This window comes from Juglans microcarpa x Juglans regia, chromosome 1S (genome assembly GCF_004785595.1).
Source record: "Juglans microcarpa x Juglans regia isolate MS1-56 chromosome 1S, Jm3101_v1.0, whole genome shotgun sequence".
Taxonomy (NCBI): domain Eukaryota; kingdom Viridiplantae; phylum Streptophyta; class Magnoliopsida; order Fagales; family Juglandaceae; genus Juglans; species Juglans microcarpa x Juglans regia.
Window position 1 is genome coordinate 11,461,664 of NC_054595.1, and position 72,089 is coordinate 11,533,752.

General features: G+C 39.2%; 2 protein-coding genes, 1 long non-coding RNA gene and 1 pseudogene across 3 annotated transcripts in view; 1 reads left to right on the forward strand and 3 right to left on the reverse strand.

Annotated features, from left to right (window-relative positions):
• Window positions 1-5,573: 5,573 nt before the first annotated feature.
• On the reverse strand, window positions 5,574-9,242 carry LOC121247532 (protein WHAT'S THIS FACTOR 9, mitochondrial). Its single transcript, XM_041145883.1, has 2 exons — window positions 9,111-9,242; window positions 5,574-8,302 (listed from the first exon to the last, which is right to left on the reverse strand). Exon 2 carries the CDS (start codon window positions 7,543-7,545, stop codon window positions 6,211-6,213), a length of 1,335 nt encoding a protein of 444 aa, XP_041001817.1. The 5' UTR covers window positions 7,546-8,302; window positions 9,111-9,242; the 3' UTR covers window positions 5,574-6,210.
• Window positions 9,243-13,983: 4,741 nt separating this feature from the next.
• LOC121247302 lies at window positions 13,984-15,521 on the forward strand (annotated as a pseudogene).
• Window positions 15,522-41,034: 25,513 nt separating this feature from the next.
• On the reverse strand, window positions 41,035-45,163 carry LOC121245807. Its single transcript, XR_005937001.1, has 3 exons — window positions 44,950-45,163; window positions 42,724-42,730; window positions 41,035-41,105 (listed from the first exon to the last, which is right to left on the reverse strand). It is a non-coding gene; the product is annotated as an uncharacterized LOC121245807 (long non-coding RNA).
• A 24,873-nt stretch (window positions 45,164-70,036) lies between these two features.
• The window catches only part of LOC121247694 (solute carrier family 35 member F1-like), a 9,676-nt gene continuing 7,623 nt past the window's right edge, over window positions 70,037-72,089 (reverse strand). The window contains exons 8-11 of the mRNA XM_041146101.1: window positions 71,940-72,008; window positions 71,314-71,400; window positions 71,143-71,204; window positions 70,037-70,554 (exon numbers count right to left, since the gene is read on the reverse strand). Coding sequence (XP_041002035.1) covers window positions 70,338-70,554; window positions 71,143-71,204; window positions 71,314-71,400; window positions 71,940-72,008 — 435 coding nt within the window. The 3' untranslated portion in view covers window positions 70,037-70,337. The remainder of the gene's footprint in view (window positions 70,555-71,142; window positions 71,205-71,313; window positions 71,401-71,939; window positions 72,009-72,089) is intronic.

The following is a 72,089-nucleotide window of genomic DNA, read 5'->3' on the forward strand; positions in this document are numbered from 1 at the left end:
TAGTGGGGGCATTAAAATTTAAAATTTGCAAGAGTGCTGAGGACATTCTTGATTGGCACATTTATTTTAAAGCTTTTTATTAGTGCACCTCTTTATGGTATTAGCACTGATAATCTTTGCTCAATTGTTTTTACCTTCCTGGCAAGAACAAATGGGTTCTTGCATATATGCAAACTTTTGAGCATCCCTTGAGAATAATGTAATACCAAGCACTTTGAAGGTTTGCATAATAACTGCGGAAAAAGTTAAAATAATTAGGTACGACTTAATTAAACTTAAAGATCTTGCTCGTGGTTGAACTAATGCAAGATAAGTTTTAGGCTAAGATTATTTCTTGCAAAGTTTGTTGTCTCTCATATAATGAATTGAAGAATAAGAAAAGATTTAGCAAGCGAGAAATATGGATATATCGCTAGTTAGCTGTTATAATGTCACATACTACATTTGTTGCACATAAAGATGTTTTCTTTAAGTGCTCTTAAAGCGATATTAGTGAAGTCCAAACCTAAATTGATCTATGACTCATTGAATGTGGTGGTGTTAGTGAAAATTCCTAATGGTGTAGAAGTTGGATGGTTACTCATTGACTCGATGAAATTATTTCTTGGGTGGAGATACGATATGCTAAAATGTGTCGTAGATGCATAGGATAATGGGTGTGAAGCTTGAGAAAGTGAAGTTTTTCTCGCTAATGAGATGCCTCTCCTTTATTTAGAAGAGTCAACGAGAAAAGGCAATATAAACATTTTCTATGTTAAAGTTTCTATACATGCACATTAAGGACATGAAATACAAAATAATATATCATCATATAACTACAATTCCTAAGATTTTTTTAATTAGAAGGAAAATATATTTTTCAGATAAACTATTTTCTAAATCGTAATTGTATGAAGTATATGATGAGATCAATTATCTCGCGATATTATTACTTGCTGAGAATTGAGTTATAAGTAAGTTATGGCGCAAAGTAGTTGTACATCACACTTGGGCTAATGTAGTATGGGTTTGTAGCCTTAATTCTAACATGTTTGTCCCTAAATTAAGTTCATTCGCCTTTTAGTAAGGCTGGATGATTATTTTTGTGCAAATGTGAATTCAATTAAGATAGAAATCTAGAAGATTTAAATTTGAAAATTTCGGTTGAGTCAAGAAAATTACTTATATTTTTGGCGAGGGTGGGATATTATAGATTTTATCAACACTTGTTTTGTGGAAAGAACATTTTATTCTACATTAACTTAATATTAATATTTTAATTTTTTTTTTATAAAATATCACTAAAAATAATGAGAGTAATTCAACAACTAGTGTGAGTATACATTTAAGTGATGGTGTACTACTAGTGATAGTGACTCCCAATATTTATTTGAATATAAAGATCCTCATAAATAGCATGACAACTATATATCAATATTCTCTCGTCGTTTAGAGACTAAAAGAGAATATTTGTAATATGTGCTTCGCTAGAGGTATTGAATTTACATGGTAGGAATCTTAACATAAAACTTTAGATTCACTTCACTTATATGATCTAACCTGGAGTTGTTGATCTAATTGATAAAGGAAAAGTGGAGTTAATAGAGGTATAGATTCATCTCTTGCAGTACTTGAGCTTTTCCTGAATGAGTTAAATAGTTGATTATCGTAAGAGATTTATATGGTTGACTTTTGTGATATTTAGGAGCGAAGTACTTTGAGCGCATAATTTTTGCTCCTACTGTTTTGGTGCAAAAAGTGAATGAATGTTGATGGTGCTGTTTTCATGCGGCCTAAACCAACCATCTATTCAAAGATACCCAATGTACCTAGTCGTTATTATTAACAACTTATTTAATAAGATGGGTTCTTTGAACACTATTGACAATCCTAGAAAAGCTTATTCTTATGAGAGTTAATGCAAAGGACGATTTGTTTGTCTTAGATTATTAATTATCGCCTAATGAGTGGCTTTCCATACTATGAGGTAGTGGACATGGATTTGTGAAAAGTAAGTCAAACTTAATGTCTTGTGAGATTGTTTACAAGAAAAACAGTTTCTAAGAGTTCTTGTTCAAAATTCATTGACAATTAATAAGATGGTGAATATTAAATAATTTATTTTGCCTATACTATTTAGTGTTTCCATTATGATCTGCTCATGAGAGTTAGAGGTTGAGATTTCATTAGAGGGTCAATATGATTTATTTGATTAAGTAAGTTTGTGACACAATTTGTAAAAGTCATTAAAAGTAATGGCTAGACTGTTGTGATTGTTCTTAGGGGCAAAGGTCTTAATCACTTTACCCTTAGTGAAAAATAAAGATTGGTTATCTCACATGTTGTTGCTGAGTATAAGAGATTCGTATGAAACTTTGAAGTTGCAAATTAAGTTTGTTGAATAATATTTGTGGTCACTTTGTAGATTCTTAAAAGTCGCAGTTTGATTTGCTAACTAAAATTTAAGGTTTATATTGTGAGTTTGACCCTACGTGAGTTTAGCGATAAATTGCTGACTTCATGGTTGTGTAAAGGCTTTTCATATATAAAAGCATAGTCTCTTAGTAGGCGCATATTTTTTTTGGAAGGATACTGCACATGAGATTGAGCATGGAGAGAAATAATCCTAAAACACCACTTGAGAGTTGTGGTTTAATTATTTGTAGTTGACCATGTGATTTATCTCCCTCATGGTATTGCTTGTCGTGCACATGATACTAATATGTTCTATAATCATGTCGCATGGTTGGAAGTATTTTTTTTAAGCATACACATTCATTATAAATTTGAGAATTATGGTAAAAAAGGTATGTTGACAGGTTTAGATCGACTCACTCACACGAGCGATCACCTTTGGCACTTAGGTGGCAAGTGGAGATGAGATATTGTGTCCCCTGATGCTTGTGTAGCATATAAAGATGGTTGACATAAATATATATGTCACCTTAGTTGGGCTCAAATGAGGTCTTTACTATTTTGTTTAGACCGTACATGGAAAGCCCACAATCTAAGTATCTTGTGGTTCAACTAGATGCGAGATCCTCTTTGGTGCTTCGGATAGCGAGCAAATGAAGTGACTCGAGTTAGGCACTGAGATAGCGACTAAACTAAAATCAATACGGTATATTGAGATTAGATATACGCTCTTTTTTTTTAAAGAGAACTCTACCGTAACATGTATTTCATATTACATGTGCTTTTGTGACCAACAGTAGAGGTGAGTGAATAAATCCCTACTTCCTCATTGTGTGAGTCTTATAGGTCATAGTTGTGGGTACATAATGTTTTATGGAGATTGAGCATTACTCTGAGTCATTCATACTCAAGAGGGATTAGAGATGCTTAGTCTGATGTGACCAAATGAGTCGGAGCATAACGAGACACTTTTAGGGCTGTTGTTATGCTGGTTTTCTCTCATAGAGATTTGGCATAGTGCTCCCATTTTTCTTTTACATGTGTGCTCGATGGTCGCATAACCTATTTATCAATGTGAACAAGATTGAGAACATATTAAGAGATGTAGACTTGGGATCTTACCCACTATGTGCAAGTGAGAGATGTAATAAAGGGGCACCCATAGTAGGCAACCGTTCCTCTTCATATGCGCATAGGTTATAAAGTGGCTTTATACCACTTCATGAGACTTGAGTCGGGGTTTACACTTAGAGGGGCTATATAAATAGCCCCTCTCCTCATTGGATAAGGTACTTGCACCACAAACATAATCTGTCTCTTAATGTGTTGGTTCTCTTTGGTATCAACATTTAGGCCTCAGAGTATGTGAGTATTGCTCTAGTTTTACCAGGTAGCACACTCCATCGACTAAAATGATTTTGGATGAACAACAACGATTGATAAAAATCTGTGGAACAACTGTACTAGATTTACAATTTCCCACACGAGATAGGTAGGTAGGCTCCCGTGGTACTCTGATTTCTAACAATGTATGTCGTGGGTTATCCCTGACGTTGGATCCGGATCATGTTGTGTTTAGGTAGGTTCGCTTATCATTATTCAAGAAAAATAAGGGAGGCCTTTGATGTTCCAATGGCTAAGACTTAGAAACATTTTGTTGATCTTTCAAGGTCTGAGAACTTTTCATGGGGGAGTTCAAGGAGAGTGAGCGTGGAATTGCGGGGGCGGGGGGCGGGTGGCGTAGGTGTTTGACCAGGGTGGAGTCGTGTCGAAGAGAGGTTGGAATGGAGAGTGGGAGAGCAAAGAGTTAGGGAATGCATGAAGCTGCTGAGCTCACATTGAGCAAGGTACCATAAAGAGTAGGAGACACTACATGCAAGAGAATAGAGATGCTCATCAAACGCACAATACCTGAGTAATTATTAGATAGTTTACCATGCGGGCATCATTATTCTCATTCTATCACAATATATCATATCATTAAAAGCTGGTTATCATATATACAATTTTAAAGATACGACACCCATATAATAGAGTTAAAGTATCACTTCATCAATGCTCCAAAACTACGTAATAATTAAATAGAAAAAAAAAAAAAAAAAAAAAAAAGAAGCTTGCATGTTTGTCGTACTTCAGCTTTGGAGTCAAGTTTTGAGCCTTGGGAGCCATGCCATTGTGCTCATACACATATTGAGAAGGTGATACAACTAAAACTTCTGTAGGAATGTTACATCATAACCAATGTAACCTTATAAAGAATCCTAATCCCATAATCAGGACATTCTATAATTATGCTAAGGCTATTAAGTAATCTAATACTTCTTCCATATTTTTCTATGCATACCTCATGGGTGCAAACAATCATTTGGAGCCACAACCCTAGTGAAAAGCAAGCAATTTAACCAGTTTCATGTAGGGAAACTTCCGAGAGTGCAGTGCACAGGACCATAGTTTACTCTGTATGGATGGGTCCGAACAGCCCTACCTTGGAGAGATTCCCCGACATTAAAAAAAATAAAAAATAAAAAATAAAAATCTGTACATGTAAACAAGTCTATTTTTTAATACTTTCCACAACACAGAATCAGGATTTGACCAATAAAAACATCTTAATTTCTTATTTTAATACGTTCTAAAATACAAGTCTGTTTTCTGGAAAGAAAATATTTTATTTATTTAATTTTTAACATTACTCCTACATTTATTTTTTTGTAATGAAAATAAGTTTAAAATCACTATCTTTTCATTTTTAATTAAAGGATTTTGAATTGCAAACCAGCAACAGCTTCCTAATTGCACATGGCATGTCGCCCGACAAATAAAAATCTCCAATGTGAAAGTGCATAAAGAGTAGCAATGCTCATGCCCCCTTTTTTCCTATTGTTTTCCCAATGACTAGCATTATAGTTTTATCAGATTTCCAGTGTTGATCTTATTTATTTATTTTTTATCTTATTTATCACGTTCCTGAAAAGCACAAAATCCATATTTCCGACATTCAATGACAAGTATGAATTATATCCCTAAGTAGCATCATACCCTGCATAGCTTGACATAAATTTTCACACAAGCATACAGTAGCAAGTGAGACATGCAACGGATAAAATGTGATATGCAGTAATGTCAGGCTATGGAACTATGGTTCTCCAAAGGGACAACTACCATACTCAAGATGATGATTATCTCCAAAACTTCATGTGAATGATTTTTGAACAAATTATTAACGTTATGCTAAAAACTTCAATACAAAAGAAAATCAATACTGAGTAAGATACTGAAACCCTAATCATATTCTGGCCAAGACGAGTTGCTACATGCTTTCTCTAAATGTCAAACAAAGTTATCACGGATTTGATCCTCTTAAGTGAAGCATCCCAATATCAAGTTTGTTGCTTCCATGGACCTTACAAGATATCTGGGGAACATTACTACCCTCAGTAGAGTTCTGTTACTCTTCCACCCGGACCAACATTAGTGGCTGAGCTTTCTATATTTCAGAGCAGCTTCCCACTTTTAACTTCAACAAACAACTTAATCATAAATCTTATCCATTTCCTTGTCAAAGAATCAATCCTATGAGAAGTGGCAGATGATAGGCATATAGCCCATAAATTTGGTCAACAAAATTCAATTGATTGAGGAATGACCGCATTATTAAAAACTGCGATGTTCAATCGGGTACCAGATGAGAACAGGGATTTGCTCTCAAATCGTATTGCCAATTTTGAACAATAACTGGAAAAGTATTTGCTCACGTTGGGCTTGAATAATTTTAAACTCCCAACAATTCATTGGTGCTGAATGCATTGGCAGAACTCAACACGGTTCATGTATAGGGTCATCTGAATCATAGTCAGAAAACAACTTACAGTCTGACTCCTCTTCAGAACTACCCTGAGTATCATCCATTTCATCAACATAAACATCATCTGATCGATCCTGTTCTACGCCAGCACCTGCACTTCTCTTGTAAAACCCTCTGCTCCTCTCCAACAGCCCTGTCCTCATCATGCTTCCAAACCTTTCCCTGATTTCTACAAGAGGGTGCCTATGCAAGAGTTGCTGATGGTCATAGGCTTCCCTTAAAACTACAGTCTGAGTGTCATTCTTCTTAGAGATGTAAAATATACCAGGATGGCGCTCAAACACTTTAGTGAACTTCTGAGGCAGAGCCAGTGGCTTTCGGAGGTTGCTCACATTCTTACGCTCGGTTTTCTTCTCTATGGTTAGGTGAAGAAGCTCATGAAAGACTCCAACAATCCTCTTCTCAGAGACATCTGTGCGGGAATCCAAAAGGGAGGCATCGGAATACGGAGAAGTATAAGGGAGCCTTTGCCACTCTTTCAACCACTCCATGGATTTCCTTCTTAACCCAAAACCCCTTGTAAATCCAATTGGAAATGCTAAGCAGCCATTTTTAACATCGTTTTCATTCTGTTGAAGAGCAGCATTTTTTTGCAATTGTGAGACAGCAAGATCATTATCCCAGGACAAGAGCTTCAAGCCATCACGCTTGTCAGGGAGGGTGACCAAAGAGAAAAATCTGGAGTGATGTGGAATCAAGGAATAATGGTAATCATTTGGCAAACCCAAGTCCCATTTCAGCTGGTCAATAGTTTGCAAAGGCAGGGTCCGGTCTCTGGTAAGCATGAGCAGTTTGCGGAGCCTATTGACAAGATCCACTTGATTCTTCTCAATAATATCGAGCTCTTCTTGGTGGAGTTTTAATACTTCAGGAGTCAAGCCAAAACACGGAACACGAGTGCCTCCGCCATCAAGATTATGAGACTCCTGAAAAACAGTAGGATATCTCCTAATAAAGGTGGAGAGCTTAAGATCATGGGGTAGACCAAGCTGTCCGCGATGGCGAGAGAGGAGATATATGGGAACACAAGAATGGGGAGAAGAAGAGATCATGGAGACAAGAATGCAAGCTGCTCTGAGATCCCTTTCACCAGACACAACAGCATCAAGTGCTCTATCTTTCACCCATTTCAGTTTTACATTCACCAAACCACACCTCTGCTGGTAATTAAATCCTTGCTGGCATCCAAAAGAGAAAACCTGACCCTCCAGCCCAACCCAAAAACATCCACTGCACCATTTTCTCCTAATGATATTAATAACCATGGATTGTCTGCACTGTAGCATAGACTAGTTCACTATGATTAACTGGAAAGGAAAAAGACGCTAAAAAATGAAGCACCCAGGATTTATTTCAACCGAACCGGGCGACCATTAAATAGACAACCGAGTCGATTCGAATGACACAGCCACAGGCTGTAAATATGCAGATAATTCGAATTCTTAGGAACAGATAAACTTTAGAAATTCAGACTTCTGAACCACACAAAGCATACATAGGCAGTAATATGAGGAGGAGAAGCAAACAATCTGAACCGGGAATAGAGAAAAATGGTAGCATCAACTAAACCCCAAATTCATTCAAGAAAGCAAGAAATTTATACATAAAACTATATAGTTTTGCATATAATTCACCAGTAACAGAGGCAAAATCAAATCTCCAAGAGAGAGAGACGGCAGAAGCAATTACAGTCGAGGATTAGGGCGTGGGTAGTCGTAATGGAAGCTATCAGGGTCGAGTTTCTCTGCCCCTTTCGTCGAAGATGTGATGGGTTCATTGACAATGCATTGAATTGGGGGAGTGGCAGATTGGTACAAGAATTCCTCAGGGAACTTGTGTTTCGGCCAGCGGTTGTGATGGTTCAGATGTCTTTCTTTTGAAGGAACATAGGATCTGAGTTTGTTTGGAGCTTAGGGTGACAATAAAATTGTAGGACGACTTCCGTTGTGTAAGCCGGAAACGGCGTAGCTTGATATTTCGTGTTAAACGGCATAGTTTTCATTTAGTCTTAAAACAAAGTGTTTAGATAATACATTGCTAGGCCTGCAACCCGAACTAAAGCTATCGGATATGTGCCCGGACCGACCCGAATATACCCATTTACGGCACCAACCCGATCCGAACCAGTCCTTCAAAATAGGATTGGATCGAAACGTATGACCCGACTGATCTTAAAAGGAAAAAAAAAAAAAAAAAGTCTTTTTGTCGGGAAACGTCCACTGCACCAAAAGCCCAGCCAGTGCTCCTCCTCCTCCTCCAATATGAGGCTGCTACTGAAGCCTCACCATCCCCAATCAGTTTCTAAGATCAGATCAAAAACTGAGTTAAAAACCCTAAAGCCCACTCCACAAAAATGAATGAAGGAAGTGAACGGATAAGAGCTGTAAGGGCATTAATAGCTACTTATGTAACCTTCAGTATCTTCTTTTTCTACGACGTGTGAAGGAGGGGAGAGAGAGAGAGTAAAACTTCATAGACACGTGGCCTCTTCCACCAAATGCATTATGGAATATTGAACAAAGGAACAAAGGCATTAAAAACCACTGCAGGAAAAGCATTAATGGCCGTAAAAATGAGTACAAGTTGTGTGTCGTTTATGGAATAAAGGAAGTGATTGATGGACAGAGGATTTTTGCTTTTTTTCTAAAAAAGAAAAAAATAGTAGCAAATATTGCAGTTTCTTCAGTTTTGATCAATACAATACGTTGTCAACCCGTTGTTACATTTAACTAGATGAATCCGATTTTTGTCGGGTGGGTCAATAACCAGTCTTGCGGACGGATCGGCTCAAAGCTTTTTATGCACAGGCCTATATATTGCAATGGTTAGCGGGTCATTTTTAGTCTTTTACTTGGAAGTTTGTTAGAGGGCATACGAGTACTGAGGCAGAGGAGAAAGGGAAAGGGATTCATTTTGAAAATCTGTTGAAACTTGTAGTTTTTTATCTAGAGGAATTGAGAGCCTCGAACATCCCAAGCCATGGTTATCCATTTTCTGCAATTTATATTTTGCTGAACCTTTTTATTGTTCCTGATTCTCAATTCTAGTCTCTGTTTTTATTGTTCTTTCAAGTGAGATTTATAACAAGTGGTATCATCAAGCCGATGATCCATGGAGGACAATGCACTTTTCAAGTAACAATAGAAGCTCTTATAGAGGCAAATAGATGCTCATGGGAAGAGGCTTCTTGAAGTCAATGACCGCTTGAATCATTTGATTGGAGATGGTGAGGCCTTATTTGGAAAATCAGTACAATATTCATAATCAGAATATGGTTATAGAAAAATCAGTACAATATTCATAATCAGAATATGGTTATAGAAAAATCAGTGGATTCATCATAAGAAAATGGAAATTTCATAGTTGGTGAAAAATGAAGAAGAAACGAACGATACTACCAGTCCAGGGACTCTTCATGAAATTGCACAGGACTTCAAGTCCAACCTCTACCTTTCAAGCAGTGTCATCGCCACTCCGCAGGAGGTGGCGGAAGCATACTCGGTGGGGCTCTTTGAATACTCTAACATGTGCACCGTACAAAATAGGCCAAGCCTTTACATGGCCAAAAGGGAGAACGACGTGACTTATGGAGCCAACGGTGGCATTGAGAAGAATGGCCATGCTGAATACGTCAAAGTGGAAGGTCGAATGTGACGCCCCCAGCCCCGCTTGGGATTTGACGGAAACTGAAGTGTCGGGACATGTAACACAAGGCTACATACCGCTCGTATATGACAGTTAAAATGCAATGCACCTAATGATAACTAGCAGTATGCAGTTTATCGCAGCAGAAAATCTACTTAGGTCAATAAATAAGATAGATATCATGGTACCGAAGCACATAAATCCTAAAACGTAAATTTCATAAATGTCATCAAAAGATTTAATTGTTTCAAAGAGGGACTCCCAAAACACAGAACTAATACATCAAGTGTTTCCAAAATAAATCATTCCCCAAAAGAGGTCCCATAACATAAGTCTTATTATGGGGCCGATCCTACTTGGCCTTGTCTTGATTCAGAATCCTCCTCAGTTGCTCGAAAAGCTGCAACACCTCAGTGATGAATTGGTTGGCAAGTTCCAACCTTTCTAAAAGCAACGACTCCTAAGAGATCTTGCGTCTCTCCAGAGACTCCTTAGACATCTGGGGAGCTGGTCTCTTGCATTTCCCTATTATCATCATCTTGAGTTCCTGTCACAACTTCTACCATTCTGAGTAAGATAAGTGGAAATTACAACAATGAGATTTAGAGAAACAATAAACAAATAATGTAACAGATATCGTAAGCATATGTTAGCAAACTTAAAATGAATGCATGAACATGAGATTTTACTTATGCATTTGACTTTTCAAAAAGATAAACCTTTTCTTTCATAAAACATCTTTCCCTCATTTTCATACTTGTTCATATAACATTCTTGTGAGCTCGGTTTCTTGTTCATATATCATAGCATAACTTTGAGCTCAAGGTCTTTCTTTGACTATTAACTTATAAATGGATACCTCACGGCTCCCCTATGAACTGTGTGTTCCCCGCTAGTTACTACATCAATCATTAGCCACTTTGACTAAGGTGACTACGTCTTACTTTTAATCATTTGTATTACAGTAGTTTGTTACGCCTTCATTGTAGGGCACCCACTAGCTTTAGGTGCAATACCGCTCCAGTATCCTTTTCTTTTAGGAACTATTCGAGGTCCGTCGTCTGCACTTCATCGACCCAGTGGTTACGACTTCATTTTAGACACTCCTCAATGGATAGAGGAGTTCCACAAGGACATTTACCCAGCCTAGCCTTTGAGGTCGTGACAAAATTTTAAAAAGACTCTGTTTCTTTTTGAAAGATTTTCACAATCCCAATGTATGTGACATGAATTATGAAACTTAGAACTTTTATGGGACACATACAATGCCGAATGCTTTATCATAACCATATAATATACAAACATGCATATCCATGTACATTTCGTGTTACGGCTTGAAAATATTAGAACATACGATCATGTTCCTTTATATAAATTCTAAGGCATTTTAATAATAAGCAAGAAATAAACATTCAAAACTTTACATGTAGTGGTCGAAACATATAAACCCTAGCATATCCAAGGATTAGTTTTAACTCATTAAAACTTCTACCACAAAATGTTAATATTTCATCCATGGTCATGGCCGAGACCTTTAAATCTTGGAATACACAATACACCAGCTTTTCATGAACTTAGAATCTCCTAACGCGTTTAATAAATTTTTATTAATGAACATACAAGTGTAGCCGAAACATGCTAGTGATCATACTTATAAAAAGACAAATATTTCGTGGGCTTAGTCCTATAAAAGATTCGGTCATATACAAATATCCACGAACATGGGAAACATTATGCAATCTGAACCCTAAAGGTGACTTCTCATTCCATTTTCATAATATGAACTAACTACAGTAAGGCATTTCAACCATATATTGGATGATCATACAAGGAAACGATTATAACATGGAAAAAGCATCATTATTTCATGCATCAACATGCAACCAAACAACAAACGAGTTCACATGACATATACATAAAATATCTAAGTACAAGTTAGAAATTTACTTACAAAAATCCACAATCGATAACAAGTGAGTTGAAAATATATACACAAAATCATTAGGTTTGGTTATTTCAACCCTAACCCGTGTGTGTGTATGTGTAATCTCATGGCATATAGTTTAAGGAAAAAGCTTCCAATATTTCAGACTTCCACTTCCTGAAATCCAAAACTTACATGAACTAAAACCCTAGTCTAAATAAAATCCTAAAACCGTGTGTATATAAGCGTGGGTTCATGTGGAAAACTTCTCAAAACATGAGCTAACTTCTTCTAGCTCAAATGTGTGTGTGTGTGTGTGTGTGTGTGTGTGTGTGTGTGAGCATGTGTTCATGATAAACTTGCTAAGAACCGAAACTTCACCTCCCAAGGCTGTGTGTGCGTGTGAAATGGAAAGGTAGTTTTGGCTTCATACCTTCTATGATGCTTTCCTTTGAAGTATCTTCTAGCCTTGCTTACCCTCAAAATGATGTTTGGGTGAGAAAAAGAGTAATGTGAAGGGTGTTTGGATGGTGAAAAAAATGATAGAAAGTAGAGAGAAAGGTGGTGCCCGAATGCTTCTTTAAAGAAATCCTCCAAGTGACTAAAAAAATGGTGTTTTAGGCACCCTCCCTTTTTATAGACACAAAAAGCTTCTAGCATAAGCCAAGCTCATTTGCATGGATGACAAGTGGCGTCTCACCCTAAGGCCACTTCCTCTTTCTCATCATTTGATTGTGTTGGGAATACAATAGAACCGATTGGACAAGTGGCGCCTCCTTCCTCGAAACCAAAACTCCATTCCCCTTTTGCCCTTCACCTCATGTCTTGGTTCAATTAACCTCATGGCTAAAAGGTATTTTATCAAGCTAAGATTTTTCTCTATCTCTTACATATGTGCATGTGTGCCAAGTGGCATGTGAGGAGTATGTGTGAGCGCATGGCCGAAAAGCCCATCTCTTCCTAAGGAGATCTTTCTTTCACCAATATTTTGGACATTGTGTGATTGATCATTGTGGGTGGCAAATGCACAAGTTCCCTTGCCCTAGTACCGTCCATCTCATGGGTTTCCCACCAAGATTTCTTTTAGAAACCCTAGGCATGTAGCTCTCCATTTTCCTATGTAGATTTCGCCCCTTCCCAAGACAAGACATCCTCTCTTCCCTTTTGCATGCATGACACGTGGCAACAAAGCAAAACACATTTTCTTTATGGTTGCCGTGCATGCCCTTTTGGGCTTCCCTCAAGCTCCAACTTTCCATAGCCTTATCATTTCCCTTCTAGAACCCTCTCTCTAATAGTGACAAGTGTCACAATACCTCTTCGTACAAGCAAGCTTTCTTGCATGCATAACACATGACAAGAAGGTGGGTGATTCATCAAGACCTAGGCATAAGCTCCATTGGATGACATGTGGCATCCAAGAATTTGGATTGGACGTGTACCCTAGTTTTATTGGGCTTCAAAACCCTAATTTCTTATAGAGGCCGAATTACTCATGGGCTTGGGCCCTTCTCAAGGCCTTAGATGCTTAGTACTAAACCAAATTTCTAATTGGGCTACTCCACCTTTCTTGGCTCATATTATCAATATATAAAAATGCATAAAAAGCTTAGCAAAAGTCTTTGTCATCACACCGAATACCAGAGAAATCAACTCTGCCTTTGCCACCCTTAATTCTTGACCCAGACACAAACCCACGGCACCTTCCTAAACCCTCAACTAAATCCATAGATCCATACACAAACCTCTTACTGTCACTCTCACAGCGACCAATCGGTAAGATGAACTGCAGTAGTTCTTTGAAGCCTCCAAAGGTTATACATGGAGGTATTCCAATTTGTTTTCCCCAATGGGGAATTTAGGGTTCTCTTGAACAACATGGGTTCGATAGTAATAGGCATTGGATGTTAGATCTTGATCCCCCGCCTTTTCTAACAAGTAGCCCCAACAAGGCTTTTCATCGATTTCATCCTTAAGCACCTTGAAGAAGATGTGAAGATCTAGCCACATAGATATGAATTTCGCCTAAGAGTAACCTTCGAACCTAGAGAAGATTTGATGTTGACCTCACGTATTCGCAATACAAACACCGATGGAAAGACATTTATGTTCACACATTTTCCTACCACATATTTTTCTGCTACTACGGTAGTCAATGGATTCAAGATACTTGCAAATGTTGTTGGCCCTAGATCTTTTAGTCCAATCGTTTGAAGCATTGAGATCACCTATTGAATCTATTGCATATAGGGTTTCCTTTCTCTCTGCTCAGCCGAGGCTTGGTGGCCCTATCTCTGACCTCAAGGGTGGTTGTGCACTTCCCATGGTTGAGTTTGCTGAGAATTTTAAGGGTATGAAACTGTTTGCTCCTTATCTACTTGATGTATTGCCACTTCGAGTGGCTTTTGAGCCCCTTGATAGAGGAAGAAAAAAAGGAATGGTGGGGAATCAATTAGAGTGGATATACGCCACACCTATACAACCTGAGTTTACTTATCTACCTTCTTCAGTCTTGCCAATGTTTGAGAGTTTCCTGATATTCAACAAGGTATAAAAAAACTCTTCCATCGGGCTATCGACCCCTTTGAGTTCATTGTAGCTATTCAAGCTAACCTATGGGCTGGAAAACAACTTTAGGGAATTCACCTTAAAGAAGATGAAGAAATTAATGATCTCTTCAAGATGGATAAGAAAAGAAAGAAGAATGAGAGAGTCCTGCAGATTGAGCTTTGTTGGTTGAGAATGTTATGGTTGAGCTTGAGGTCACAGCAGAAGAGGATGTAGACCTCAATAGATAGGGAAAGCCTGATGTGAATAAACTCAGAAAACTGCCTTTTCTAACTGAGGTCCTTTTGAAGAAGCAACTTCAACAAGAATTCTTAGATCATGGAGTGATAAATCTATTAAAGAATTGGCTTAAGCCTCTTCCTGATGGAAGCTTACCAAACATCAATATCCGTGTGTCAATTTTGAATATTTTCCCCCATCGATCTCGAGCAGTATGATAGAAAGAGCAATTGAAAAAGAGTGGTCTTGGGAAGGTCATCACATTTTTATCAAAATCTGATGTGTAAAACACATCCAACAGAAAACTTGCAAAGGATTTGGTTGACAAATGGAGTTGATCTAAGACTACAAGATTTGATGGGATGAGAAACGTTGATGATGAGTGGGTTCCCTACCAAAGACCTCCTGTGAATAGAGGAAGGCAAATAAACTTGCTGGAATTGAATCTGGAGATCGTGATCTTGATTTGGATGAATTTTCATGGGAACTCAAGTCAGGCCAATCTTTTTCCAGTCTGCATGCTACAAGACTAGAAGCAACACCCTTAGATTTCGTGGTGCGCGCCCACAATCAAAGATTGATCCTAGTGAAATTAGAGCACGTGCAAAACAAGTTGTATTTATTGTTACTAGGCTACTGTGTTTTGGAATCAAGGAGAGTACATGGGCACAAGTCATTGTCATTGCAAATGTATGTGCCATGATTTTTGGCATAATAGCTGGTGGCTATTTGGGATTTAAGTCTGGGTGGACTGGATATCAAGTTCCAGCAGGGTATTTTTCCTTCGGTGTTGATGGAATGATTGTTGGTTCTGCAGCAGTATTCTTTGCGTTTATAGGTCTTGATTCAGTTATCAGCACTGCTGAGGTGGTGAAAAATCCTCAACGAGAATTGCCACTTAATTAGGATTGGTGCTGCATTGTTTATTTGTTGTGCATTATATATGATGCCACGGAATCCAAGGGGCAGCTTACATCATAACTATAGGCGCTATTACTGCTCTCTGCTCAACATTATGGGGTGGCATTCTTCCTCAGCCATGACTTTTGATGGCTATGGCTAGAGATGGTTTGCTGCCACCATTCGTCTCAAAGGTCAACAGGCAGGGGGGGTGGAATGTTAGGATCTTAGGGTGACAATAAAATTGTAGAACGACTTCGTTGTGTATAGAGTAGCTTAATATTCGTGTTAAAAGACATAGTTTTTGTTTAGTCTTAAAACACTATGTTTAGATAATGCATTGCAATGGTTAGCAGGTCATTTTAGTCTTTTACTTAAAATTTTGTTAGAGGGCATACGGATACTAAGGCAAAGGAGAAAGGGGAATGGATTCATTCTGGAAATCTGTTGAAACTTCTAGTTTTTCATCTGGAGGAATTGGGAGCCTCGAACATCCCAAGCTATGGTTATCCATAATTTATGTTTTACTGAATCTTTTTATACATAAATTCGAGTACATTTGTTGGGCTCAAAGGAAAAAGAACATGTATTTATGTATCTTTGCCAAAGCTTTGGAAATGTTTGAAGCTTTGGAAAAAAAAATTCTTGCTATTCTTGTCTCATAGAGAATTATAATAGCGAATGGGAAACTAACTTGTTCAAATGGAAAAATAAACCATACAAATGTTTGAGTTGGAAGACCTGATGAGTGTTCAAAAGTGCACTCTAAATATCTTATTATTAGACTAAAATGCTAAAATGTGAATAGAAATAATAGGAATTAATGTGTATTATTGAATTGAGTTTCTATTTACTTTGGAATACTCATGAGCAGATTTTTATATGTAATTTCAGAGTCTATAAAAGAGCAAGTCCAAACGTAGCCAAATTCAAAGGACTTTCAAGTGGGCTAGACTTTGGAACAATCTAAGAACTTTCAATGAGTGTAGGACTCTTCAAATAAGGATAATGATGGAGTTTGAGAGTAATTCGGATCAAGAGAAAAAGTCAGTCCGAAATTCGCTAGAAGACAACCTGTACATACTTTAGTATTTTGATCATAACATTCCACTCAGAGATCGGATTGATGTGATTCTTAATGCGTTGGAAAGCTATCTTAAAGGGCTAAAAAGTTTTCTTCAATTAGTATTTCCAAATTCGAATTCTTGAAGCATGTACATGGCTGCCAAAATGAGTCCTAAAATTTAGGATTTCTTTCCTACCCTATATAAGTATTTCATTAGCACGAAATTGAGAGTTCATAAAAGGGAGACGGCTTAGTTCTGAAGAGGGAGAGACGAAATTAATTTTCATGGCCGCCGTTTGCTTTATTTTTCTCTTGAGATTTTTGTTGTCCATTATATTTATGGGTAACTAAATTCTCAAGTAGGGTTAGGGATGAACTTGCACATTAGATGATATTTTTAATTTATGTATTTAATTTTCAATTACTAAAACTCTTGTTTTATCATTCTCAATTCATTGTTGATGTTTTCTTCTACAAATAATCATAGAATTTATTTTGTTTATAGATTCAGTCATGCTTTTTCTATTGAATAGATTAGCTCTTTGATTATGCTTAGATCAATTATTTATCTATATTGATTTAATTCTTTGCTGCAATATCGCTTCCTGAGTATATTGTCGTAGTTGGACTTTCTCAGTAGTGATAATAATTTACCTATTTAAAAAGTGGTGAATGATTTTCAAAGGGTTACATTTGGTTTAATCTTGGTTTATAAATCTATACCTTCTGATTGGAAATTTTGGGAACTGAGTTCTCAATTGAGTTATACAATGAATTAAGAAGAATTAAAATACCAGATTTGTGCAAGGGATTCCTGACACTTTACTGTTTGTCAAATTTGAGTACTTTTTCTGTTAGTCACTTTGCTTCACTTTAATTTACATTTAAAATTAATTTTTGTCCTTCATTAATCATTTAATATTTTTCCTTAGTTTCTTTGTTCCTTCTACTATTCTTTTAATTTGTCTCTCTATGGAATCGACACCCCAAAGTTGTGCTACAACTACCGTGTTATTTTTTGGACGTAATCAAATTTTAGCGTTGTTGCTAGGGAGACGGTAGAAGAATTGCTAGATAGGTTTTTATTTCAGCAGTTTGTAAATGTGGTAACTTCGTTCCCTCTTTTAGCTTGCTGCTTTATTTTTTTTTTCTTTCTTTTCATAGTATTTTTAGTTTTTAGTATTTTGTTACCTTGCATGCACAGATATAGAGACACCTTGGGTAGATTTGCTTGTAGGCATGTGGAAGAGTCAAAATCAAGTTTTTTAAATCCTTTATTTGACAATTCATCTAGTCCCGAGGAAAGGAGTGAACACGAAGATCAAACCATTAGAACTTTTCATGGCCACACCATCATGCATAATGTTTCTAGCTAATACTCGCCAACTAGATTTTAAAACAGGGATGATACAGTTACTCCCTACTTTTCATGGCATGGAAAATGAAAATTCATATGTGCATATTAGGGAGTTTGAGGAAGTAGTTGTAACTTTTCATAGTCAAAATGCAATTGATGACGTTGTGAGACTTAAGTTCTTTAATTTCTCTTTGAAGGATAGAGCTAAGAGTTAGCTGTACTCACTGAGATCCCAATCTATTGGGTCATGGAGTGAGATGACTCAAGTCTTCTTTAATAAATACTTTCTCCAACATAAGACCAATGCATTAAAAAGGTAAATCTCCACGTTTACACAAAAGGACAGTGAGACTTTGTATCAGGAGAGATTTAAAGAGTTGTTGAGTATGTGTCCTCACCATGGGCATGAGAATTGGCGCTTAGTGAGCTATTTTTATGAGAGACTTACACCTAGAAAGCGCCAATTTGTGGAGATGATGTTTAATGGTGAATTCTTACAGAAATACCTCTATATTCTTCCTGATCTGCTATTGAAACATCCGATTGACTAGTCTTTGGTAAGTCACCCCGACGTTCTTCAACCCAATGGGCATCACTCGGTAGCAGTAAAGATCTCTATTAGTGATAGATGTCATCTTCTCTTCATCCGACTGGCTCATGTGGATCTAATTGTATCCTAAATATGCATCCATAAAACTCAGCACTCGATGTCCCGTCGTGGCGTCAATGATAATATCGATCTGTGGTAAGGGGAAGCTGTCCTTGGGGCAGTCTTTATTCAAGTCTGTGAAATCCACACACATCCTCCATTTCCCGTTAGCTTTCTTGACTAACACCATGTTGGAGAGCCATTCCAGGTTGTATGTTTCTCTTATAAACCCTGCAGCTAGGAGGCGAATTATCTCCGCGGCTATGGCTGTGCACTTCTCCGTGCTGAAGGTTCTTCTTTTTTGGCATATCTTCTTTGTCGCTAGATCAACACATAGCTTGTGCTCTATGATAGCATTGTCAATTCCTGGCATGTCTTCATGACTCCAGGTGAACATGTCTCTGTGTTTGATCAACAGTTGTTTTAACACCTCCCTATATTTGGGGGTAGCCTTGTTCCCACTCGTGTCATGGCTTTCGGCCGATCTGGGTGTAGGGCTACTATCTCTAGAGGCTCATTTGCCTCTATCTACATTAGATTGTTCTCATCCCTTGCTTCCATGTCCTGACTAGCTACGATTAACAGTGGGGGTGGGGGCTTCCCTTCCAAACTTTTCGTGACACATACGCCTGATGCCCCTGCTCTGAGTTCCTATGCATAGGATTCTCGTGCCAGGATTTGCTCTCCTCAAACCTCGTTGACGCCTATCTCCGTTGTGAACTTCATTTTTAGGTGGTAGGTAGAAGTGACAACCTTCAAATTATTCAAAGTTTGGCATCCCAATATAGCGTTGTAGGATGATGGGTCTTTAACTACCAAGAAGTTCGTCATTGTCATAACCATGTGTGACCCTTGGCCAGCTGTGACTGGTAGTGTAATGGCGCTCATTGGTTGAACAGCCTAGCCAAAGAATCCCTTCAAGGGAGTAGGTGACAGGCATAGCCTATCGAGGCTAATGCCCATTTTGGCAAAGGCATCCCAGAATAAGATGTCAGGTGAGCTCCCGTTGTCGATTAGGATCCGCCTGGTCGTGTAGTTTGTGATTAACAAGGTGACTTCGTCTCCAAAAGAGATGGTAGGTGTGGTACCCAGTTTGGGGTGTTTAGAGGGTTTATCTGCCATGTACACATCCTGGTACCTTGCTTTACGGGTGTGAACCTTTCTACTGGATGCCGTCACACCCTTGCCAGCAAATCCTCCTAAGAGAGCTTGGTCTTGGTTGCGAGATTGGCAGGGGGCATCATGTCTCCGTTCCTTTTCTTGTCTCTGCCTTTTTGGGCTACTACTCCGCTTGGGCTCATGCCCCGGCCTTCTTCTCTCCTTGGTTTGCTGTGCTCGGCCAACATTTGCTCTAGTTTCCCGCTTCCCACTAATCTGGCTACTCTTTTCTTCATGGTTTAGCAGTCTTATGTCCATTGGGTATCTGATTGGTGGTATTTGCAATAGCGTGGGCCCCTTGTGAATGGGCGCTCTCTTTCCTTGTGGTTTTCACATTTTCTTGTACACTTAAATTGTTGTGAATGAGGCGAGGCCCTTGGTCTCGTAGGGTGGGGTACCTTTCTCATCACCTATCTTGATGACTTGGCCCAGCCTTCCTGTCTCTCACACTGTTCTTGGTTTTCGACTTCATCTCTTGCTTCCTAGGTTCTATGAGGGCTTGTAACTTGTCCTCTATGTTAACATAATCATCAGCCCTGTCCATAAATTCCCTCAGAGTCGAGGGAGTTTTCCTAGCCAACTCGGTCATGAATGGATTTCGGGGCCATATACCTCTCAGATGGGCGGCTGGCGTGATCTTCTCATCCTAATCATTTGTGGTTAGTTTCTCCTTATTGAATTGGGTCAAATACACTTTCAAACTCTCCTCTTCCCTTTGCTTAATGGTGAGAAGATAAGTGGTGGGCCATCGATGTCTCCTACTTGCCATCAATTATGTTAAGAATTGCTTGGCCGTTGATGTCTCCTTTTAATGTTAACGGGAAAGCACGGCAAGCTACCTCTCATGGGAGGTCGTGGAGAGTCATGTGTGCTTTAAAATTCTCAAAGTGATCTACAAGGTCCCAAGATCCTTCATACATGTCGATCTGGGGAATTTTGAATTTAGGTGGGAGTGGTACTGCTATCATTTCATTGTTGTAGGGAAGATGAGTCTTATTCAGCAGCTGCTTTACGGAGGAAGATCCTCCCACTTTTCTTGCCATCTCCTCATATTTATCTACGAGTCTACGTAGCTCGTCATGTAATCTCTTCTTTTCTAACTCCTTGACGTTCATGCCTCCTGTGCTATGTGTGTCTCCTTCTATCTGTTCGTTGTGGATAGGTGGTGTAACAGCATTCTGTCAGCTCTTCGTTCTCCTTTTGCAGCTACTCAACCATTATCGTTGCCCTTTTCAACTTTTCTTCAACTTTTGCCAACCTCGTTTCTACATTCATCTCTTGGTCATGCATGGTAGTTGGCATGTGAAAGTCACATGAAGTCTATAGAGGATCCCACAGACGGCGCCACTATTAAGGATGTGTTTCACACCACCAACTACACGGATAACTTGTAATAGATGAGAGGATGGCACGGGGTGCCTAATGGAACTCTGATGCCTAAGTTAGAGAGAAGTGGTCTCAATATAAGTATATGAATAAATGACAAATATGTTACCATTAGGTATTATTTATAGGAGTATGAATGTGTTGATAACAGCTAACTCCAGAGTTTATCTTGGATAACGCTCAAATAAATTGGTAGGATAGATTTCCTAATCTATCGGATGTATTATCTATTCTCTATATTATCTACGACATGTCCATAGGTTCAATCTCTGGGCTTGCAAATTAGCCCCGATTCTTGAGGCCTTAAACTTGGGCCCTCCAACACATGAGCTTCTTCCTCCGAGGCACAAAATATCCTTTTCAATTTTATTCAACTTTCAACTTTTAACTTTCATCTCAATTCATCTCATCTCAACTCACTATTCAAACCACACTTTAAAAGATTCAAAAGTTAAAATACGAGACTAATTTATCCAAGATTCAAATAAGTAGTGAATAGTAGTAAAAAAATAATAAATAGTTTATGAATAATAATAAATTGTTTATGAATAATAGTAAGTAATTTGAAACTATTTCACATACTAAACATAGTCACCTTCGAAATTATATAAACTATATATCATAATGAGTAATTTTAGATACAAGATTGTGCAAATGTCATACACTTTTTGAAAAAGAATAAGATCAATTGTAAAAAAAAATTAATATAAATTATTACTTATTTTTTTAAAACAGAAGTGCGCATATTTAACGAATTGACCGCAAATATCTTATTCACTAAGAACCCATGGAAAGCTCAAATCCTATGAGAAATCCTTTTCATAAGCCTATTTTTTAACACACTGTTCCCACGTCCATGCTGCCAGGAGTGGAAATGATCAAAAAGACCAAACCCAACATCTTGCCTTCCTGTTCCTGTCGCCGTAAGTCTGTGACCGCATTCCTCAAATCCAGCTCTCCTCAAGCTGCCTTCCCGTGATCTAGCCTTCCTCAACCCAAAGTTCTCTTTAACATTTGGTCTTGATTACACCTAAAGAATAATGCAGTAGTTGTAACACAGCTTTGGAGTGTCGATACCACAGAGAGACAAATTAAAAGAATAGTAGAAGGAACAAAGAAACTAAAGAAAAATATTAAATGATTAATGGAGGACAAAGATTAATTTTAAATGTAAATTAAAATGAAGCAAAGTGACTAACAGAAAAAGTATTCAAATTTGACAAACAGTAAAGCGTTGGGAATCCCTTGCACCAATCTGATATTTTAATTATTCTTAATTCATTGTATAACTCAATTTGGAACTTAATTCCCAAAATTCCCAATCGGAAGGTATAGATTTATAAATCAAGATTAAACCAAATGTAATCCTTTGAAAATCATTCACCACTTTCAAAATACGTAAATTATTATCACTACTGAGAAAGTCCAACGACGACAATATACTCAGGAAGCGATATTGCAACAAATAATTAAATCAATATAGATAAATAATTGATCCAAGCATAATCAAAGAGCTAATCCATTCAATAGAAAAAGTATGACTGAATCTATAAACAGAATAAATTTTATGATTATTTATAGAAGAAAACATCAACAATGAATTGAGAATGATAAAACAAGAGTTTTAGTAATTAAAAATCAAATACATAAATCAAAAATATCATCTAATGTGCAAGTTCATCCCTAACCCTACTTGAGAATTTAGTTACCCATAAATATAATGGACAACAAAAATCTCAAGAGAAAAATAAAGCAAACGGCAGCCATGGGAAATTAATTTCGTCTCTCCCTCTTTAGAACTGAGCCGTCTCCCCATAATGAACTCTCAATTTCATGCTAATGAAATACATATATAGAATAGGAAAGAAACCCTAATGTATTTCATATTCTCGCAGACAAAATCGCCTAAATTTTAGGACTCATCTTGGCAGCCACGTACACACTATAGGAGTTTGAATTTGGAAAACCTTATTAGAGACAACGTTTTAGCCCTTTAAGATAGATTTGCAATGCTTTAAGAATTACATAAATATGATCTCTGAGCAGAAAGTTATGATCAAAATATTAAAGTATGTACAGACTATCTTCTAGCAAATTTCAGACTGACTTTTTCTCTTGATCCGAATTACTCTCAAACTCCATCATTATCCTTATTTGAAGAGTCTTACACTCGTTGAAAGTTCTTAGGTTATTCCAACATCTTGCCCACTTAAAAGTCCTTTGAATTTGACTGGATTTGGACTTGCTCTTTTATAGATTTTGAAATTAAATATAAAAATCTGCTCAGGAGTATTCCAAAGTAAATAGAAACTCAGTTCAAGAATACACATTAACTCCTATTACTTCTATTCACATTTTAGCATTTTAGTCCAATAATATGATATTTAGAGTACACTTTCGTATACTCATCACACCCCCAACTTGCTTATTGCTAGTCCCTAGCAATTTTTATGCCAAAACAACGAAAAAGACCAAAGAAAATCACACACAAAGGCCACCAAGTCACACTTTCTAGATTCACATATCAAAACAATCTTAGGACTTCAATAATCCTATCACAAGCAATCCACCGATAGCAATCCGCAGAGAGTGTGTGTGTGTGTTCCAAACTATATCCATCTAACCAAAAGCCCTGACACATGCAACATGAAGAACATCTCAAGCAAAAGTTTCAACTCCATAACTCACGAGTATAAAAGTGTTTCGTGTGAGGATTCTCTCTATAGAGTTGACAATGGGTGTACACACACTCTCATGGGGAATTAGGCAATTATGTACAAGCAACAAGCAAACATTAATCTTATGATAGGAACACTAACAAATTAGACTTCTACCACTCTTTCCAAAAGCTTACTTAGATCAGAACAGTCAACACAAAAGGTTGTAACATGGCTTAAGTTCAGGGCTATATGAAAAAAAAAATGTAAAGGATTCAAAAACTTCCAAGTATATACAAAGAGAATCTTATTAAACATCTCAATAAACCACATTTCTCAGTTGATGTACTCTTCAACCTTTCAAACCATCGAATAATGCCTTTTTTTTTTTTTTTTTTTTTTTTTTTTTTTTTATAATTTGATGAAAAATTATGTCATTCAGGTATTTTGCTATTTCTACCCAGCCTTGGTATTTTTGCCTTTGAAGCTCACTCGCTTGAACACCTTGTAACTCATGTTCTTCCATTTTCTCTCTCTATTTTTTTATTCCATGCCAAAAAAAAAAAAAAAAAGAATTCCACATCTAGTATACACTTGGAAATTACAAGAGTAGGATAAATCAGTGTATAGGTTATACTCCAATGAGGAGAGGTATGGATAACGTGGGCATATGAAAAGAAAAAGCTACATGCGTTTATTGGCTCAAAGTTTACTAAGGGGTCTATGATGGAAAGGGTTAGCTTGAAAGCCTCAAAAGTTGATCCTAAGTTGACCTTCGTCATATCCCAAGTATATCCACCATCTTACCACAAACTATGTAATGATATTCTCAAAAGAAGTGCCCAATTCAACAGATCAATGAACGGATATCACAATTTACTCCATTTGTAGGATCTCAATCCTCTCCAAAACTCACGTGAATACTTAAGTAAAAGAGTTCTCTAGCTATATGGGTCAAACTACCATCTTACCACAAATCTTGGATGAGTACATTAGGGGTTCTGTGAATGCTTTAGCAAAAAATGATTATGGTGGGTTTGGTAAATTCACAAAGATGGCTATGAATGAGAATAAGTACACATGTGAAAATGATGCACGTGTGATGCAAATTAAAAAAAAAATTGACACATAAAAATATGCCAAAGAGTTCCAACAAGCATTTTAAATATTGAATTTGCAACACCATCCCCCAACTTAAATGAAACATTGTCCTCAATGTTTTAAGAATCAAATTTGAATGTGGAGTAACTAAAAAGGATAGAATACACCTGATGAGTGACGTGGGTAGCTTACTAAGCACCAAAGATGGTAACCTGAAATGACAAAATGAAACTAACCTGCAAACAAAAACCAAAAAAAAAAAAAAAAAATAGCAAACAAAAAGGAAAAGAAAGAAAATAAGAGAAAACAAAAATAAAACAAAACAAACAAAGAAAAACATACCTGCATGGTGTGGTCAAGGTCGATAGACTGGATCTACAAGTGGAATGTCTTCCACTTCTAGAACTTGCCTATTAATACTTTAAGTCGTTGACCATTTACTTTAAACATCCGACCATCCTTAGGATCTTCTATTTCTACAGGCCCATTTGCAAAAATATTCTTCACTACAAAAGGATAAGTCCACCTAAACCTAAGTTTTCCTGGGTGCTTATGGAGTCGAGAATCATATAAGAACACTCGATCATTAGGCTTAAACATCTTCCTAACAATATTCTTATCATGAAATGCTTTCATTTTAGCCTTATAGATTGTAGAGTTCTCATAAGCATCATTTCCCAACTCTAACTCGCTCAACTGAAATTTCTTAAGGTTACCTGCATTCAATTTCGAAGAAATACTAACAAGAGAAGTGTCACCTAGGTCAAGAAATGCATGCTTTAAACCTGAGGGCGGCGGTTTCAATTCCAATTTGGGACTATCCACACTTGAAGGAATTTGTTTTTCACTTTTCTTAGGTAACTTCTCAAATTTCAATTGCCAAGCCTGTGTTCCATAATCCTGAGTTTCATAAAAAATAGCACAAATATCAACAACATCAGATGAATCACTAATAGTATCAAACTAACATGGAAATATTCAAAGGGATCAGAATCATGAGTTGCATGAACTCCCTTGTCTATGATTGCGTCAATCATGTATGTTTGTTCGCACTCATCATCCTCTATGGGTTGCTTATTGATGTGGAATATGTTGACCTCTATGGTCATGTTTCCAAAAGATAGTTTCATTAGCCCATTCCTGCAGTTTATAAGTGCATTAGCAGTAGTAAGGAAATGTCTACCTAATATAAGAGGAATCTTAAAGTCAGACTCAACAATCGACTGAGTATCCAAAACTAAAAAATCAACAGGGTAGTAAAACTTGTCAATTTGCATCAAAACATCCTTAACTATCCCTCTTGGTTTCTTAACTGAACAGTCAGCCAATTGAAGCACAATAGAAGTAGGCTTAATTTCACCTAAACCAAGCTGCAAATAAATAGAATAAGGCATCAAATTTACACTAGCTCCTAAATCTAGTAACGCTTGCCCAAACTCATGATTCCCAATATTACATGCAATGATTGGACAACCAGGATCCTTGTACGTAGGGGGAATTCGCTCTCAATTAGAGCACTAACTTGCTCTGTCAGGAATGTTGTCTTCTTAACATGGTGCTTCCTCTTAACTGTACACAAATCTTTGAGAACTTTTGCATAAGTAGGAACTTGTTTAATAACATGCAAAAGAGGAAGATTGATCTTTACCTGCCTAAGGTTCTCTAAGATTTCATTGCTAGAATCCAAAGTTCGCATACTAGATTTTAAAGCTTGAGGAAATGGTACCTTAACTGGGCTCTTGATTACCTCAGCCTCCTTGGGCAACTTAGCACTATTATTGCTTTGTTCCTCTTCAACATCCTCTAGTTTATCAGTTGTTGGGATATGTAAGGACTTACCACTTCGTGTCACAATGGCATTGACCTTCTTCAAATTTCCTTGAGCCATATGTCGACCTTGGGGTGTGGATTGAGTTTGAGAAGGGAACTTGCCACGCTCAGTCACACTCAAAAAGCTCATCAACTTGGATAAATAGCTTTTTATCTCCTTATTTTCTGCAATAACCTGCATAATCAAATATTCAAACTTTTGATTGGTTTTACTCTGTGCCTCAATAAAAGCATGCAAAGTGTCTTTTAAAGGAATCCTAGAAGATGAAGGTGCATGATATGGTGCAAGATATGATCTAGGGGGTTGTGTAGGCTACTGGTTTTCAGACTTCCAGCTAAAATTGGGGTGATTGCGCCACCCCAGATTATAGGTATCAGAGAAAGGTGTAAAAGGCTTATTGTACATACCTAAGGCATTACATTGTTCCTCATACATCACTCTCATCTCAGCAAATGTGAGACACTCCTGGGCGAGGTGATCTACCCCGCCACACACAAAAAATAGTCTAAAAGACTCCGCATGATTAGCCACATGTGTTGACTTTAAGTCCTTAGTCTTTAACACATCTAGCTCCTTAATGAGCATCTCAACCCTAGCCTTTAGGCTATCCTTCTCCCTAAGATGATAAATTCTACCACCATTTGGGTTTCCTGCATGTCGTGATCTATTTGTGCTCTCAGTAGCACTAGGTCCAATCCAAGTGTGAGCTTTTTCAGCAAACTCATTGAGGTATTCTATGGCCTCATCAGGATCTTTCGACTTGTTGGTGAAAAGTAAGGATCCCGCCCAACACCTAGCAGACCTAAGAGAATCCTTCGCTATGCTTCATAAGTATAGGATTAAATTGAACTCGGCAAAGTGTGCTTTTGGGTAGATTCGAAAAATTTTTTTGGCTTTATTGTCTCTAAAAGAGGCTGAGGCAAATGCTGAAAAGATTGGCGCCATCTTGAACATAAAGCCACCTCAGGACATCAACGTCGCCCAACAGTTGGCGGGTAGAGTGGAAACCTTGAATAGGTTTGTGTCAAGATCCACGAACAAATGTCTTCCCTTTTTTAGGGTTCTACAAAAGATACACCTATCGAACGAAGAATGCAATCGGGCTTTCCAAAAGTTAAAGCAGTATTTATCTAACCCATCTTTGTTAAAGCAACCCAATTAGGGGGACACCTTATATGTATACCAGGCGGAATCCCCCCACGCCATCTCCGCTGTTCTAGTCAAGGAAGAGGAAGCAATACAAGCGCTAGTGTATTACACGAGCAGTGCATTAAGAGGCGTTGAGACCACATACTCGCGAATGGAAACATTGGCATTCGCATTAGTGACAGCCACCAAGAGATTGCGGCCATATTTCTAGGCTCACGCCATGAAGGTATTAATAGAACACCCCCTCGGGAGAATACTGCAAAAACCAGACAGCTCGAGAAGATTGGTTGCGTGGTCAGTGGAACTCAGCAAATTCGACATCGATTAGATGCCCATGAGCGTATTGTAGAGGCAAGCTTTGGTAGATTTCATCACCGAATTCACAGGGTTCCCAGTGGAAGCTGAAGTTGCACCACATTGACAACCCTAGCTTGTGTTCATTGATGGATCCGCCTACCAAACGGGAGGAGGAATAGGGATCTACATCGTGAGAGAAACAGTACAAGAGCACTACCACATGGCCACACTTATATTTAAAACCACCAATAATGAAGCCGAGTATGAAGCCCTGATAGCTGGACTATCAATCGGGAAACTCTAGGCGTCGTAGATATTGAAGCAAAGGTGGAGTCCCAAGTCGTGGTAAACCATGTAATTGAGGTGTACGCCATGAAAAGGGAAAAGCTGAAAAAAATATCTGAATCGGGTGTTGGAGATCCACAACCAACTTGCCAATTTTAGAGCATTGGCAATGGACTAGCCAAATGCCAATGCAAGTCCATAATTTAGCTATATATAACAAAAAACATCTACATTGGACTAGCTAAAAGTCCAAAGTTAAAGACTTCAGCTACAGTAAAATTAAACACCTCTCCAAACTTAGCGAGTTACTGTTCATAGTTCAAACCAATATTTTATTATTTCATCTACCTTCCCACGTTATTTTCTCTTTCTTCATCTATTTCCCTCGTTTTCATTTCTTCATCCTGAAACACACATCTTCGTGACCATAACCCTTCGTCTTCTTCACCCGCTAGCACCAAACATGCTTGTGTCTTCTTCAACTGCGAGCACCTTCTCTCCGTCGTCCAGCCGTCGTCTTCCAGCCCAAAACGTAATTTCGCTTCCTCGCTCCTCCCTCCCTCTTCTATGCTTAGATTTATTCTCCCTCTTCTCTTTCTATTTTCTCCCATTTCATCAAGTGATTGAATCTGTGTTTAGGGTTTGCGCGTCCCGAACTCTGTCGCAAGGTTGCCGTGCTTGTGAATCCTCGTCCAAAAGGTTGCACATTTCCTCTACAAATTGAACTTGGAAATCACAATTGGGGTATTTCCGTGTAATTGTTTTTGATATTTCGGTATTTTGGTTTGTGATTTGGATATTTGTCTGTGGTCTATGATCATGCGTAGTGTTTAATGATTTCAGTATTTTGCTTTGAGATTTCGGTATTTTGGTTTGTGATTTGGGTATTTTTGTGCTGGAATCAGATTTGAGAATTTTGGTTTGAGAATTTGTATCAATAGATCAAGTTGAGAATTTGGTTTGGAGAGCTGATATCAGTAGATCAAGTTGGGTATTTTTGGTTTGAATCTGGTATTAGAATTTTTGTGCTGGAATCTGATTTGAGATTTTTGTGCTGGAATCTGGCCTCTCAGAAACAACTTTAAAGACTAAAGTTTAGTGGGAAAAAGCTTGTATCAGTAGATTAAGTTGGGTATTTTTGGGTATTTTTGCTTTGAATCTGGTATTAGAACATTTCAAATATTTCCATTTCCATATTTCTGGAGCACATTTTCTTGCAAGTCCCGCAACCCTTTATGTATGTTGGAGACTCAGTACCATGCATTATCCTTTATGCATGTGAGAAATACTTTGTTGCATTTTGCTAGATAGGTGGTGTCAGAATGTTATATTTGTCTTTGTTTAAGAAATAGGAGTGTTATACTATCCTGTTTCTGAGTTTATTTGATGTTTCTAAGTTTATTTGATGCTTATCACAATATAGTTTTACAATGCTCATCATTTAGTTTTACAATCCTATTGTCACACTTCTTTTAATTTCATGAAGTTTTGTTGAAACTAAAAAACTGAGATATGAAGTGGATTGTGGACTGTGTTGAGGACACTTGCACTTGCAATTTTAGGTACATTGCATAAGTTGAGGAAACAATAATTTTAAGTAAAATATAAATTATTAATTAATATATGAAGTGTATTTGTAAAATATAAAAAAAAATTGTAAAATAATATTATATTATTATTTTCACTTTAAGATAGCTAGTCCAATGTGGACTCAACTAGTCAAAAGTTAACACTATAGTTAAAAGTTGTGATTCTAGTCAAATTTTAGACTTGGCAATGGTTAGGCCATTGCCAATGCTCTTAGTTTTGAGCAGATATCGAGGGAGGATAACGCAATAGCAGACAGGCTAGCCAAAGCTGCCTCTGTGAGGGATGAGGCAAATTTACCTTAGGAAGTACAGAGGAGAGTGATAGAGATCCCAACAATCGGAGTAAAGGTAAACCAAGTAGGACCTACAGGGCCAGAGTGAGCCAAGGCAATATATGGGAACTTGGACATAGGCAAACTCCCTGAGGAGAAAGAGACAACAAATAAGATCAAGAGGAACGCAATACAGTTTGTCAGGATTGATGGAATCCTTTACAAAAAGGGCTTTGCCGCCCCTTTATTAAGGTGTATCTCGCTTGAGGAAGCATAGTACGTCTTGGCAGAGATACACGAGGGCGTATGCGGCAACCATTCTGGAGGAAAGGCTTTGGTGAGGAAAGCCCTTAGGGCGGGCTACTACTGGCCCAATGTCCTAAGAGATGCCAAGCAGTTTGAAAAGAAGTGCATCAAATACTAGATCTATGCCCTCGTCCCACATTGTCCCCCCTAGAAATTATTTTCTATTACTACCCCATGGCCGTTTGCTCAACGGGGGATTGATCCAGTAGGTCCCTTCCCGCTAGGTAAATGAGGGATAAAACATATCGTCGTTGTTGTAGATTATTTCACAAAATGGGCAGAGACGAAACCCCTTGCAACCATAACAAAAAAAGCCATCACCATATTTATGTGGAAGAACATTGTCTACTAGTTCGACATCCCCCACAATATAATCTCTGACAATAGGAAGCAGTTTGATTCAGAACATTACAAAGAATGGTGCAAAAATCTGGGAATCCAAGCCAAGTACTCGTCACTAGGACACCAACAAGTAACGAGCAGGCAAAGACAAACAAATCCTTACTCGGGATTTTAGAAAAAAAGCTCACGGACAGGAAAGGAGAATGGGTGGAAGAGCTCCCAGGAGTGTCGTAGGCCTATAGAGCAACTATGAAGACCCCAATAGGCGAAACACTGTTCACATTGGCTTTTGGGAGTGAAGCAATCGCCCTGGTAGAAGCGGTTTGCCTACGCATTGAACCCACCACTTCAGCCAACCTGAGAACAACAAGGTGCTTGAGGAGCACCTTGACCTCCTACAAGAGAAAAGAGAAAAAGCTGAGATCCAAAATATCCTCAACAAAAGGAAGGCGGAGCACTACTTTAACAAATGAGTTAAATCCAAATCTTTTAAAGTAGGCGACCTGGTGCTCAAAGAAACGAGAGTGACAACCCAAAACGAAGGGAAACTCGGACCACAATGGGAGGGGTCATATGTAGTAGTTGCTAGCAACCAATCGGGGTCATATTGTCTTAAGGACAGTCAAGGAAAGGAGTTGCAATACCCTTGAAACGCCGAGCATTTGAAGAAATTTTACCCTTGATTCATTTCTAAGATGTATGCATAAAACAAGATCAATAAAGGCGGATAGTTTTTCAACTTGCATGACCCTTTTTACTTAGCCACCAAAGTCGATTCTAAAAACTCGCAGAGCAACCAATGGGTGTGGAGGTCAAGAGGCCCCATGACCCCTTTACTTAGACACCATAGTCGAGTCCTAAGACTCGTGGTGCAGCCAACGAGCGTGGATGTTAAGAGTCCCCATGACCCACTTTACTTAGCCACCAAAGTCGAATCCTAAGACTCGCAGTGCAGCAGGGCGTAGAGGTTAAGAGGCCCTACAACCCATTTACTTAGCTACCAAAGTCGAGTCCAAAGACTCGCAGTGCAGCCAATGGGAGTGGAAGTCAAGAGGCCGCACGACTCCCTTACTTAGCCACCGAAGTCGAGTCCAAAGACTCGCGATGAAGCCAATACGCATGTAACGCCCCATTCCCGGAGGTCCGGAGAGTTATCTCTTGTAACCTAAAACCATCTCCCATAACATATTTATACACTCTAATATTTCCATAAAAATACAAATCTATTTATTCAAACCAAATATATATGTTCCTCAACCAGGACACCAAATAAATACCTAAATGAAATAATTTAGAAACTCCATAAAGATTCAGAAATATCCATAACTCCAAATACCCAATAAAATCATAAACCTACTAAATAAGACTCTCCAATAAAAACTTGTACCCTCTGGCACTTATTCCTCTATGATCATCAAATTTTGCTAACAATTTCTACTCTTGACTTCCAGCCGAAGCATCAAAATTATTTGAAAAATATTGTGAAGATAAATGGGTGAGTTATCAACAACTCAATAAGCAGAGAACATATTCTAGTATGTAAACATGAGCATTTACAGAGTTTGAAATGCATAACAAAACATTTACTTTTTCAGGATGCAGAATAAAAAACATTTGTTTTCAGAATGCAAAATCAAAATAGTTACCAAAAATATCAAAGCAAAAATCCTTTGGCATATAAAAATCTGAAACCTCATCTTCATCATATCAGAGCATCGCAACGGGACAGATACCATATTTAACACCCTTGGTAAGGTTATAAACCACCATTATAACCCGTGGAAGAGTCGTATCCACTATTATCACATGTGGTTGGGCGTATACCATGTTTAACCCCCGTGGTAAGGTTATAAACCAAAATTCTAACTCGTGGAAGGGCCGTATCCACTATTATAACTCGTGGTTGGGCCATGTCCACTATTATAACCCGTGGTTGGGTCGTATGCCACTATTATCATCCATGACTGGGCCGTAATGAAAATCGAATAGAACATCAGAATCAGACTTAATCAGAATACAGAATCAGAATCTCATCCCAAGGTTTTTAGACACCATATCATATCCAATAGAGTACTAAACAAATTCAGATCTTTTTACACATTCAAAAACAATTTCAGAATATTTTCGCATCACATGTATAAATTTTCATAAATTTCATATTCGCTCTTTTTGCATAGTTCAAAAACAGAATACACAAAATTAGCTCATGTCTACAACAGTCATGACAGAAAATATTTTCTTTTATACAGCTTTCATGCATATGCAGAACACATATCTGATGTTGTTTTCAGATTTCATTTCAAAACATACATGCATATTTTCAAAATCAACCTCATTTCATTTTCTTTTTATGCAAAGTCTAGCATAGGAACCTCGCTTATCTAGACTTCTTAACTTTCTGAAATTCCTTCATAGAAAATTACTCGTCAACTATAAGATTACCACGTAATTTCCATGAATATTCGAAATTTATGCCCCTTTTCAATGATTATACCTGAAACGCTACGTAACCTCTTTTTCTAAAAAAAATCTATATTTTTTGAAACCCTAAAATATCATAATTTTTCAAATACCTCGATAGTCACTTAAAAATCTTTGACTATTTAAACTCGAACTTATTTATTACCGGAATCTAACTATAAAAATTAATATAATTATAAACCGTACTTATTTTCTGTTAAAACAATTTTGAGATTAATTTAAAAAAAAATTAGCCGGAGTACACTTAAAAATAAGTTTATAATTGGAGGGGCAAAAATGGAAAAACACTTACAAACTGTATGAGCTACTTTGCTGATAAACAATAACTAAAGGACTGGATGGCATTCCCGTAATTATTTCCAAGATCATGACTAAAGCTAACTAAAGGTTATTTTGGGAATAGACATAAGTATGCATGGGTTCTTTGGGAAAAATGGAAATAAAGGCTTATGAAATTAAACACCTCCATACCAAAGTTCAAACCATGCGTGCGCGCGCAACAGAGAGGAGTGTTCATACCGAGTGAGGTGGTGTGCAACGAAGGCTCACCTTAAGGGAAGGAGGTGTGCAGCGCTGGGTGCAGTGGACGGTGGTGAACTTAGTGGCTGTGCACTAGAAGAGAGAGAGAGATGAAGAAAAACTGTCGTGGCTTTGGATGCGGGAAAGCTGAGTTACGGTTATATGGTTCTTCGTAGGGTGGGGTGGAGATGCTACGGCATGGGTCATGCATGATGGTGGTTGGCTACGGATGCTATGGTGGTGGTGGATGGTTCACGACTAGGCAGCTTGCAAAGCGAAGGACCGTGCTCTGTTTTGGTTGTATAGAAAGAGAGCTACGATGGCTGTTGGCTATTTCCGATTTCTTGTTTGCTTGAGGATGACCTGGTTGCTCTCTTAAAAGGTGGCTAAAATGGCTGAGCAGCGGGCTATCACAGTGGTGGAGCAGGGATGACAACAGATATGGCTGAAAGGTGCAGTCTTTGGTTGTTTTGGATGGCTTCAACGTACGGGGTTCGCATGAATCGGGGTTGGCAGTGGCTTTCAATCGTCGTCACGGAGGAGGTCTTGGGTGGTGGAAGGTTGCACATGGGGTACGATTTGGACTTACGGTTCCACACATGTTGTGGCATTGCCGTGAAGGGAAAGGCTTCATGCAGGAGGTTGGGCATGTGCATGGCAGCGTGATGCATGGCGATTTACGCTTTGAGAAGGGAGAGACAGACAGTTGTTGGCATATAGGAATGACTGTTTTACCTAGCTTGCAGTGAAAGTACCTAGTGGTGGTGCTTGAAGAGGAGGGCAGCGTGCATGGAAGGGAAGACTTCAAAAGAGTGCGGCTAGGAGTTTTCTTTTCATCCAGGGATGAGCGTACTATATATAGGTGATTGAGAACCCAAAAGAAAATCCTAGATAAAAAGAGACGTACATGTGCATGGGAGTGGAGCCGTGGGTATAGACTTATAGTAGTTGGTATGGGTTAGGAATCTTATTGGAGATAGAACTCTAGAATAATAATCATAGGCGAACTAGGAGAAGTGTGTGGCATAGGGTTTTTGGTTGAGGTTTTGGCCTTCGATTAAACCTCTATAAAAATCCAATTTGTTCCACAAAAATTTCTCGACACATAAAAACAATTCCACATAATCTAAAAATATTATAACATGGCAAGCCCAATAACAAAATCAATATCCGTCAAAATAAAAACTTTGGCCCGTACTCATTTCCAAAAAAAATTTACTTATAATCCCAAATGGGCTTTTCATACCTATAAACCCAAAAAAAATTATAAAGTGAGTTTGGTTGGGCCCGGGTGTTACAGGGCATGGAGGTCAAGAGGCCCCACAACCCATTTACTTAATGTGATGCTCCTAGCCCCCGCTTGGGATTGGACGGTGACTGAAATGCCTAGTCATTAGGGTCCTCATTTAAACCTGTAACAACTTCTACCATTCCGGTTGGAGAATGGTAGTGGAAACTACCACAATGAGATTTCGAGAAATCTTAGTAAATAAATACGCAACATACAATAGTTAACACAAGCATATAAGAGGTATATCATGAAATGCGTGCATGGACATGTACTTGACATATGGCTTGACCGGAACTTGACTTATGCACTTAACCATTTTCAAAAGACTTGTAAAAGAGACATTGACATTTTTAGAAAAACATCTTTGACTTTCTTTTTCACATTGATCTTAATCAGAACTTGCCTTTTCAGAAACATATCACCAGATTTTCATCGAGTGATCCTTATCATATCATGAGATTTTCATCAAGTGATCCATAACATATAAGCTCTTGTTATTGTTCAGAGGGTTGACACAACACGGTTCCCCTTTTGCACCACGTGTTCCTGCTAGTTACCGCACTATCATCGGTCTCTACACCGTGATGAATACGTCATAAGCAGAGTCATTTCATATTAACTTGACAGTATTTCGTCAGGTTACATGCCTTATGCACCCACTAGTATTAGGCGCTTCCTAGCTTTGAAATTCTGTAAAAAGAATCCATTTGAGACTCGTTGATAGTTTTTTGTCGACCCAGGAGTTATCACTTCATTCTTAAGCACTCTAGAGTGGACAGAGGAGTTCTACTAGGACATTCCCCCGTCCTAGCATTTGGGGTCATGAAAACACTTCTCTTTGAAGCCACTTCTCCCAAATGCATGTGACATAAGACTTAAAACCTACACATCCTTGTACTTGACATATGACACATGAGATGTCGTGCATGAAATAATCAAACGTAACATGTTCGAATCATGGCATAGTGACAAAGAACACATGAGATATTAAAACACATTCATGGAATCATGGAAACTAGTCTTGGCTGAAACATCCAAGTACAAAATCATGAGAAAACATCACTTTAACATATTACAAACTTGAAGCATATTGCATAGGAATCATAGAATAATGAAACAAAGCATGAAATCATGGTGTTTGGCTAAGATCCGAAACTTCTAAAACATGTTATAGCCGAATCATCAAGTTTCACAAATCATCAACATTAATCTTAGGAAAACCGAAACATATAGGGGTTGTTCTTGTTATTTTCATCACAACCAAAGCATATAATTCCTTTCATAGACATTTTCACAATCAAATTAGCATATTCAAACAAAGAAACAAGAAATAATAAACAAAACAGTGATAACATGAGACGGATCTACACAAACATTACGACCATTAACAAAGAGTAAGTTGAGTGTATACTTAAAAAAAATCCACGAAATGAAATAAAAGCAAGCTCTAAATTGAAATATAATTCATTAGAATGAGTGTTTCAAAACCCTAATCTGCGTTCTTGAGTGTGTGAGGGTTTCTAGGGTTACCACTAAGCTTATACTACTCAGCCTCTAGGTTTTTTAGGTCAAGAAACCCTTCATTTCACTTCTGTTTTTGTCCAGAGCATGAAATAGAGTAAGAACATATGAAGTTGGCTGCAATCATGGAGGATTAGCACCTCCCACCATTCGGCTTCAAGGGTTTTTAGGAAACTCTAATTCATTTTTTATAAAATCGTGTAGAAAACGTGTGTGTTTCGCCATTTTTAAACTTCTTTGAGATTCAAATCTCATCTTGAGTTAAAAAGGTGACACGGGTCTATAAAAACCAAGACAAACCGAGTCCTCACCTTGGTTTCTCCTTGAGAATGTCGAAATCCTCTCTTGAAACAAATCTTCCTTGTTAGGCGTGTGACTCTTCCCTTTTATAGAACTCTCCTCTCCTTCCAATTGGTTGCCTCAAAACCCTAGCATGAGTGACAAGTGGCAAGTGTTTCTTCTTCCTTTCTCTCCTTTGCTGAAAAAGACTCTTAGAATTCCATCATTGGATTGCATTGGGAAGGGATATGCATGGGTGGTGTGTAGGGCTTCCTCTCATTTGGCCGAAACCCTCATTTTTCCCTTTATGCCCTTCATTTTTCTTAAGCAGGTGAATATCCTCCAAGGGTACTTGTGTAATACACTTCATGCCTCTTCCTTTTCCCAACAAGCAAGCCTTGGCATAAGTGACAAGTGGCATAGGCATGTGCCTTGCCCATTGCAGCCCACTCCTTTCCACTTCTTCCCACTTTGTTGCTTCATCTTCCTCTTGCTTCTTCCCAATGTGACTTTTCATGTACCATTGGTCCATTTTGGAACCTAAGTGACAAGTGGCAAGTGATGGTTATGCTTGGAATAGTGGTGGCTGAAAATATAGGGGTAGATTAGTCCTTTGTGCAGAAGTCTTTTCATCTATTCTTTTAGAAGCTCATTGCATGATTGACAATTGGCAAAAACTGAAGATATCTTGAGTGTAGGCCAGATTGTCGAAATCCCCTTGTGTCCCTTCAGTTTCCCCAGGCAAATCACTTGGAAAATCCTCTTTTGTCTTCCCTAAGCTCCTTTTTCCAAGAGCATCTACCTTAGAATTCGAATTTTAGCCAAAAGATGAGGTGTAGGCGTGTGGGGAAGAGGCTTGGTCAAAAATCTCTTAGTCTCCCTAGGTCATATTTTCATTTGTTTCTTCTAGAAGGTCTCTAGCATGCATGACAAGTGGCAAAAATCTTTAGGGTAGGCGTGCAAGCCATCCCTTGGCTTCCCTACACTTCGCTCTCCCCCCTTAGTCCACTATCATGACTAGATATATAGTGCCTCACATGTATGACATATGGCACTAGTAGGAAGGGTTTGGGTCATGGACTTTGGGCCATTGGGCTTAGGTTTTCCTTATAGGGGCCTAAATCCACAAGGCTTTCTAGGGTTAGCTTCACTTGGGCTTAAGTTGCTCAATCCAAAACTACAAGGCCACTACTTCACACTAGAAATTCTAAGGCTCTTGAATAACTATGGCAACTAAATAATTTACAGAAATGTCTAGTCAAGCTTGGGTCATCTCACTTAGAGCATTAGTATTGGAATATGCCTATGCATATGCAAAATCACCTCTTTTGCATATCCATTTTGCCATTCAAGCAAAATTCTCACATTGGCTTATGCATATTTGAGACAAAATAATAATAAAATATTATTATTTATTATTATTAATTTTTTGCTAAAATCAATTTTTTTAAATATATTTTACAATTAGCATCCACTACATACATTTGACATTAATAATACAAATGCAATTATTATATTAAAAATATAATAAAATGAAAAATATATATATAATATATTATAATACTAAAATGAATGTGCAAGTAAAGGTTTGTTGTGTTGTTGAAGGAGGGAGAAAATGAAAGGATTGTGAAAGAAAGAGAGTGGGACGAGAGAGAAATAATGATTAAAATATGATTTGTAGGGTGAATAGTGGTTATCCAAATTTGGATAAGTACTGTTCATAGGTAGCTAAATATTTGGATATGCATAAGCCAATGTGGAGGATTTTAGGGTCATATTATGCAAATATGATTTTGCATATGCATATGCATAGACCAATGCTAATGCTAGCCACCAAAGTCGAGTCTAAAAGCTCACGGTGCAACCAATGGGCATGGAGGTCAAAGGCCCCACGACCCCTTACTTAGCCACCAAAGTCGAGTCTAAAGACTCGCGGTGCAACCAATGGGCATGGAGGTCAAACGGCCCCACGACTCCCTTACTTGGCCACCAAGGTCGAGTCCAAAGACTTGCGGTGCAACCAATGGGCGTGGAGGTCAAGAGACCCCACGACCCCTTTACTTAACCACCAAAGTCGAATGCAAAGATTCGCAATGGAACCTACTTAGCCATGTCCGAAGGTTCGTGTTGGAGCCGGTAGGCAGTGAACATGTATATCAATAACACAACACAATGACAAACCAAGCACCAATGTTACAAAAAGAAACCTTAAAGGAAGCTACATATTAGTAGTGCAAAACGAGGCTAAACCACGAGCCAACGTTATAAAAGGCACAGACAGAGGTTTATCACTACAGTGGTCTAAAATATGTTTGAAATAGGAAGAAAGAAAAAAAGAAAAGAAACATAAAATCTTCATGAAGGTGGAGCCGACAGAGGCTTCGAAGGTGAAGGAGCATACAGGAAGGCGTCGGGCATAGTATTGCGCCCCAAAGCTTCCACGAACTGGCATGAAACCTCATCAGGTCTAAAGGAGTCGAGGTCCAACTGCCTCAAGTCAGTTCAAGGATTAGCTAGCAAGTGAGATCCTAAGCGAGACACACCAGCCCCATATCTATATCCAAAGGCCCGATCCCTAACAACCTTGGCGGTCGCCAGTTGTGGAAGCCAACGGGCCAGCTCGCCCCTCGAAGCGGCCAATTCTGATTTCATTTCCAATAACCTCTGCTTTTGTTACTTCACTTTCGTATCTAAGTGTAGCATGGTTTGGTTCATTTTGCCCTGCTTGGAATTGACTTCTTCTCTGTCCTTCTTGTAAGCCGTAAACCTACCGTGCAAATCCTCGTAGGACCCCTCCATTTCTAATAGTTGAAGGCCAAATTGCCTATGAGCTTTCTTAGAAGAAGCCAATGCCTAGGTAAACCCCAAGCATCGTTGCTCAGTGGCAGCCAACAACTGTTGAGAGGAGTCCAACCCTCCACTCAGGCGAGATATCTGGGCATGTGCAGAATCTCATTATGACTCCATCAATTGCAAGGAAAAGTTATTACACACGTTGATGGATCTGGCACGAAGTAACTCACAACCGAGTTCAGATGCTTCATCGTGAAGGAGCTCGAGGTCGCCCTCCAGGTTGCGAATGTGTCCATCAGACTACTCTAGGTAAGACTCCACCTAAGTTTTCTCAGCTAGTAGCCGACTCAATTCCTTCTTAGCAAAACACCCAAACATTCACCTGGTATGTGCCTCCGGCTCCAAGTTGGTGCGATTATCCACAATCCAAGTAGCCAACTCATCCACACCCTGCAAAGCACAAGGACACAGTAAGGTATGGGCTGGGAAAGCACAACCAAGCTAGTAATATCATACTGAAGACAAAAAAAAAATTCAAGCATTGAGACATCTTCCACCACTGCTCTATCCTGATGAGGGGAACGCAGGTGAGAATGCCCCTCAACCCCTCCTACCATGGCTCTCTACCCCTCCACATGGGCTCTCCCTAAGGAATGTGTCAAAGGCGTAGAAGAGGTAGCTGGAACCTCTACCTCAGGCAGGGATGCACCCTAGTCTGCTGGGGCAAATTCAAAATTGCCGATAGGGCTGCCATCTCATCCTTCTCCATCTCCTCCATCTCCATCCCCTACGTCTCCCCCTCCCTAGGGGTTGAAGAATCTACGTCACCATCAAAGGATGAGTGATATGAACCCATAGGAATGGAATCTCTTGAACCCACAATCAATTTGAAAACTCACCCAAGAAAGTCAAAATCAAGTCAATGGATGGAGAATCTAGACCCAATGAGAACTCATTTTAAGAACCTAGATTATATCAAAATCTAGATCCGTTGAAGAACCTATCTCAAGAACTCAGATTACAATGAGGAATGCCACAAAGGTTATGATTTACCTTTGATAAGTTCAAAAGCTCAATCAAGAATAAGATGAGTAAAACTCGACTCACAATGAATAAATTCATCAAATTTCATAAACTGATTAAAATGAGGTTACGAAGAGTATTTAAAGCAAAACCTAATCAAACCCTAGCCAAAATAAATCTTCATCTTCCAAAAATGCCCCTGAGTGAATAGTGCTGCATCTACAGTGCGGCTACAGTACTTGTTACAGTAAAACCCTAACCCTAGTTCAATAAAATAATAACTTTCCCAACATGCCCTTGCATAGGCCCCCCTTAAGTGCTTCCCATAATAAAATCAGTTATTCTAAACTAACAAACTAAGTCATTTAAATGAATTCAACAAGTTGAAAGCCTTCAAATGCCCAAAGCCTTTAAGTCATGTTGTTGCCCTCTTCCATAGCCTATCAAATGAATCAAAACTGAATCTTCATCCTTTAAGCCCATCTTGAATGTTGGGCTCTTGCTAAACTCGTCACAAGTGGATTGCATCAATTCTTGCATTGCCTCCTTGATCTTCTTGGCTCTTGAACTTGTAATTGACCCATCTGGAACTTGTAAAATATCTTTAAGACTAGGCCCACCTTGGTTCACATCATTCTCCTTCTCCTCAAAAGGATTTGACCTTGAATCTCCACTTGGATCAAAGGGAAAAAGGTTACTAACATTGAAAATAGCATAAACATGATACTCACCTGGAAGATCCATTTGATATGCATTATCATTAACTTGTTCAAAAATTTGAAAAAGTCCATCCAAGCTACTCCCGCCATCAACTGGTAAAGAGATTAAATCTAAAGGAGTAAATGGATTAAGTTTAAAAACAATTTCAAAAGGTGAATATGATGTAGTAATATGTGTGGTCCTATTAAATGCAAACTCTATAAATGGCAAGCAATACTCCCACAACCGTTCATGCAACACGTTAATAAATAACAAATGATACTTCAACAAACGTTCGTGTAACATGTCAATAAATGGCAAATGATATTCCCACAAGCATTGATGCAACACATCAAAAGTCTTCCTTACACCAAAGCTATCCAAAAAACCAACATGTCTGTCACACACAAGCAACTTACATGTAAAACTAATACGCATACAAAGTCTATTCTCTCTAAACAAGTACCAATCTAGTTTATAGAACTTACTAAACGATGCTTTCTCACATGTTCCATACAAACTAGCAAACTCATTGTCATTAGCATGCAATTTCTTATCATATTCAAATCTCAATAACTTTGCATTTAAAATAAAGATAAGGACATACATTCTTGCTAATGCATTAACCACAAAATTTTTCTCACCATGTGTGTATTTGATTACGAGTGAAAAAGTCTCAATACAGTCTTCCCACTTAGCATGCATTCTAGTCAACAACTTACCTTGTCCCTTCAAGTGTGTGAATGACTCATGTTCTTCAAAGAAATGTCGGGTAGAAATTGTCGCACCTGGCACAAAATCAATGTAATGCTCTATATCTCTAATAGGTGGCAATCCACTAAACACTCCACTAGGAATCATGACCTCATATCCCAGCAACAAAGAAACAACAACACTAGGCAAAGAGTCGTTAAATTCGTTAGCATAAAAGCTTGCCTTAGCATAAAAACACACTTTTGTTTTTCTATTTCTCTTTGCAATCTCTCTTTCTTTTTTCTCTCGTGGCTCCACTCTTTTTTCTTGACTCTCAGCCACCTCTTTATTTTCTTTTTTACTCTCTTTTTCTCTTGATGTTTCGGCCTCATTCTCTTTTTTCCTCTCACACACTTTTTCCGTTTCACGCTCTCTTTTTCTTCCACTCTCCTCTTTTTTTGAACTCTCGGCCTCACAATATTTTTGCAACTCATTCTCTTTTTTTCTTGAGGTTTCAGCCTCAGCCTCATCTTTTTTCTCTCCCTCATTTTCTCTCTCTCTCTCTCTCTCTCTCTCTTTTTCAGTATCACTATTTCTTTTTTCCTCAATCTCATCCTCACTTTTACTTTTTTGCTCAATCTCACTTTTCAGTTTCAGTTGGTCCCCATGGGTCTGTGTTGGAGTTAAAGGAGCAAGTTTGATTGTTATTTCATCATTTTCAAAACTATACATTTTCCTTAACTGATCATGGATCACCTTTATATCATACTGCCACAACTTCCCCAAAAAAATATTGCCAGCATGCATAGACACTACATCACAAAGCACCATATCCTGGTATTTCCCAATTGAAAAAGAAACTAGCACTTGCTTATTTACCCTAACCTCCCCACAATCACTCAACCACTGCAACTTGTATAGTCTAGGGTGTTTCAAGGAAGGTAAATTTAGTTTCTCAGCTAAAGTAGTGCTAGCCAAATTAATACAACTTCTCAAATCAATGATCATACTACATACATTGATGTTGATGTGGCATCTAGTATGAAAAATGTTCTCACTCTGCTGCTCTATATCATCCATCTTAATTTGTGCATTGAGTTCATGCCTAGTAACAAGAGAATCACCACACTCTTTATTCTCATACCCATTTTCAACACTAGACTCACGTCGCCTCCTATCTCTCTTGCCCTGTAAATTTCTAATTACCGCATCTTAATGATGCCTCCTATCCCTTACTTCACCCAACACCAAGTTCAACCGCTCAAACTATTGTTGCATAGCTTGCAACACAAAGGATGAGTTAACTGTCATCCCCTTTGGTGATGAGTCACTCCTATGAGACATCATAATGTGCTGTACAAAAAGAATGTTAGTAGAAAATCTCACACACTCCCTTACGTGTTTACACTCGAATAATGACACTCCACTCGTGTTTCACTCTTAATTAGTTTTTTTTCCGATAATAGTCTCACACTCTCTTACCTTTTACCTCAATAGTTTTCCCACTCAAGTTCTTTAAGAACTAGTTGAACTAAAATCAAGACAATAAAACCTTGTATTATTCCAACCAGTAATATAGATCCAAGAAATAAGGAATAAAATGACACGGGACTCAAGGAATTTATACGAGGGAAAGAGTAATTATAAAACAAGATACCAACTAGAAAGATATATTCAGCCCCTTTGATGACAAAGCTCGATCAATAAATATATTTCCTTTTCTTTGTTGTAACTATGTAGCAACCTTTGAATATGCTACATTTTCTTATCTTCTTCTTTTTTTTTTTTGAATTTTCTTTTCTTTTCCTTTCCTTTCCTTTCTTTTCTCTTCTTCTCTCTAACTAAATCACAAACAACAATACTCAATTGTGAAAATCAAGCAATTGAATTCAAGCACACAAGAATTGATAATGAAATAGAAGAGAATTAATGGAATGACACTCCAAGCAATTGAAAAATTTAGAGATGTAGGAAACCCTAGAATTTTGAAACCCTAGGTGATGTAAATTTCAGCCAAACCAAAAACCCTAAGAATTTTGGCAGCCTACTTTTTGTTTCTTTTTTTTTTTTTTTTTTTTTTTTTTTTGCAACCCTAGAACAATGAAGCCCTAGAATCAAAATTAAAGATGCAAGAATTAAAAAATAGAGTCAAACCTGATTGGAAACCTTGCTCTGAATACCAAATGATATGAATCTGTAGAAATGGAATCCCTTGAACCCACAATCAATTTGAAAACTCACCCAAGAAAGCCAAAATCAAGTCAATGGATGGAGAATATAGACCTGATGAAAACTTGTTTCAAGAACCTATATTATATCAAAATCTAGATCCGTTGAAAAACCTGTCTCAAGAACCTAGATTACAAGGAGGAACGCTACAAAGGTTATGATTTACCTTTGATAAGTTCAAAAGTTCAATCAAGAACAAGAGGATAAAAACTCAACTCACAATGAATAAATTCATCAAATTTCATAAACTGATTAAAATGACGCTACAAAGAGTATTTAAAGCAAAACCTAATCAAACCCTAGCCAAAATAAATTTCCATCTTTCAAAAATGCCCTTGAGTGAATAGTGTCACATCTACAGTGCGGCTATAGTACTCGCTACAGTAAAACCCTAACCCTAGTTCAATAAAATGCCCCTTGTGTAAATAGTGTCGCATCTACAGTGCGGCTACAGTACTCACTACAGTAAAACCCTAATCCTAGTTCAATAAAATAATAAATTTTCCAACATGCCCCTGCATAGGCCCCCTTAAGTGCTTCCCATAATAAATCCAATTATTCTAAACTAATAAAATAAGTCCTTTAAATGAATTAAACAAGTTGAAAGCCTTCCAGTGTCCAAAGCTTTTAGGTCATGTTGTTGCCCTCTTCCATAGCTTATTAAATGAATCAAAACTGAATCTTCATCCTTTAAGCTCATCTTGAATGTTGGGCTCTTGCTAAATTCGTCCCAAGTGGATTGCATCAATTCTTACATTGCCTTCTTGATCTTCTTGGCGCTTGAACTTGTAATTGACCCATTTAGAACTTGCAAAATATCTTTAAGACAAGACCTACCTTGGTTCCCATCAAGGAGGGAGAAGGGCAAAGAATGGAGACTCTTTCATGGTCTGTAGGCAGAGTCTCACCACCCAAGACGATTGTAGGGAGGGAGCTTAGATTGGAGCCTAGGTCCCCACAATCATCAAGGTTTCCCCTCAAGAATAAAGAGTCCACGACATAACTCTAGGCGCCGCCATTGGTAGGAGTCACAGCTTCAGATGCCATAACCCCAACATCACCCATTGAGAAGGCATCATATATGTCAAACGCAAACTTGCTGCCACTAGGAGTCAAAATTGATGAAAGGAGAGAAGAGAACTCGAAAAGGGGTGTACCCATTGAGTCCAACCCCTTGAGGGGCAAATCAAAGTCAAAGGTTGTGGCCAAGTCGACAAGGGCTTGGCCTATGAGCCCATCAAGGTTGTCATGCCCAAGAGACGCAAGTGACGACACATTTACAAGAAAAGCAGAGGGCGTCTCCCCGCCCCCTCCCCCCCGCCCCACATCTGGTTGGCACTATAATCAACGGCCACTTCTTCAGCTACACCCTTGACGTTTTCAGCACTGCGATTAGCAGGTGCCTCACCCTCAGTGCGATGAGGACATTTTTTAGGAGTCTCAGAAGGTGAGGAAGCGGGCCTCTTCTTTGAAGGGGCATCACAGCTTTTAATTTATGCTCCTTAACATGGGAACGATCAGGCACAACAAGGAATCTGTCAATGTTGGTGGGAGTCAAGAGCTTCTCAGTCCAGAGGGCATCCTCATTATCTTTGGCCCAATTAAGGACTATGTCGACGCGAAAATGTTCTCGGTCAATCAAATCAATACGAATCTTTTTTTCATATTGGACCCTACCCCAATTAGCCCGGATGGGGAAGTCTTGAATGGTCATTTCAGAGGCGAGGAATTTCCAGCCACCACCAAAAATAAGAAGAAATTTATTTTGCCATTGTTTGGCATTCGAATGGCGACTTTCGAATGCTGCCAAACGTTGTGAGCAAACACGAAAACTATAGATATAACCTAGTTGCCCTTTCACAGAATATAATGACAGGAATTCGTGAGCAGTCAGATCTGGATACATCTCCCCCAGAGGTTTCAGAACCATACAGAACACCACACATGAGCACAAAAGCACATGCCAAGTGTGTGAATGAAGTTGGGCAGGTGTCAATCGAAGGAAATCGAGGACATTGTGAACGGGGCGGATGAATGGAAGGCGTAAACCGTGCATTAGGGCACAAACTGGGAGAGCAACTCTCCCTCGAAGCCTTCCTCGTCAATGGCGCCCTCCTAACGAAGAGTAAGAACCACGGTGTCAGGGATGCAATATGAAATCCTCAGCTTTGTCAAGTCTTGGGCAATGAGTGTGGAGCACCACGTGAACCCCTCAAAGAAAGGTAAAGTTTGACCATCAGAGGATTCGGGGGCAGAATGGGAGGAAACCCTTGATGAGACTTGGGCAAAAGCTCAGATGGGAACACGGGAAGAACCACGCTCAACCATTGTTGTATGAACTTGAAGAAACGACGTCAAAATGGTGAAGGGCGGCGAGTGTTTCTTGAAACTTGAGAAAAGAGTTAATGAAGGAAAGGAAATGAGAAGAGGAAATGATGTAAGACGATAAAAAAAAAAGAAGTGGAGCGGGAAAAAGAAGCAATGATGAGGGATTCTTGGGAAGGCGAAAGGGTGACAGTGTCGTTAGTTACATAAGATAGAATTTAAAATCCATCATGGCATGCTTCTAATAAAAAATCAAACCTTCCATGATTATTATAAGACATTAATAAATCATATCAAAACATGCTAAGACATGCCATAGCTAAAATTTCCACTAAAAACAATTTAAACACTTAAACCATTCTTAATGAACCTGGTTTTGAATGAAGCATGGTAACGTTTTCTAAATTCATCCAAAAATTACTCCAACATGTAAAATCATAACTTGAAATGTAAACTAAGATCTAGGGCAAGAATACTTACAAATTTCATAGCCCGCTCAAGCTCCTAGCACAAGAACTCACAAGAACTTTAAGAACACATAAGCACACACACCTTTCGATTTCTCTTAAAATTAGGGGGGAAGATGTCTCTCAATACTCAAGGGGGAGCTGGAGGTGAGGTGTGGAGGAAATGAGGGGGTGGAGGGGCCTTTTAGAGGTGGCCAAAGGGGTGGAGACGTTGGCCTAAGTTCATGGGGATTGGATGAGGTGGGCAGTGGTGTAAAGGGCTGAATTTTCAACTTGCACTTCATCACCTTGTGTCACTTGTGCAGAGTGAATAGTCCGCTAAAACCACCATGACTTCATCAGTTCAAGTGCTGCATTGCTCCTAAGTCAAGTCGTGGTGTAGAAGGAAGAGAAGAAAAACTATAAAAAAACCATCCACGGGGCTGATGGGTTCAAGTGATTTTTCCTTGGGCAGTTTGATCATGGCCTTGAGTCATCCCTTTGTCTCTTCTTAAAGGCTGATTTGAGTTGGTCAATAGTCACTTATTGAAGGCTTTTTCAGGTGGTAGAAGATGGAGGGTTGGCTGCCATGTGATCATGAAGGTGCAGCTCAAAGAAGATGATGCAAGGGAGGGTGGTTGTCGAGTGGAGTGGTGCACAAAAGCCATTCAGTTTTGGTGCCTTCTTTGGGTGGAAAAACTGGTCGAAAGCTCATAATGACCATAAGGGCCTCTTGGGGATTGGGTGGTGCTGGAGGTGGCGTGGGACGATGGCTCAACCCTGGGCTGATGGGTGGTTGAAACTCAACCAATTCGGTTCCCATCCAATTAGTCTTTTGTGTGCAATCGGTTTAGGGTTTTGGTTTGGCTTTTGAAACCAATTTTTTTCAAGGCTTGGTATGGTTCTAATGGGATCATATGAGGTGGTTAAAGACCATATTGCCCATGAGAAAAAGGCACAAAAAGACTGGGCTTAAGGGCAAAGCAATCCATTGCACACAAAGGGCACACATGTGTGCCGATTGGTGTAGTTTGGGGTTTGATATGTCATTTCTTCTAATGACATGTGTGGAGGTTTAGCTAGTGTCCTAATATGATCTAAGAATGATGTAATTGAATAATGAAACAAGAAAATTTCAAATCAAAAAGGCTAAAAAGATTAAGAAAGAAAATAAAACATGGTTGAAAGATGACTAATCGCGGGTAAGTTGATTAATGGTCTTAACCCAATTTTAAAACTTAATTTGGATACTTAGGGTATGACATGGGCTTGAGGAAACCCACGGTATGGTGTATTGGGCTTTCAAATTGAAGAGTGAAATAGAAGCAAAACAAGGCTTTGAGCCTTGTGGGCTTAAAAGGGCCATGAGTGTGGGTTAATGGTTCATGGGCTTTTGGGTTTGAGTGAATGCGAGGCCTTGTTTTCAGATTTTGAAAGATTAAAAGAGGCCACAAGTCCACAAAGATGGGGCTTAAAAGGCTTTCCTTGACATAATTGGGCCATGGGTCAAATCTATATTAAGCTTGGCTCAAAGGCTTTATGCCTTCCTCGTACTTGGGACAAGGCTATCTTACCAAGTCTTGAATTCCTAAGAGGCTTGGCTTAAAACTTATTAGGCTTGGCCCATAAATGTCCTAAGGTTCTAAAGGCCTTAATAGAATTCCTAATGGACTTGCTTCTCTAATCCTTCATGCTTAATAATTAATGACACTAAGTGTCATGGTCTAAATAAATCTAACTATCAACGTTGAAGTAAATAAATAAAATAAGCAATAAAAATAATATAATAATAATAGTAATAAAAAAAATTTAAAGCCCAAAATCATAAGCTCAATCTAAGGGTGTTTTAAGGTTAATCCTAATGGTTAATTAGGTGGGGTGTTACAATATCCAGCAATCATAGAGCTTCAAGAAACTGTATCCCTCACAGTCATTTACACGAACACCCGCCTTGCAAGCCCAATTGTGCTAAAGGCTACATAAATTCTCAAAAAGGTATTCCCTATAACAACTGACTGCACCGTCCCACATTCTTCAGCAATCAAGCACTGACTGCAAGCTTTTATAACCAAAGAATATGTAAAATTGTCAAGTTGAAGCCCAGTCATTTCTATCATGCCAACTATAAAGCCACTGAGAATATAGTCAGTATAAAAATATGGCATCTCTGTGGTCTTGGCTCCAAATAAAGTGCAATCTGATTGTTGGCAACCAACAACAATACCCTTCCTAACTTTTTCAGCAAGGTCAACATCAAGGTGGCTAGTGGCAAAATAATCGAGGAAAAATAATGGCTTTGCTCCAGAAGTAACGATGTCATTAACACTCATCACAACCAGATCAATCCAAGTAGTTTCATGGATTCTAGTTTCAAATGCAAGCTTAAGTTTAGTTCCCACACCATCTGTACCTGTAACAAGGTGTGAGTCACTGAGAAGGAAAAGTCATCTGAAGCCACCAATTCTCGGTGCCATTTTGGCAACCCTACGAAGAAGTTAAGAGACAACATCATTGTCAACACCAGCATCTTTGTATGTTAGACTCTCACAAGAAACATTCTTTGGCATCGAAAACACACGATGGAAGCTATTCCTCATTCTTCTTGTTGAACCCAATTGATTGGAAGCCATTGATAGCGGTTGAAACCCATTGGCAACCCTGTAGAAAGTGCACTTGCGTGCATATTGTTGGATTGAGCTAGAATTGTGACCAGTTGGTCCGATTGAACAAGCTACACAGCAGGATAGCTTTGTGTTTGCTCTGAAGGTGATAGTCATGGTGAAATAGATTACACAGAGGTAATGCTCATCGTTGTTGTGCTTCGTGGTTACAATGACCTTCTCCGCAACAAGGTAAGTTGAGTAGAAATCAACACCTTTAATTTCAATGGTAGTTTGGGCAGTGGAAGAGAATGAGAGAGATTTCTCAACCTCTTGAGAGCTCTTGGGTTGCCACTTATGTTCTTGCCAGGGGCTCCTCTCAGCTTGAAAGCCACTCAACGATGAGAGAAGGCCACTCGAGGGAGTGGCTCTTCCAAGGAGGATGCCATACATGACGTGCTGGGCTTGTGCTTTGAGATTGTGGCATGATGGGTTCGCATGATTGGTAATTGTAGAGGTTGATGCACTTAAGTCTCTGAAGTGTAACTGGAGACCTACGGAGTTCGGGTCAGTCTTGTTCATGGGGCTGTTTGAAAGCGAAATGGATCTTGATTCTAGGGATTTATCGAAGGTGGTAGCTAGTTCCTGGTTCTTGTCCCCATCACCGACCACTTCATAAGCCCACTGGGCGTTCGACTGAGAGTAATGGAGACTCCCAAAATACTCTACTAACTTTGGCAGTGGAGACTCCCCGACCCCATTGCCACCCTCTCCCAGTATCTTTCTCCTCTATTTTCGCAGGCCCAATTTTGAAGACCTAAGTTGCTGAAACCTGGTCCAAAGGTATACGAAACACGACATTAATAGTGGCGCCATCTATGATCCTTGTAGATCTTGCGTGTATTTCGTATGCCTATGACAACTCGTTCCTAACAACTCGGAAGATCACCAATAGCACTGACGAACATAGAAGCTAACCAACAAGGAAACAAAACTCCTAGAATTGGAGGAGGAGATGCCACAAAAGAAGGGCAGGAGCATACTCAGGAAGGGATGCCTCCGAGTGGTGGGGTGAACGTGGTATGCCTTACCGTGGATGACTACACCCTACCACCGTCGCTTGTCTGTGCCTTGGCTGAAGGTGAAATCCGAGATGAGCAGAGACTCAGAAAGGTGGAACCAAACGAGTCGTTGAAGTTTGTTCCCTTAAACTCGGAGCGACCAGAAGCCATGGCAAGGATCAACAGTGAAATGACGGTTGAGGCGTGGAGTGCCATGCAGCAACTCCTCGTCGAGCACCAGGACGTATTCGCTTAGAGCCATGAGGACATGCCCGGAATAGCCCTCGAAGTCATACAGCATAGCCTTAGCGTAGAACCAAAGGCCAAAGGTGTGAGGCAGAAATGCCGAAGTGTTAGTGCAGAAAAGAACGTCGCCATAGCTGAGGAAGTGGACCACCTGTTAGCCGTTGATTCATCCGAGAAGCTCACTTTCTAGAATGGCTGTGCAATGTGGTGCATGTGAAAAAGACGAATGAAAAATGGAGAATGTGCATCAACTTCACCGACCCCAACAAAGCCCACCCGAAGGACAGCTTCCCACTTCCCCGCATTGAGTTGATCGTCGACTCCACGACAGAGCATCGTATGCTTAGCTTCATGGATGCTTACTCTGGGTATAACCAAACTTGCATGAACCTGGAAGACGAGGAAAAGACCACCTTCATCAATGACCTAGGCCTGTAGTGTTACACAACAATGCCTTTTGGGTTGAAGAACGAGGGAGCCACCTACCTGGTCAACCACATATTCAAAAATCAGGTAGGAAGAAACATGGAGGTCTATGTGGACGACTTGTTGGTTAAAAGTGGGACTCTAGAACAAAAACACTAGACGAGGGAAAGCTGGGCCCCTAATGGGAAGGCCCCTACATTATCACCGCCACCAATCGCCAGGGCTCCTACCTGCTCCGAGACTCCCAAGGAAATGAGTTTTCGCACCCTTGGAACCACAAACACCTAAGAAAGTTTTATTGCTAGAGCTAGCTTAATTATTGCAAATTCATGTTTTCGTGCAAAATCATAATAAAAGAGGTATTGTGTTTCAATGTCAAGTTTCAGGGACATAACAGAATCTCAATCAACAAAATCTTCATCAACTATATGCCTCCTAGTAGGACACCAAAGGGATGAGTCATGCCAGAGGCTGCTTTGTCCCTCCTATGGAGGAATGCGGGTCGGCCCTCAGCCACCCGAAGACAAAAACTTACCTTCCTCATGAGCTTCAACAGGTGGGAGCGGGTCCAGTCCCAAACTGACCGAACAACTTACCTCCCTCGGGGCTAAAAGGGTAGGGTGAACCAAAGGTCACCTTATCCCTCCCACGAAGAAGAGACCCCATCCTCCGCCACGACGAAGTGTGGGATCAACATCAACCAGACCCAAACTTACCCTTTCCTACGATGTCAACAGACGAGAGTGGGTCTAGTCCCAAACAGCCCGAATAGCCTACATCCTTCACGAAGGATGATAGGTGAGCGGGAGGCTCAACCTCCTCATCCAGGAGAGTAGGACCAGCCCCCCAGTGTCCCGAAAAAACTTACCCTGACCCCCATCGAGGTGAAGGAGTGGACTAGCCACATCGCTGTCCGAATTACCTCCCCTGTGGGGTACCAAATGCATGTTTGTAAGGCCTAAGGCTACCTTATCCCTCCCCTGGCGGAGTGTGGGTCCTTCCGCAGCTATTCGAAGGGAATGATTTACCTTCCACGTAAGCATCAACAGGCTAGAGCGAGTCCAGTAGAAGATTGCCTGAACAACCTACCTCCCCGCAGACCAAGGAGACAGGTCGAGCTAGAGGTCGCCTTGTCTCCTCGCGACGGAGAGCGAGACCAGCCTCACGGATACCTGAATAACTTACCTTGACCTCCGCAGCGACAAAGAGTGGGTTCAGCACCAGCCTGACCCAAAACTTACCCTTCCCTACTGTGTCAACAGGTGAGAGCGTGTCCAGTAGCAGACTACCCGAACAACCTACCTCCCTTGGGAAACAAAGGAATGGGTTGAATCAGTGGTCGCCTTGTCCCTCCTGCGAAGGAGAGTGTGTCTAGCCCTAAGGCTGCCTGAATGCTTATCCCGACCCCCATCGCAGCGAATGAGCAGACTAGCCACATCGCTTTTGGAATTACCTCCTTGGGGGGACAAAAGGGCAGATTGGCTTGAGGCATTTCGACCCCTCCCCGATGGAGTGCAGGTAGTCCTCAACTACTTGAAGACGAAGACTTATCTATCTCATAAGCATCAACAGGCAAGAGTGGGTCTAGTTAAAGACTGCCCGAACAAACTACCTCATCGCAGACCAAGCAGATGGGTCGAGCCAGAAGCTGCCTTGTCTCCCCATGGCAGAGAGCGAGACCAGCTCCAAGGCTACCAGAATAACTTACCCTAACCTCCGATACAACGATGTGTGGGATCCGCTAAGACAAAGTGTGGGATCAGCTACAACGAAGTGTGGGATCCACTACGACGAAGTGCGGGGTCGCAGGAACGGGTTCAATGGCAGAATCGAGGACCAACGGCTCAGGTTGAATATCTGCGACAACTCCCGAGCCAACAACACAGCATGAGGAAGGTTTGTGATTGTCACCACTTTCCTAGGAGACGACTCTAGCAGAATGACGAGCACCTCCGCGGAAGGACCTTCGGGAGGAATGGGAAGGTCGTCAGAGTCAGCTCTGACAGGGGAAATCCTCTAGGGCTTTTTCCCTTTCCCCTCCACCGGCAGGTTGGGAGAGCAGCTGCGGACCTGGGGCCTGACCTCCCTTAATGGGAAGGCTACGTTGGAGCGCAAATTGTCTTCAGCCAGTAGAACCTCCGAAAGAACGTCATCTGGATGGGCTTTCACCCAAGCATGGACGACCTTGATCCTGAGTGTCTCGACAGGGGTCGCGATAGGACGACGGTCTTTATCATCGCCCACAACCCCCCATATGGCGCAAATAGGGAATGCACACCGACTGGCCTGGCCAAAAGGGAACTCACACCCCTTGCCCAATAGAAAGAAGAACAGGCGACTCCACCCCTTGCAGCAATATACTGCGTCTCCAGCCGAACCAACTCCTGGACTGGTTTGAAGCCATAAATGTTACGACCTCGCCTCAGAAGATTATGGGTGAGGAAGAACTCACGCGCCGTGAGATCTGGGTAGTCAGCCCCGGCCTCCTCCAATGCTCGATGCCAAATGATGTAGCACGACATAAGGATCCTCCAGGCGCTAGGAGGGAGCTAAGTAGGCACCAACTTGAAAAACTCAAGCACTTCTTGCACTGGATGGCAGAAAGGCAGTCTGAGACAGCTAGAGAACATGGCGGGCTACACTGCCACTTTGGGGGCAAAACCCTTAGAATCTACCGCCCCTTCGGTAGGAGGAGGCACCTCGAGTTCCACAGTCTGAGGAACCCTGTAAGTCTCCCTCAACGACTCCAACTCAACGGGAGTCACCTCTGAATGCCATGAGAATCCAGCAAACTCCTCTGGAACAGTGTCACGGGCAATGTCGAGAGATCTAGCCAACTCAGAAGGATGCACGGATTTCTTGGGGGCCATTAGCAACCAGGGAAAAGTAGAGGAATCAGAAAGAACAACGCAAGGAGAAGTGCTTGAAAGAGGAAGGGGAAAATAGGATATTCAGTAGAAGAGAGAATAGACAAAGTAACTTGTTGCTAAGAAAGAAGATGACCTTATATAGGCAAGCTCGATGGTTGACATCCCGAGGCAGCAGGAACCCATGCACCCCAAGGAGTACTAGAATCCCACGGTTGTCGTGATTCCAGTAGAGCATATCCAGTGATGCGACATGCGAAATAAGTAACCGTCTGATGCAAGTAATGACGAAGGGATTGAAGGGGCACCATTTAATGTGGAATGGAACCGTCAAAGTAGAGCCATGCAAGTTGAAAGCAAACTGTTGCTAGATATTGTGTAAAGACGAAAAGGCCACTCAGGTATAGCTGGGGAACATAAGTGCAACACGTGAGTGCTGAGAAATCTGCAACCCTCGTCCTAAGAAAGAAAAGGCTGCATAGTCACAGTTGCAAAAGTTGATGAATCAAGGAAGGAAAGATAGAATTCCCATCAGACCCATCCGATAGGAATTGGAGAGGTAAACTGTAAGGGGATTTTCCCCCACTTCATAAGCCCACTGGCCATTCAGCCGAGAGTAATGGGTTTCACCCCGATACCCAGCCCTAGGGCCCAAACTTGCCCACAAAGTCGCTTGCAAGGGAAGGTGAACAATGGTGGCTAATGGGACGGACAGACCTGACACCTCAGCCACACCCCACTCATGGGGACTCGTATAGGGTAGAGCAGGAAAGATGGAGGACCTTTGATCTTCTAACATACGAACATAGACGGACCACCAAAGATACCAGTAGAGTAAGGCAAATCAGGAAATCACGCCGCATTAATGGCACCACTGTCCGAGCTACACGCCACATTAAAAGGACACTGAATAAAGAAACAATAAAAAGGACTTGGACTCCGTGTAGATAATTCCCTAGTTCAGGAAGTACCATTGATTAGCCATGGGAATGATGATGATGGTGTTATAGAGCCAAGGCGGGGGATGTCATTTAAAATTGAACATGAGCGCTTTGACTTCTACAAGCAATATGGGAAACTGACTGGGTTTGGGGTAATGACCAAAAGAAGTAAAAGAATAGATGAGGAGAGTGTTAAATAAGTAACACTTAGTTATGCTCATGCTAGTAAGGCAGGGAAGGCAAGGAATCGTGCATCAAATGTTTCTAAACCATGCCCGACAACCAAGACAAATTGTAAGGCAAAGATTAAATGCAATTTTGGTTGATGGGTATTGTGTATAACTACTGTTGAGAATGCACAAAATCATGGACTAAGTCCACAAAAGGCAAGTTTCTTTAGATTTAATCAAGCTATTGATAATTCCGTAAAGAGACAACTAGACATCAACGACAAGGTGGGCATAAGTATGTCTAAAATTTACAACTCATTGGTTGTCGAGGCAAGTGGATTTGATAATATTCCATTTGTTAAGAAAGATGCGCAGAATTATATTGACAAAGCCTGACACCTTGGACTTGGTAAAGGAGGTGCGAATGCACTTCATCAGAATTTTGAAATAATGCTAGTATAAGAATGATGAGTTCTATTCTTTGATGGAATTGGATGACGATGGAAGAGAAAAGAATGTTTTTGGGCCGATGCACATAGCAGAGCAGCATATGAGTATTTTTGGTATGTTGTGAGAATTGATACAACATACCTAACAAATATATATGCATGCCATTCACCCTTTTTATAGGTGTTAACCACCATGGACAATCAATACTTTTTGGAGCAGGTTTGATTTCAAGCGAAAATACTAATACATTTGTTTAGTTATTTGAGACTTGGTTGAAATGCATGGATGGGAAAGTTCCAAAAGCTATCATCACCGAGCAGGACAAAGCCATGAAAAATGTGATAACAATAGGTTTCCCGAATACCAACACAGATTTTGTTTATGGCATATTATGCAAAAACTATTAGAGAAGTTGGGTTCCCATTCTAAATACAGCTGTGGCTTGAAGTATGCATTGCACAAATGTGTTTACGACTGTTAGACTTCTAATGAGTTTGAGAAGTGTTGGGAGGTTTTTTGATATGTACAATTTGCAAGAGCATGTATGGCTTCAAAGTCTATACAGTGAGTGAATATATTGGGTTCCCGTATATTTGAAAGATACAATCTAGGTTGGGATGAGCACAACTCAGAGAAGTGACAGCATGAATGCATTTTTTGATGATTTTTTACATTCGGAGACCACGTTAAAAGAGTTCATCGATCAATTTGACAATGCACTAAAGACGAAAGTAGAGAATGAGATGGCAACGAACTTTCACTCATTCACCCATTTAGTTCTGAAGAAGAAATGTTAGGAAGTGTATACTAATTCTAAGTTTAAGGAAGTACAGTCTGAAGTGATGGGGATTATCTATTCTCATTGTATTCTCATCAAAACAGAATGAGCGATTTCAACATATCAAGTTAATAAATAGTTGCAACTCGAAGAGTGCATCAAACGAGTTACATATCAGGTGGAGGCTATTTGAGATATGAGGAATTTTATGTAGGCACATTCTTGTAATCTTCTCAACAATAGATGTCCGATCGTTGCCTTCAAAGTACATTATGGACAGGTGGAGGAAAGACATTAAATGTAGATATTCTCTCATTTGAAGCAGTTACAATGATTTGAGTGGTAAACTAGTTATGAAATTTCCACAAATGCAATAAAAAGTGAACATAATTCCCTAGATATGGCACAGAAGTTACAAGCAATGAACTTGGATTACACTAAAACAAAGCCCCAACCCACATTTACAGTACCTAGTAATGAGGGCATTGATGTTGAAATTGGAACAAAAAAGTGTTGAGTCATCACGTTTTTAAAGGCAAAGGGAGGCCCCAACCGAAGATGATAGTACCTACAATAAAGAAGGTTGCGAAGAGGAAAAGTAAAGAGGTTGAACCCAATGGTAAGAGAAAGAGGAAAAATCTATTTGATTTGTTTATCATACAATTTATGCAAAGTTTTTACTGAATATATTTAATTTGTTTATATATTATAATGTAGGCAATCAAACTAGAGAATGTATTGAACATGAGTGGCGTTGCAGTCACAATAGATGAGGTATTACTGCATAACACACGACTAAGGGGTTGTTAGGGAATAGGTTTCATCTTATCTCATTTCCTTCCCAAACATAACCCAAATATAAATACTTCTCAATTTCAAATCTTCAACTTTTTCACCTAATCGTTAAAACTTTTTCCAAACTGAACACAAAAAATGATTTAAGTTTTTCAAATTCCAAAATAAAAATTATAGTAAAAAATTATATTATACGAATATTTTAACTTTATAATATTTTTATTCAAATTTTTCTCTTTCCTTTTCCAAAGCTCCATAAAACATCTTAACTCGAACCATTTCACTATTATTCACAGAATTCTTATCTCATCTCATTCCCTGAGCATTCCCTAAGTGTTAGTACATAGGTATGCTACAATGTTTTGAATTTTTCTTTCCTTAATAATGTCCATTTTTACTCATGACTGTCTTTTACACATTTTTTTCAAACTAGTTACAGGTGGATTTTCAACATCATGGTGCTGATAAGGATAATTGATGATGTAGTTTTGCATTATGGTCGTGGTATGCACTATCATATATGGGGATTTTGTAACTTGTCATTATGTGAAACTTGTACTCAATGTATTACTTGAAATACATACTTGATCTTTCATGTTGTAACTTGAAACAGTTTTGGTCTGGGGCATGCTGTAACTCAGTGTATTTTGTAACTTCTCAAAATTGAGACGGTACTCGATGTATTACTTGAAACATGTATAGGGAGTGTTGTGAATTTTGAAACATGTAATGTGTAAGGTGATTTTTCTTGTACTCAATGTTACGATGGTGCATGCTAGATCAGTCTCCACTATTATACTACACGGTTCAAATGATGTTTCCTTCTAACATACAAATCTGAGTACTGAGACGATAGGATTTGCATCTAACATTAACCAATTTGATTAGCATCTAACATCTAGCAATCTCATAGTTAAAAGCCAAACAAGATATTTTTCTTCAAACAGAAAGAAAATATTCCATTAAACTCAGAAATATGTCTGGTACACATAATATTGTTGGACTGCATTGAAAACATAATTACACTGCATATTATAACATAAACATTACAGGTCAGCACTCTAGTACAGAGTTAGGCTACATTGAAAACACTAACAGACTTAACAAGTTTATAAACCTATTAACAACATGCAAAGAAGTCCCTAACACAATCTTAAGCTTCTATTGATCTTGATCCTACCAACAACATGTGATTAGAATTGTTAGTCCTCAATATACACAGAGTAGCATGCATGCATGGGCAATATCTTTAACTTGACTTTGAAGCTTCTCCTCTCTTTTTTGGGTTTCTTCCCTTGCATGCTGGAGTTCTTCCTCTCTCTTTTGGAGTTCTTCCCCTCTCTCTTGGATGACCAATTCTCTTTTCTTGACAACGTTTCTTTCATTTCCTTTTTCAATATCTGCCCATAAAAAGTAGTTGCAGTATGGCCTTCCCTGTAGTAAACAACTTGTGAAAATCATTGTAGCCAAACAGATGTTGTAACACCCGGACCCAATCAAGCTCAATTTTTATTTTTTTTATTTTTTCTATTTATTATTTTTATTTTATTTTATTTTATTTTCACACATTAACTTCCCCGCATGTTTTGTTTTTTTCGTCTATTTTTCACCCCTAAGTTTTCCTCTCATCCACTACATGCATGATCATACACGTCTCTAGTGTATTTTTCTCCACTCCATGCACACACACGACTCTATTTTCAGCTCTCTCCACATGCACGTCTCCCTCATATCTCTAGGGTTTTCGCATCATATATATATACGCACACATTAGCCATGCATAGAGAATGCCTTTGTTACGTTCGCTACCGCCGCTAGCCACTCCTCCCCACACAAACAGCAACCATGGCTCCTCCGCAGCACAATCCATTTCCACCATGCACCACCCAGAATTTTCACTCCCCCCATACGAAATCAACGCAACCCACGCATAACTCCCTCTCGTTCACTGGCTCTCTGCATTCTCGACTCTTGCTCATCAACGTTGCCACCATAAACCCCCACCGTAAACGACCATCACCCAGGGCCCAAAGCCTCACCATAGCCACTTCTTCTCCACACTGTGAGACCTTCCCCTCAGCGCAGCCGTGGAACACCCCAATCACTGGCCAAGCCCGTAACGCAACACTATTTTTTTTTCTGTGACGCCACTGCCCTGCCATACGAAGTCGTGGACAACAACTCCTCTGTGCAAACAACGTACCACCCTCCAGCTGTCCTCACCACCACAGAAAGCCAACCACCATTGCCCAGCCATGGAAGGAAGAACACCCACTGCATACTCTATTTTTGACCTCCGAAACAGAGGAAGTTGCTTTCCCCATCGTGTGCAACCAACCTGCCACCCTACGCCGCCAACTTCCTCCTCAACATCGCCGCCGCACAAGGAGCTTCGCCGGGCGCTGCACTCCTTCCAAATCCGTTGCTCTCCTCTCAGTAAGCCTCCGCCGAACTCACCCACTCTCCTCTCCGTCTCTTCCATCTCTCTCTCTCATTAGTTGGTCTCTCTCTCTAACTAGTGTTCTGTCGCTGCCCCCAGCTGTGCCGCCGGGACAAACACCTTCCTCTCCGCACCGAACACAGCTCCCCCTTTCTCAGTGAGTATCTCGCGCCCCTGCCTAGCCAACGGTGGCACTACGTAGCATGTTTTTCTTATACTAAGTGGCTACATAAATATATTGTTACATATTATTTTGGTATGAAACTACAATATTGCCTTTTTATTGGATGGTTGTAGTTGGGATTTTTGTTTTTATTAAATATGTTTTACGTGGTCTTTCTGGGAATTATAAGATATGGTATAGAGAAATACATAGGATTTGTAAATTGTACTAATGGTAGCATATTATTTTTACAGTAAGTGTAAAATTTTATTTTGAACATTTTAATCATGATTGCAGAAAATCACTTAAGTATTTTAACATGTTATTAAGTAAAGTTTTATTTTTAGAGTAAACAATATTGGTGTAATGTTATTTTTACACTTTAGATATGGTTTAATCTATTTGAAAAATAGTTATGGTTTATTTTAAAATATTTTGGGATAATTATATTATCCAGTATTAAACTTTATAGTTAGTTTTCAATAATAAATAGGTCTGACTTTTAAATATTTTGGTCAAAGTTATTAAATCAACATTGATGATTTTAGAAAGTGATGATTTGTAATTTTAGGTTTTAAGGAATTAAATAGGTTATTTTAGAAGCTTAGGATTAAATATCAAAATACAACATTAATTGGAAATTTACGAGAATTACGTGATTATTTTATAGGTGAAGCTTAATTATTGTTCGACATTTTTTAGAAAAATTCTGAAAAAGCTAAGAAGTCCAGGTAAGCGGGGTTTCTGTGCTAGACTTTGCATTAAAATAAAATGAGCTGAGGTTATTTTTGGAAAATATACATATTTGATTATGAAAAATAAATTTGAGCTGCCTCAGTTATTTGTTTTGCATTGCTTATGAGATTCTGTTTAAGAAGAAATTATTTTCTATCATGACTGGTGTAGATATGAGCTTATTTTTTACATTCTGTTTATGAACTTTGAAAAAGAGAACGAATATGAAATTTTGTGCATAAATTATGTTGTGATGTGATTTTGTTCTGTTCTGAAGATTTTCTGTACTCTGATGTGATTTCTGAAAACCTCTGGCATAACATTCTGTTTCTATTTCTATTTCATTCTGACCTTACCACGGGTGTAAAACTGTGGCCTTTGTTCAGGTTGGTACCAACTTTTCTATTCCGGGTGCACCCACTTTGGAAACAAAATGGTTTTCTGCATGGTCTTTCCTATGTGCACACTCGGGACTCCGAGAATGAATAAGGGGAAGATTCACATTCTGTTTCTGTTCGGTTAGCTACCGGAGTTTGCACAACCCTACCATGGGGGTTAAACATGGTATTTGTTCTGATATGATAAGATAAGATGTGATGTTTCAGTTAATGCTATACCAAAGGAATTTTGATTATGAATATTTTTGGAACTTTCGCTCTGATATTTTTTATAACACGTTCTGACGCTGCATTTTGAAAACATGATTCTGATTCTGCATTCTGAAAGAAATATGTTGTTCTGCATTCTGAACTCTGTAAATGCTCATGTTTACACACTAGTATATGTCCTCTGCTTACTGAGTTGGTGATAACTCACCCCTTATCTCCATATATTTTTCAGATGATTTTGAATAGTCCAGCTAAGGATCAGGATTATTGAGTATCAGTGAGATGATTATTTAAGCATAGTGGATTACTCATAGAAGATTTCTGAGAATTGACGGATTTTAATAAGAGATTTTGCAGTATTCTGATGACTTTATATTTTGGAGTCTGTAAATATATTGATGAATTGTGAGTTTTAAATTATGGGGAGTAACTCTTCGATCCCTCTGGGAACGGGCGTTACACATGTATTGACAACAATATATGAAATTAAAAGTGATGACCACTTATTGTACTTTAGACAAGAAAAAAAATGTCTTCCTGAATTTCTTGGGGTATTCACAAACTTGAGAGGTGATCTCAACCTCTCAAATTCGCGAATGCGATGAAGACATTGCAAATCGACAGATTTCTTCCATTCAAAGAAGCAATGGTAAGAATAACAAAATGACTACAATAAAAGCTGGGTTATCCCTTCCCCCAAACTATAGTTGCAAGCAATAATAAGCGGTTTAGAGGCTTATGAAGAACTATGGCTCCTCAAAATCCTACACAGAACACAAATGAATTTTGGTATTCAAAAATGGCTCCACAAGGATTCAAACGAACAAAAAAAAAAAAAGAATTTCACAATTCCTATTATTAATCTAATGCATACACAAATGTCAACCAACTTCTTGTATGCATGCAAAGTGACTAAAACCAAATCATGGTATAAAACTATAGTGAACCAGGGTGCATCAAATGGTGCTAGATAGAAATATAACAGTAAAAACAAACAATCATGTAAACTGATGTCTCCTTGAGATCATGCAATTTGTGATCAACCTGCAAGGGAATCAACAAATGACAATTGCCCATATAAGAGAAGGTTGAAACAATTACATGGCCATTAAGAAGGGAGGGGGGGGGGTGAAGGTAGAAACTGAATTCACAATTTAATCATGACATTATAATTTATTAGACATACTTTCACATTGTTATCAATAACTCATGTGTCCTGCATGATCCCATGGCATAGTATTTAAACTATGCTTTGGGTGCCCATTGCCAATTAAACTCAATTGGGGGGCACACATGGTCCTACACAAACAAAAATCCATGCAGAACACAATAAATCAAACAAAGACAACACACGAGAAGTATACAATTGTCCCACCCACAATCATAGAGCATCAATCTTCCAAAATCTCTAATAATAAAAATAATTAAAAGAAAAATTCAAAAAATATCAATTAATGGTGGGGAGATCGACAACCTGTCACAGGTTTGATTGCAGTGTAAATACCGTGTTACGTGCAATTTATGGAATGTAATAATAAGAAGACAAATCTGGCCAATATGAGGTGCTAGTAACCTCCCTCACACAATATCTAAATAAAACACTCGATAACTTCATTGTTGAATCAAACGGATATAAATAAGAGACACCATGTAGCGGAATAACTGCCCATAACCAACATGGCCCATAACCACCTAATTGATACTTATAATTGACTTGACCAGGTCTTACATAAATAAACTGACTAAAAGGCCCACGGCTTACTAGCCCATGACCCATGACCAGACTCAACAATACAAATAAGGACTCTAAGAACCAAACAATTTCAACTCATGCCATCATATATATTCATCCTAAACAACCCTAATCGGCAACCCTAACATTTAGACAACCCTCCTGGTTCATCGTTGCGCATCTAACATTTCTTCCCCTTCAAATGATCTTGCCCACAAGATCAGGATATTGCCTTCGTAAAACATCAATGTCTTCCCAAGTAGCATTTTCGGCAGTTGCTCCTTTCCATTGGACCAATAGTTCGGTCCCAGCCCTTGCCCCTTCTTTGCGAGCCTTCGTTGTAGAATTAGTTCTAGTTCAGGAACTAGGGTTCCTTCGGGGGTGACTTGCGGAAGTGTGGGAATAGGCTGGATGTGATCTTCGATGTGTTTTTTGAGACATGAAACATGGAAAGTGGGAAAGATTTGGGATTCTTTGGGAAGATCCAACGTATACACAACTTTCTCGATTTTTCGAAGGATCTGGAAGGGCCCGTAGTAGCGAGGTGACAGCTTCAAGTTTCGTCGCATGGCTACGGACATTTGACGATTGGGTTTCAATCTCAGGTAGACCCAGTCCCCTTCCTCAAACTCTCTTTCGGTTCTCTTCTTATCTGCATAATACTTCATTTTGTTCTATGCATCTTGCAGATTTTCACGTATTAGTCTTGGTATGAAGTCCATATTTCAGAGATCCTCGTCTACGGCTTGTACTCGGGTCGTGCCTGGTTCGTAGGGAAACATTTTGGGTGGAGGTTGTCCATAAACAGCCTCATATGGTGAGATCCGAATAGAACTATGCCTCGTTGTGTTATAGACATATTCTATGAGAGGTAGCCACCTTGCCCAATCCCTTGGCCTGTCACTGGAAAAACAATGTAAATAACACTCTAAACTTTTGATTGTTACCTCTGTTTGCCCATCTGTTTGAGGATGGTATGCAGAGCTCATTAATAGCTCTGTCCCGCAGATGAGGAACAATTCTTTCCAGAACTGACTTGTGAATATGAGATCTCTATCACTGACTATGGTCTGGGGCATGCCATGTAACTTGAAAATATTCTCCATGAAAACCTTGACTACAGATAATGCTATATAAGGGTGAGTTAGTGGAATAAAGTGAGCGTATTTGCTCAGTCTATCCACAACTACCAATATAACAGTACGTCCTTTAGCTGGAGGTAATCCTTCTATGAAGTCCATACTAATGTCATCCCAATTTCTCTGTAGTATAGGGAGAGGTTGAAGCAACCCCGCTGGGTGGAGGGTTTCAACCTTGTTCCTCTGGCATACATCAATTCTCGAATGAAAGTCCTTACATCACTGCGCTGCCCAGGCGAGAAAAATTCTCTTTTGACTCTTGAATTTGTCTTATGAACTCCTGTGTGGACCCCTAATGGACTGCTGTGAAAATACTGCAGGATCTACTACTGAAATGGCACGAGGGTTTCCAAGTGGAGCCTACCCTTGTAAAAGAGTAGCTCATTGTGAACTTGGTATTCTGCTGAATCCAAGGTCCCTTGATGGTAGAGGTTAATTAACCTCTACAACATTGGATCTTGGTGGTAAGACTTTTTTAACTCCTCTATCCATGCTGCTTTGATCATACTGATTGCCTGAATTTCTGGGTTGAAGGTAATTGGGATGCTGTCTAGTTGGGTGGTGTTTGGTGGGTTAGGCTCTATGTGTTGTGTTTGGGAGTTTGGGTCTGGATTTCTGTTTGGGTTTTCTAAGTGAGGTAATCGGGACAAGGCATCAGCTACTGTGTTTGTCTTACCACTCTTGTATTTGACCACAAAATCATAGCCAAGTAGTTTGGAAACCCATTTCTGTTGAGCAGGAGTACCCAACCTTTGTTCCAGCAAGTATTTCAAGGCATGTTGATCAGTGTGTACCTTGAAAGTTTGCCCAAGCAAGTAGTGTCTCCATTTCCTTATGGCCATTACTAGAGCAAGTCGTTCTTTCTCATATGTGGATAGAGAGAGACTCCTTCCCTTCAAGGTCTGGCTAAGATATGCAATAGGTTGTCCTTCTTGCATGAGAACTGCTCCCAACCCTTCACCAGAAGCATCACATTCAATAACAAAACATTTAGTAAAGTTAGGCAGCCTTAACACTGGGGGTGTCATCATAGCTTCTTTCAATTTCATAAAAGCTTGCTGTGCCTTTTCATTCTAGCAAAAAGCATCCTTCTTTAACAGAGCTGTCAGAGGAGCAGCAATCTTCCCATAGTCTTGCACAAACTTCCTGTAGTACCCTGTGAGTCCCAAGAATCCCCTTAATGCCTTGAGGTTTCTGGGTTCTTTCCACTCCTGCATTATAGTAATCTTTTTAGGGTAAGCCTTTACCCCTTCCCTGAAATAATATGCCTGAGATACTCCACTTCCTTGCTTCCAAAAATACACTTTGATTCCTTAGCAAAAAATTGATGATTCTGCATGACCTCTAAAACCGTTTGTAAATGTGTCAAATGCTCTTGCAAATTTTTACTGTAAACCAAGATATCATCAAAAAACACCAGAACAAATTTTCTTAGGTATGGTTTAAACACCTGATTCATTAACCCTTGAAAGGTAGAAGGTGCATTAGTCAGCCCAAAAGGCATGACTAGAAACTCATAGTGACCTTCATGGGTTCGAAAGGCAGTTTTTGGGATATCTTCAAGATTCATTCTAATCTAGTGGTAACTTGAACGTAAATCCAGCTTGGAAAACACTTGAGTCACGTGTAATTCATCCAAAAGTTCATCAATGTTGGGTGGGATATTTATCCTTAACAGTATCTTTGTTAAGTGAACGGTAATCCACACACATCCTCCACCCCCCATCAACCTTTCTTACTAGTAAAACTGGAGAAGAGTATGGACTTTGGCTGCCCCTGATAATACCTCCCTTTAGCATTTCAGCTACCAATTTCTCAATTTCTTCCTTTTGGTAGTATGGGTATCTATAGGGTCTCACACAGGTTGGTTTAGAACCAGGTAAGAGGATGATCTTGTGATCATGACTCCTTGGAGGTGGTAAGCCACTGCGTTCCTCAAAATAAGTTTTAAATTGGTCAAGAATCCCCCTTTTAAGGCCACGGGTGTGGACTCAGTAACTTCTGATTTATTTCCTTCTAAAAACTGAACCCAAATCCCCTTAGCAGAATTTCCTCTCAAAGTTTTCACATACTCAGCCTCTTCAATTACTCTACTGGGTAATTGTATTCCCCTTAGTGTAGTCGTGTTGCCTCCTAGTGAAAAACTCATAATTAGGTCATTGAAATTCCATACTACAGTCCCCAATGTTTTGAGCCAGTCCATCCCTAAAACAACATCACACCCTCCCAAAGCTAGTAAATACAAACTAGGAGTAATTTCTAAGCTTTGTAGTTGGAATGGGGCAGCCTTACAAAAACCAAGGCAAGGAAGGGTTGACCCATCAGCTAATTTGACTGACTGATTGGTGTTTCCCACTGGCAATTTAGCTTTCTTTGCTACATTTGGATCAATAAAACTGTGTGTACTCCCTGTGTCAATGAGAGTTATCACACTGATTTTATTGATGACCCTAACTATTCTCATAGTTTTAGGAGCCGTGGCCCCAGCTATAGCATGTAGGGAAATTCCCACTGGTTCCCCCTTCTTTTCCTCCTCTTCATTTTCTTCTTTTGTGTTAATAACAGTTACTGACTCATCTACCTCCTCATCCTCTACTTCTTCTATTTTCATTCCCTCTAACAGAAAGAGTTTAGGTCTACTGCATCTATGGCCGGGTTGGAACCTTTCATCACAATAATAACAAAGACCTTTAGCCCTTCTTTCTTGCATTTGTCCAGAGGATATTCTTTGAATTGGGATTGTTGGTCTTCTGTTGTTGTTGGGAAATGTTTTATTTTGGTAGAGGTTATTGCTTCTGGATGGTGGTGGTGGAAGTCTTAGTATAGGTGTAGTGGGTGGTGGTTTAGGAGTTGGGTGGTTGTTTGGAAGAGGGAAATGGCTTCTACTTATGGCTTCCTCCTCTTGTAACTTAGCTAAACCAAAGGCAGCGTGTAGAGTATTTGGTTTGAACATAGTTACTATTATTCTGAGATCTTCCCTCAGACCACTCAAAAAGGTACTTATCCTAAATTCTTCTGTTAAACCTTTGATTTTGTTGGATAATTCCTCAAATTTGGTCGGTATTCCTCTACTGTAGTTGTCTGCTTTAGCTTAGTAAACTACCCCATGGGATCCTCATAAGCAGAGGGTCCAAACCTGATTTCTAAAGCACTAGTGAACTCATCCCAAGTGTTCACTGGACTAGATTCTTTAAGCCATGTATACCAAGATAAGACTTTCCCTTCCATATGGAAAAAAGCTATTTGCATCTTTTGATTATCTAAGATGTCATAGTAAGAGAAAAATTGATTTGCTTTTAATATCCATTGGACAGGATCGGTACCATCAAATTTAGGAAATTCAAGCCTAAGAGATCTAGCTTGTATCCCCCCATTATTCTCAAATAAAGAATTGGTACTGACCTTGGTATTTGAGGATTCTTCTCCTGACACTGATTTCCTTATCTTTACCATCATTTGCTCATATGTTGAAGCCAAATTATTGATCTGTTGTAGAACCGCTTCTAACATTCCTTTCTACCTTTGTTGCTCTTCCCGTAGGTTCTCATTGTCCTTTTTCATTGTTGCCACCACTTCGATCATCTGTGCTTGCCTGGTTCCCTCAGCCATGTCGCAGGAACGCGACTCTGGATACCAATTTGTTACGTGCAATTTATGGATTGTAATAATAAGAAGACAAATCTAGTCAATATGAGGTGCCAATAACCTCCCTCACACAATATCTGAATAAAACACTCGATAACTTCATTACTGAATCAAACGGATATAAATAAGAGACACCATGAAGCGGAATAACCGCCCATAACCAACATGGCCCAACAGGGCCCATAACTACCTAACTGATACTTATAACTAACTTAACCAGGTCTTACATAAATAAACTGACTAAAAGGCCCACGGCTTACTAGCCCATGACCTACGACCAGACTCAACAATACAAATAAGGACTCTAAGAACCAAATAATTACAACTCATGCCATCATATATATTCATCCTAAACAACCCTAATCGGCAACACTAACATTCAGACAACCCTCCTAGTTGATCGCTGCACATCTAACATACCGTTGGCAAGAGGGGGACGTCCGGACAAATGGGCCTTTACAACTCAAGAAGGGGACGGTGCACAATGGGGGTGGAAGGGACCTCTGTAAACATGGGAAGGGGATGACGCACGATGGGGACAAAGGACCTTTGCAACTCAGGAATCATACGATGCATGGAGGGGAAGAGGAAGGTTAGGGTTCAGGAGGTTAAGGATCAGGAGGATGGGGATGAATCTCGATTAGGGCATAAGTGTTTCAAACGCATCGTTTCATACAAGCTTCAGAGAAGCCATGCGAATTCCACTTAAGTGGAATGTTATGACTTAGGGGTGGGCAGCGGGGCCCTATATTATTAAATATATATTTATATTTTAATTGTGTATATATAAATATATATTACAATTTTTTAGACTTGCTCACAAAATATACATTGGTAAATTTAAAAACTACATAGTTTAAAAATTAATACACTACAGTTTACACAAAATATGTACTAGCAAATTTAAAAATTACATAATTTTTAAATTATAGTCATATTTACAAAATTTAAATTTATAAGTTGGATCTAAAAATATATTTTTAATTATTTTTGCACTTATAAATAATTTTTAAATCAAATAATATAGTGTTTTTTTTAAGTAAAAAGAGGCGAGGCGGATTCCCAATCTGCCCCGCACCCCGCCCATTGGGGCGGGGTACCCTGCCCCAGCATCCAAGGGGCGGGGAAGGGGTGCCCCCGTCCCGTAGGGGGCGGGTAGCACCCATACTTTATGTTTCATCATCCATGTGGAAGAGCCATGCACGTAGTCGCATTCGGGAATTGCAATAAGAATTTCTCTTTTAAAAGAGGGTTAAGACATTTGTGAGACATAAATTTTCACCTTAGTTTCATTCCAAACGAATCAACAAAGAACATATCGATATCATTTCCTCGATGCTACCTAAAACTCGTTGGAGTTCATATTGTATTTGCAGGCAACGTTTGAAGTTGCAGCCAAGGAGCAAATTCAACATTAACTTATGTTTCCACGTTCTCTGTGCATAGATGTTTGGGCTTTGGGATGGGAATTTATTTCAATTTCTTCAAGAAAGTGTCATAAGGATCGCTTTTTAAGAAATTTATAGTTTAACTTAACTAGGAGCTCTCTCCTGTTTCTCAAATTGTTGCATTTCCTCAAAACCTCCTGTTCTCTTTGGACTCATGTTTAAGTTGCGGCCCCCTATCTTATAAAAATAACATCACTTTATATAAATACTATCATTTTAAAATAGTTATTGATAGGTAAAAATCTGGTTTCAATAGAAAATATATATAGAAAGGTAGACAATGACATAGCAATACTAAGGAAAGTAAAGACAGGACAGTTCCTGGAGTGGAACACAAAGCACAATTTCAAAAAATCAAGCTATAAGCATGTATCATACACAGATCATAGGAACTTGATCTCCATATATTCCTCTTGGGACAATGCGTTACCGTTGGGCATACCGCTAGTCTATTTTTTTTTCAACAATTTTTTAATATCCTTAATCATTAAGAAAAAAAAAATACACAATTTCACTAATAGTCACTTCCTTACCTATTAAGTAAAAAAATTAAAAAATTAAAATAATTGAGCGGTAACTTTGTGAGGCTCCACTAGCATTTTCCATTCCTCTTGAGAAAGAAAGATAAATACAATCGCACTACTAGTCATTTGCGAAAAGGGAAAAGAAATAAGAAAACAAAATTGAAAAGCATGGTTTACATTTTCCTTTCTTTCTTTCAACGCCTTGATTGGGTATTATTCAAGTTTTTGGAACCAACGAGGCCAATATACAGGCTACCTTGATAGCATCGGCACTGCATCCCATCCCTCCGCAAATAAAGCAAATTCTTAATCATGATTTCTTCCCCTGTATATCTTTTCCCATGTTTTCAACGTCTTCCCTTTCTACGGCACTAGTCGAAGCTGTATCGGGCTGCCTGCTTAGCCCCGTTTTCCAGCTCCCATCTACATTTCCTTGGTTGCTACTTGCAGAACCAGCCTCCTCATCAAAACGCTTGCTTCTCTCATCATCGGCAACGACAGCACGCCATTGATCCTCCTTTTCACCCCTGCATTAACCATCAGAACATTGGGCATAGATCTATATAATTCTGCTAGCAAAGAAAGAGAAAACTATCAACCTGTCAGAAATTAGTCACTTTCAAGATTATGGTTTGTTTGTTATAGGGAATATTGAACTTGCTCAAAATGGACTTATACAAGGATTACTTATACTGAATTAGTATGCTCAGAAAACAATGATTCAGCTATTGCATCGGCAAATCGAACCCAGCAGAATATGTTGATATTAGAGTGTCTTTGCAACTAAAAGACCAATAAAGTTAAGATGAGCAGAGCGCAACCGTGCTATTGGATTGTCACAATCTTAGCTGCTTAACAGGATATGGGTCATCTACATCATACCATCAAGATCAATTAGCTCTGTGGCAGTTAACATCACAGACGTTACCTGATCTCAAGCATGTTTCCAAGCCTACACTGTCCTAAATATTCAATCAAAATTTTTAATGAGTTGAAACCTATTAATATTAATCAGTTCCCTCAATTTCAAGTATCGAGGTTCAGGATGTTGTTTTCAAGCCATACCTACTGACAACAGTGAGAAAATATTCAAAACAGGATGCAAAATTACATACCCTGAATAAATAACAAGCCCAACGGTAACAGCAGCAAAGGCCACAAAGTACATCCAGTCAACCTGTCAAGGATCGGTGGTTTTAGATGCCGATTACAGATTTTAAAAAATATAGCTTACATATGATTGTCCATTCTACAATAAGATTGAATATATCAAGTCAGTTTCAAACCTTCTCGTTGTAAGCAAAGACGCGAATCAAGACAGACCACATGTCAGAGGTCAACAAAGACAAGTTCAGCATTGTGGAGCCATTACTCTGCAAGGGAAAAACAAACTTTGTATAGACGAAGTTCTTGAGACAAAATATATCTCAAGATGTTCGACATTGCATTTTTCTATGCAATTGTTGAACCTAAACATTAAAATCCCTCTTATTTTACTTTTGGTATGCAATTTGAACCTCAGATATTCATCGACTCCCGAACCCTCTTTCAGAAATTTACTTCCCTAATGATATGAAGCATTCAGCTAAAATGAAAGTTCACCTTTTATAATGCATGGGAGAAAGATAAGATGTAACCACACCAAGAGAAGGAAATTTGTAGTGTCCACTATGGGCTTAAAATCATCAAGAAAAAATTTAGAATAAGCATATCAACAATCAAAGCTATAACTGATAAAGAGCTCAAAACATACTACATTGGTAAGGGCAACAAGAGAAACTTGTCGGCTTATCAATCACTATCCTTTTGGCTTCAATCTTTCATTCTCAATCCCATTGTAAGGCTATATAAAACACATTTAGGAGGAACAAGTACACAATCAAACGTATAAGCTGGATCCTTCAAGTCATACCTTAAGCAAGATTGGTACTAATGAGTAAAAGAGAAACATTGCCACTGCAAATCCAATAAAAGGAAGTGCCTGACACCAAAAAATGAACAAAACAATGTCAAATTAAATCATGGTAAAAAATTATAGCAAAGTCTTTGCTTTATCACATAA

Bases quoted from the DNA above. Each gene is read 5' to 3' on its own strand.
- LOC121247532 (XM_041145883.1), bottom strand. From the start codon at position 7,545: ATGCTACAGTGCAGACAATCCATGGTTATTAATATCATTAGGAGAAAA.